Source organism: Dendropsophus ebraccatus, chromosome 1 (assembly GCF_027789765.1).
Source record: "Dendropsophus ebraccatus isolate aDenEbr1 chromosome 1, aDenEbr1.pat, whole genome shotgun sequence".
In the NCBI taxonomy this organism is placed as follows: Eukaryota; Metazoa; Chordata; class Amphibia; order Anura; family Hylidae; genus Dendropsophus; species Dendropsophus ebraccatus.
The window spans coordinates 209,994,501-210,066,589 of record NC_091454.1 but is presented as its reverse complement, the minus strand read 5'-3'; the positions used below and the strand labels follow the sequence as shown (position 1 = coordinate 210,066,589).

At 44.2% G+C, this 72,089-nt stretch overlaps 1 protein-coding gene across 1 annotated transcript; it reads left to right on the top strand.

Moving 5' to 3' along the window:
- The first annotated feature begins 50,770 nt into the window (after nucleotides 1-50,770).
- RDH8 (retinol dehydrogenase 8) lies at nucleotides 50,771-70,126 on the top strand. Its single transcript, XM_069946334.1, has 6 exons — nucleotides 50,771-50,906; nucleotides 63,087-63,248; nucleotides 63,927-64,106; nucleotides 64,357-64,450; nucleotides 67,699-67,882; nucleotides 68,254-70,126. The coding sequence occupies exons 1-6, from the start codon at nucleotides 50,801-50,803 to the stop codon at nucleotides 68,476-68,478; spliced, it is 951 nt and encodes a 316-aa protein (XP_069802435.1). The 5' UTR covers nucleotides 50,771-50,800; the 3' UTR covers nucleotides 68,479-70,126.
- Nucleotides 70,127-72,089: the final 1,963 nt, after the last annotated feature.

The window sequence follows — 72,089 nt, the reverse complement described above, 5'->3', positions numbered from 1 at the left end:
GTCTAGGAGGTCTAAGGGCTGCCTACCACATAAGGTATGAAACAAACAGGTGCCACGCAATCTCCAGCCAGTTCCCTTTATTGGTCCCTTTAAGATGCTCATACAGTTCATTAAAGGGGTACTCCAGCTAAAAGCTTTTTCCCAGTAATTGAAACAAATTACAAAGTTATACAACTTTGTAATATGCTTCAATCACTTATCTGCCCCCCCCCCTTCCTATCTTTTCCCCCCTCAATCCCCAACCAGGAAGTAAAGTAAACTCACTCTTACCTAATGACTGTTGACCCCAGGCTGTTCTGTGGCAGCCATTTTGTGACAATGACATCATCAAGAGGGAGGCGGGTCTAAGCCCTGTTAAGCCAGCCTCCCTTGTCAGATGACTCAGGTTGCTCAGCTCTGATTACCTGAGCAAGATGTAAGCCAACTAACAGTTTTATGGAGTCAGTTAGACATCACATGAGACAAAGTGCATCATGGGAAAGCCCAAACCAAGAAGCGAAGAGAAAATGAAGACACCAACTGGAGCTTCAGGGACCTGCAAACAGCCGGAAATATAAATGGAGACAGGCTCCAGGGAGATGGTAAATGTGAAAAATATGTTTATGATTGATTGATTATTTTTTTTGTTTAATCAGTGCCGGAGTACCCCTTTGACCCCTAGACGACCCTGGGCGTACAGGTATGTCCAGGGCTGCCTACGGGTGTTCAGAGCGGGGCCGTGCAGCGGGCTCGCTCTGAACCTCCGCGGTCCCGGGTGCCGCATGTAGCCGGGGATCGCGGCTATTTGCAGGCACAGTCTGATCGCCGTGCCCGCTAATTAAGTAATCGGATGCAGCTGTCAAATTTGACAGCTGCATTCGATTACCTTATGCAGCTGTTCCCTGGTGTCTAGTGGGGTGGATCGCTCCTCCAGGACAACCGATCCACACGCCCGGCTCGGCACTCGATTGCTTCCGACTGCAGCAGCCGAAAGCAATCCAGTGCCTATCTCATTGATCTATGCTGTATTACTATACAGCATAGATCTCAATGAGGGATCAGTGTACTTATACTAGAAGTCCCCCAGGGGGAATAACCCTAACCCCAGGGGGAATCACCCTAACCCCAGGGGGAGTCACCCTAACCCCAGGGGGAATCACCCTAACCCCTGGGGGGCTTCTTGTATAAGTGTAAAAGAAAAAAAAAAGTGTTGTTTTTAATAAAAAGCCCCCTCCCCTAATAAAAGTTTAAATCACCCCCCTTTTCCCATGTTATAAATAAAAATAAATCAATAAATAAACATGTTTTGTATCGCCGCGTGCGTAATTAATCACATTACTGATCTCGCACGGTAAATGGCGTAAGCGCAAAAAAATCCCAAAGTGCAAAATTGCGCATTTTTGGTCGCATCAAATCCAGAAAATTTGTAATAAAAAGTGATCAAAAAGTCGTATATGCGCAATCAAGGTACCGATAGAAAGTAAACATCATGGCGCAAAAACTGACACCTCGCACAGCCCCATAGACCAAAGCATAAAAGCGCTATAACCCGCCTGGGAATGGAGCGATTTTAGGGAACATATATTTGTTAACAATGGTTTGAATTTTTTACAGGCCATCAGATACAATATAAGTTATACATGTTATATATCGTTGTAATCGTAACAACTTAAGGAACAAATATAACAAGTCAGTTTTACCCCAGGGCAAATGGCGTAAAAACGAAAAAAACTCAAATAAAAGAAATGCGTTTTTTTTTTTCAATTTCACCACACATATAATTTTTTCCTGGTTTCGCAGTGTACTTTGCAATGACAGGCTGAATTTTTGCATAAAGTACAATTAGTGACGCAAAAAATAAGGAGGAAAAACGAAAACGCAAAAATCAAAATTGGTCTGGTCCTCTAAGGGTTAATATGTTTCAGAGGAAAGGACAGTATATGGGGACAGGGGCATAGTTCAATTGGGGGGCACAGTGGCCCCTTTATAGGGACAGTAGCACAATATATGGGCAAAGCGTTACAGTTTGGGGTACAATGACATCATTATATACTTGAGGGCAAAGCATGTGGAAGCTTTGTATCAGGTCACAGTATTGTATTCAGGGACAGTAATTCTATTTAGAGGATACCTTTAATGACAGTGTTGTATGATGAGAGCACAACATGTGGCATTATATGTAGGAAGCACAGCATGGGGCAGTATTATATGTAGGGAGCACAGCATGTGGCAGTATTATATGTAGGGAGCACAGCATGTGGCAGTATTATATGTAGGGAGCACAGCATGTGGCAGTATTATATGTAGGGAGCACAGCATGTGGCAGTATTATATGTAGGGAGCACAGCATGTGGCAGTATTATATGTAGGGAGCACAGCATGGGGCAGTATTATATGTAGGGAGCACAGCATGTGGCAGTATTATATGTAGAGAGCACAGCATGTGGCAGTATTATATGTATAGAGCACAGCATGTGACAGTATTATATGTAGGGAGCACAGCATGTGGCAGTATTATATGTATAGAACACAGCATGTGACAGTATTATATGTATAGAGCACAGCATGTGACAGTATTATATGTAGGGAGCACAGCATGTGACAGTATTATATGTATGGAGCACAGCATGGGGCAGTATTATATGTAGGGAGCACAGCATGTGGCAGTATTATATGTATAGAACACAGCATGTGGCAGTATTATATGTAGAGAGCACAGCATGTGGCAGTATTATATGTAGGGAGCGCAGTATTATATGTAGGGAGCACAGCATGTGGCAGTATTATATGTAGGGAGCGCAGTATTATATGTAGGGAGCACAGCATGGGGCAGTATTATATACAGTAAGCACAGCATGTGGCAGTATTATATGTAGGGAGCACAGCATGTGGCAGTATTATATGTAGGGAGCACAGCATGTGGCAGTATTATATGTAGGGAGCACAGCATGTGGCAGTATTATATGTATAGAGCACAGCATGTGGCAGTATTATATGTAGGGAGCACAGCATGTGGCAGTATTATATGTATAGAGCACAGCATGTGGCAGTATTATATACAGTAAGCACAGCATGTGGCAGTATTATATGTAGGGAGCACAGCATGTGGCAGTATTATATGTAGGGAGCACAGCATGTGGCAGTATTATATGTAGGGAGCACAGCATGTGGCAGTATTATATACAGTAAGCACAGCATGTGGCAGTATTATATGTAGGGAGCACAGCATGTGGCAGTATTATATGTAGGGAGCACAGCATGTGGAAGTATTATATGTAGGGAGCACAGCATGTGGGAGTATTATATACAGTAAGCACAGCATGGGGCAGTATTATATACAGTAAGCACAGCATGTGGCAGTATTATATGTAGGGAGCACAGCATGTGGCAGTATTATATGTAAGGAGCACAGCATGGGGCAGTATTATATGTAGGGAGCACAGAATGTGGTAGTATTATATACAGGAAGCACAGGATATGGAAGTATTATATATAGGGAGCACAGCATGTGGTAGTATTATATGTAGGGAGTAGGGATGGTCCGAACCAAGTTCGGTTCGGGTTCGTACGAACCCGAACCCTCGGTAATGATTCCTGCTGTCTGCCCGCTCCGTGCAGCGGGCGGATACAGCGGGAGGACCGCCTGGAAAACAGGGATACAGCCATAGCCATAGGCTGTATCCCAGTTTTCCAGGCGGTCCTCCCGCTGTATCCACCCTCTCCACGGAGCGGGCAGACAGCGGGAATCATTACCGAGGGTTCGGGTTCATATGAACCCGAACCTCCAAGGGTTCGGACCATCCCTAGTAGGGAGCACAGCATGTGTCAGTATTATATGTAGGGAGCGCAGTATTATATGTAGGGAGCACAGCATGTGCCAGTACTATAAGTCTAGAGCACAGCATGTGGCAGTATTATATGTAGGGAGCACAGCATGTAGCAGTATTATATGTATAGAGCACAGCATGTGGCAGTATTATATGTAGAGAGCACAGCATGTGGCAGTATTATATGTAGAGAGCACAGCATGTGGCAGCATCATATGTAGGAAGCACGGGCATGTGGCAGTATTATATGTGGAGGGCACAGGATGTGGCAGTATTATATGTAGGGAGCACAACATGTGGCAGTATTATATGTAGGGAGCACAACATGTGGCAGTATTATATGTATAGAGCACAACATGTGGCAGTATTATATGTAGGGAGCACAGCATGTGGCAGTATTATATGTAGGGAGCACAGCATGTGGCAGTATCATATGTAGGGAGCACAGCATGTGGCAGTATTATATGTAGGGAGCACAGCATGTGGCAGTATTATATGTATAGAACACGGCATGTGGCGGTATTATATGTAGAGAGCACAGCATGTGGCAGTATTATATGTAGGAAGCACGGGCATGTGGCAGTATTATATGTGGAGGGCACAGGATGTGGCAGTATTATATGTAGGGAGCACAGCATGTGGCAGTATTATACGTAGGGAGCACAACATGTGGCAGTATTATATGTAGAGAGCACAGGATATGGAAGTATTATATGTAGGGAGCACAGCATGTGGCAGTATTATATGTAAGGAGCACAGCATATGGCAATATTATATTTAGAGCGCACAGGATATGGAAGTATTATATGTATAGAGCACAACATGTGGCAGTATTATACGTAGGAAGCACAGCATGTGGCAGTATTATATGTAGAGAGTACAGTATGTGGCAGTATTATGTGTAGAGAGCACAGCCAATGTCTGTTCTATATGTAGAGAGCACAGTATGTGGCTGTACTATATGTAGAGAGCACAATATGTGGCAGTATTATATGTAGAGAGCACAATATGTGGCAGTATTATATGTAGAGAGCACAGCATGTGGCAGTATTATACTGTATTTAGAGAGCACAGCATATGGCAGAATTATATGTAGAGAGCACAGCCGCTGGCTGTATTATATGTAGGGAGAACAGCATGTGGCAGTATTATATGTAGGGAACACAGCATGTGGCAGTATTATATGTATAGAGCACAGCATGTGGCAGTATTATATGTAGAGAGCACAGCATGTGGCAGTATTATATGTATAGAGCACAACATGTGGCAGTATTATATGTAGGAAGCACAGCATGTGGCAGTATTATATGTAGAGAGCACAGCATGTGGCAGTATTATATGTAGGGAGCACAGCATGTGGCAGTATTATGCGTATAGAGCACAGCATGTGGCAGTATTATATGTAGGGAGCACAGCATGTGGCAGTATTATGCGTATAGAGCACAGCATGTGGCAGTATTATATGTAGGGAGCACAGCATGTGGCAGTATTATATGTATAGAGCACAGCATGTGGCAGTATTATGCGTATAGAGCACAGCATGTGGCAGTATTATATGTAGGAAGCACAGCATGTGGCAGTATTATATGTAGGGAGCACAGCATGTGGCAGTATCATATGTAGGGAGCACAGCATGTGGCAGTATTATATGTAGGGAGCACAGCATGTGGCAGTATCATATGTAGGGAGCACAGCATGTGGCAGTATCATATGTAGGGAGCACAGCATGTGGCAGTATCATATGTAGGGAGCACAGCATGTGGCAGTATCATATGTAGGGAGCACAGCATGTGGCAGTATCATATGTAGGGAGCACAGCATGTGGCAGTATTATATGTAGGGAGCACAGCATGTGGTAATATATCTAGGGAGCACAGCATGTGGGAGTATTATATGTAGGGAGCACAGCATGTGGCAGTATTATATGTAGAGAGCACAGCATGTGGCAGTATTATATGTATAGAGCACAGCATTTGGCAGTATTATATGTATAGAGCACAGCATTTGGATGTATTATATGTGGAGAGCACAGCATGTGGCAGTATTATATGTAGGGAGCACAGCATGTGGGAGTATTATATGTATAGAGCACAGCATTTGGCAGTATTATATGTATAGAGCACAGCATTTGGCAGTATTATATGTGGAGAGCACAGCATGTGGCAGTATTATATGTAGGGAGCACAGCATGTGGGAGTATTATATGTAAGGAGCACAGCATGTGGCAATATTATATTTAGAGCGCACAGGATATGGAAGTATTATATGTAGGGAGCACAGCATGTGGCAGTATTATATGTAGGGAGCACAGCATGTGGCAGTATTATATGTATAGAACACAGCATGTGGCAGTATCATATGTAGGGAGCACAGCATGTGGCAGTATCATATGTAGGGAGCACAGCATGTGGCAGTATTATATGTAGGGAGCACAGCATGTGGTAATATATCTAGGGAGCACAGCATGTGGGAGTATTATATGTAGGGAGCACAGCATGTGGCAGTATTATATGTATAGAGCACAGCATGTGGCAGTATTATATGTATAGAGCACAGCATTTGGCAGTATTATATGTAAGGAGCATGGCATGAGGTAGTATTATATGTAAGGAGCATGGCATGAGGTAGTATTATATGTAAGGAGCATGGCATGTGGTAGTAGCTGAGACATAGAAGTTGTCTTACTGGTCTAGACAAAATAGGGGAAAAAAGGAAACAAAACAACTGCAGCCAAAGAAGGCATCACCTACTTTTTATTCCCCTTTTGTACTTTTTTATATGCTTAAATAAAGAATCTACTTTTTTGAAGCTGTGTATCCTCTACCTTCTATATCAACAAAAAATAAAGTAATTGTACCTGTTCCGCGCATACCTTCTATATCACCTTGAGTCCCTAGGTAGAACTGTTTATTCTGTGTCTTACTGTGTCCAATGAGAACAGTCCCTTGAAAGTAGAGGAGTATTTGTCTGGGGAGAGGGGGGCTTGAGGTGAACATCTGCACCAGGATAGATGGGGCTATCGTTGTAAAGCCGCAGAAGGGCTTCCAGGTTGAGTAAATGAGCTTCACAAGACTAAGAGTCACACATAAGAGTAGGAGGTATACAGTATGTACCATGGAGACAACCCAAGGGCAGAAAAACCTCATTGTAAATGGTGGCACGAACCTGCCTCCCATCCAGACATCATGACTAACAAGACCAAGCACCAAGTCCTTCTATCCTAAGTAATTAGGTTGTCTTTACCCTATTCAATAAAACCTCTTTGGAAAGACCACCCAAAATTGCATCGGCATGTGAGCCTCCATGGTGGTGGCCTTCTCAAGGAAATTGGCAAAAATGCATGGTGGACTGAAAATTTGATGCTCAAATTCCTGTCTGGATAATGGAGTGGTCTTCTCAAAGAGATGGTCTTTTGGAGCTGTTTCACTGTTTTCAAAGATTGGTCGTAATGTTAACCCCAAGGGGGCAACGTATCCAGTTGTGCCCCAACGAGATTTCTTAATTAAATGAACCTATAGATGACACCACGAGAGGTTTGTCCTACTACAAGGTTCGTTGCAACTCTTTGGGCCATATTTCCCCTTTAGGGTGACATTACATCACTTGGCATCTACAATGTGTAGCTAAGTTTGTACATAGAGATGAGGTGCTCTCCTTTTGAGGTGAATGCTACTACACCATAACCACCTGTTTACCCCCTCATCTACTTTCTTGATACTTGGGTTGTTTTGCCAAATCCATAGGAAGTACATATAGATAGGAAACCCCTGCCCCTGGGTCCATACCACTATGGTAGCTCTTGGAGTATATGGCTGGTTACACACTTGCTGTAGACATGGGGATGTTACCTACATCAGATTGCGCAATAGGTGACTGAGAGTTGAGGGGAAAAGGGGAAGTTTCTTATTTTTGAGGCTTTAATGGGAGTACACGTTTAAGGAGGTGCTTGGACACATTTTACAAAAGGTTTCTAATATCAAACAACATGAATGATATATGGCTTCTACACCTGGATCACGGCCAATAACAGGTCTCTAGTGCTTAAAGGACCTTATTTCAACCCACATATATACATATACAGTCAGTCTATTCTACATCTTAGCAATAATGAAGTTTATTCAAGCTTTTGAAAATTCCAGAACGGCCTGGCTATTGTGTCCTTGGGGTATGGCCATTGAATAAGAAGTGAAATATGTTTTGGTTTATTTCTGGGACTGGTCCTTATTGGTCAATGCTCCAGACTAAAAAGAGTCCATTTGTCTAATTCTGAAATTCATACGGTCAATGTTTCTTGAAGTTGTTGGAGATGACTCTTGAGGACACTGTGGATGGCAAGGAACGTCAATAGATCAATCCTTGGTCAAAAAGTCCAATTGCAGGTTTCACATACTTTGGATATATTATGAGAAGACCCAGCTAACTGAATCACTGAAGAGAAAAGAGCTAGAGGACTAGTGTTGATCGAACTTGCTGAACTGTTCTCGTTCGGCAACATTCTCCAAACCCGAGCACTCGGCATTTGACTCCTGAAGTCTGGAGAAGTTAGATGCCGCCTTAGGGCTGCCAGGAAAATAAGGGTACAGCAATGTTTTCCATGACTCCCTAGGGTGGCATCTAACATCTCCAGATGCCGGGAGTCAAATGCCGAGCAGCAAATTCACTCAACACTAAATAGGACAACTAATAAAGGAAGTCCTTGACCAAATATTAACCGAACTTACCATTCACAATAAAAATGACCAGACTGACGGGTTTCTCATACTTTGTTATAATTAGAGATGATCGAACAGCGCTGATGTTCAGGTTCGTACGAACTCGAACCATCGGTATTTGACTCCCGCAGTCTTCCCGCTCCGTGGGGTAGGTGGAGACAACCCGAGTCCCAACTGGAAAACAGGAGTACAGCCTGGGCCATAGGTTGTATTCCTGTTTTCCAGACAGCACTCGGGTTGTCTCCACCTTCCCCACGGAACGTGAAAACTGCGGGAGTCAGATACCGATGGTTCAAGTTCGTACGAACCTGAACATCAGCGCTGTTCGATCATCTCTAGTTATAATATTAGAAGACCCGGCTCACTAGGAAAGACTATAATTCTGGAAGACAACTAACAAAAAGAAATCCGACAGTCCTTGACCAAAGTTTCTGTTCACGGTACAGATGACCTGTGTTAAGGTTTGACATATTATGGATATATTAGAAGAACCAGCTCACTGAAAAAGAGTATAATGCTCAAAAGCATTAGAAGATCAATAGGAGAGAATGACTGGAGAAGTGAAGATCTAAAGCAGGGGTGGGGAACCTTTTCCATGTCGAGGGCCAGTGGGGCATTAATAAAATCAATCGAGGGCTGCATACTGTCCATGGCAGTTAGTAGAGTGGGTCTAGTTATCCCCCCCAGTGATGCCTCTGGTAGGCCTAGTTAACCCTCCCAGTGATGTCCCAGGTAGCATAGTTAACCCCCAGTGTCTGTCCCAAATAAAAAAATAGACATCCCACTCACACTGCCCAGGTCCTCTTCTCTTCCCTCTAGCCTGTGCCCGTCCTCTCCGGCAGGCGGCGCACAAAGAAATTACGTCATCGCACGTGGCCTGCAGGAGACGGAAGACGTGCGCTGCTCTGGTGGGGAAGGGTCCGGCACTCACAGCATCCTCCTGTGTCACAGGAACAGACACAGGAAGATGCTGTGAATGCCGGCTCCTGCCCCACCAGAGCGGTGCACACATCACAGGAGTTCCCCACCGCTGATCTAAAGAGATCTATATGGTTTCCAATGCACTGCATGGAATGGGTTTTTGGTTGGAGAAGGCCCTGGGAAATTTGCTTGGTTAATCTGCTTTAACATGATCTTTTCCTTCCTGGATGTTACAGGAGATTAATTGTTATACTCAAGTAGTCTTCTGGTAGAGGTGAAGGTCTCCTTTACACAAGCCAAGCAGCTTCCCTCGAGAGCATTGATCCCTGTGATTGTGCGTTCATAGAGCCTTTAGATGGCTCAAATCTTTGAGTAGCCAGGACGTACAAATGATGATTGATCAGTTGTGCGGCCATTAGAAAGAGCATGTTCTTTCAAAACCTAAATGTTCTGCATTTAATTACCGGTGGCTGAAATTGGATGCCAGGCTGCCAGGAAAACATGAATACAGCCATAGGCCATAGGCTTCATCCATGTTATTCAGGACTCACTAGTACTGCATCCAACTTTTTCAGCCACCAGTAATCAAATGCAGAACATTCAGGTTTTGGAAGAACCCCATCATAATCAAGGTTCACTCATCTCTAGCCACCATTGAAACTCATCATCATTACTTTTGCATGGGTTAGTTGTCCGGTAGTCAGCTAGAAGGGAGTAACACTTGACTTCAGGATCAGACTACATACAAAGTTTGTTTGTAGTCTGTAGCCATGGCGACACATTGTCTTGTGTAGAATCTATATACACAAAACGGAAGGAAATTTATAATCAAGTCTCTTGCTACAAGCTTATTATAAGACATTATCACACATTAAAGACTTAGCTACCCTGGCTCATCTTCAAAGTGTCGACTGCTTCATGCAAAACACGTCTTTCATAGTAACCGAAACAAATATGCCAAAGTAATAATTTTGTCAAAGAGGTAGTGATGAGAATTCCTGAGAAAGCCTCAGCTAATACATCATTCACCTTACATGATGCTGCTGCTATGGTTATTGGCGGGTTAAGTTTTTCTCTGCCTTGGGTGATGAATTCCTGTTCAAGACAGAACAGTTTGACATCTGCTGCATTCGTAAAATTCCCTTTTTTTTTTTTACCCTGCGACCTGGTGTAGGAGTGTCAGGACTGTAATGATAAAACGAGGAGCACGGGTTCTTTATATTATTATGACTCTCTAGAAAATCCTCACATAGCTGTGGCTAGCTTGCCGATAGGGAACTATAAGTCCAAGCATGTCCTGCTATTATTTTAACTATGAATGACTAACAAAATTCATGTGGGTAACCACCTTTTATTGGTGACGGAAACACAAGGTCCCCTTAGATGGTGGGCTGTTACTGTATTGGGTATTCATGGTATAAAATGGCAATGGATTGACACACCCACAAAAGTGGTCTTACATGGCTATCACTTTGTGCCCAAATACCATACAGGGACTATATAGCATCTCTAATGGTTGGGATCTAGAAGGTAACAACTGTTTACAGAGATTCTATAGCACCAAGTGCTTTGATGGTATGGAAAAGGAAAGGAGATCTCTATCGTTTACTTCTTAACACAGTGAATAATGCACAGCTCTTGGCCACCAGGTTTGGCCACCACAGAGGATAGAATGGGACCAGTGCCCTAGTACCATCAGGGCCTTCCTGGCATATCCATAAATACATGATGGTCCCACCTCTGGGATATGCATCAAGGACTCCTTGGTGTACTTGTAGCCTGGTTGGGGCCACCGGAACAGGTGGGGAGCCAAAAAAACAGCCAAATGGGTGGGTGTGCATTTTTAAAGTCCGACCAAAAAGAAAAATCAGACAGGCAGGGAACATAATAAAGTATCTATACTTACCTGTCCACGTGTCCCTGCTGGCCTCTTGGATCTTCTGCTCCTGAAAATCACAACCTAGCTCAGAAATGCCCGCTCAGCCAGTCAGTGACTGAGTCGGGACACCTCTTCAGTCACTGACTGGCTGAGCAGCTTGTCACGACACCAGAACCTGGAAGAAAATAGACCAGTGGCGGTCATAGAGTCTGTGATGGGACATGGGGACAGGTAAGTACAGATTCTTTATTATGTTCCCGCACCCCTCTGCTGATTGGTGGCCCTTTTACACAAGGTGATGTCTACCTGACCTGACTGTTTTCTGGCTATCCTTTTCATATTTTTGGGAGCATGTGATGTGCTCCAAATATTTCTCCAATTGCACCAGAAAATTTGGAAATTCTGACTTCACTACACAACAGCTATATACAGTATATATATATATATATATATATATAATATATATATATATATATATATATATATATATATATATATATACACTCACCGGCCACTTTATTAGGTACATCATGCTAGTAACGGGTTGGACCCCCTTTTGCCTTCAGAACTGCCTCAATTCTTCGTGGCATAGATACAACAAGGTGCTGGAAGCTTCCTCAGAGATTTTGGTCCATATTGACATGATGGCATCACACAGTTGCCGCAGATTTGTCGGCTGCACATCCATGATGCGAATCTCCCGTTCCACCACATCCCAAAGATGCTCTATTGGATTGAGATCTGGTGACTGTGGAGGCCATTGGAGTACAGTGAACTCATTGTCATGTTCAAGCAGAAATCGAGACTCATCAGACCAGGCAACGTTTTTCCAATCTTCTACTGTCCAATTTCGATGAGCTTTGCAAATTGTAGCCTCAGTTTCCTGTTCTTAGCTGAAAGGAGTGGCACCCGGTGTGGTCTTCTGCTGCTGTAGCCCATCTGCCTCAAAGTTCGACGTACTGTGCATTCAGAGATGCTCTTCTGCCTACCTTGGTTGTAACGGTTGGCTATTTGAGTCACTGTTGCCTTTCTATCAGCTGGAACCAGTCTGCCCATTCTCCTCTGACCTCTGGCATCAACAAGGCATTTCCGCCCACAGAACTGCCGCTCACTGGATGTTTTTTCTTTTTCGGACCATTCTCTGTAAACCCTAGAGATGGTTGTGCGAGAAAATCCCAGTAGATCAGCAGTTTCTGAAATACTCAGACCAGCCCTTCTGGCACCAACAACCATGCCACGTTCAAAGGCCCTCAAATCACCTTTCTTCCCCATACTGATGCTCGGTTTGAACTGCAGGAGATTGTCTTGACCATGTCTACATGCCTAAATGCACTGAGTTGCCGCCATGTGATTGGCTGATTTGAAATTAAGTGGTAACGTGCAGTTGGACAGGTGTACCTAATAAAGTGGCCGGTGAGTGTATATATACTGTATATGTTGTATGGTATGTATGAGCTCCTTTTACTTCAAAGGAAACTGAGCTGCAAAACCACACACCCAATCTGAGAACAAGAGTGGTGCTTTTTCTGGAAGAAAGCGGCCATGTTTTTCGAAAGCCTAGATAACCCCTTTAAGGCCTTCATGTCTGCCATATTAACTCAACTAATAGAATTTGGGTAAGGCTGGGTTCACACTACATTTTTGAAATACGTTTTTTTCATCCGTTTTTTGCATAAAACAGATAGAAAACGTATGGAAAAAACAGATGCAACTGTGTGCATCCGTTTTTCCCTGGACTTCAAAAAGGATCCTTTTTTTACGGACAACCATGTTTTTGTGTCCATAAAAATAAACGGATGCACACAGTTGCAATGGAAGTCAATGGAAAAACGGATGCACACAGCCGCATCCGTTTTTTCCATTCGTTTATTCCGTTTATTGCAAAAAACGGATTGCAAAAAGTAGTGTGAACCCAGCCTAGGACAGACAATAACAGTATAATGCTACGGCGCTGGACTGAGCTGAATATGTAATCAGATGACTTATCAAAGTCCTCCAAGGAGACGTAAAGGGGTAATCCAGGAAAAACATTGCTGCTTGCCCTGAGACAAAGCACCTCCCTCGTCTTCAGCCTGTGTGTGGTAATGCAACATTTTTTCACTGAATCAATCAATCCAAATTGTAATACCATAGGTGATCTGGGGACAAGTGTGGCAATGTTTTGGAAAAAATCAGCTATATTTTTTTAAAACTGAAGAATAGTGATGAGCGAGCATGCTCGCCCGAGCTTGGTACTCGATCGAGTATTAGGGTACTCAGTGGTACTCGTTACTCGGGCGAGCATCTCGCGTTATTCGAGAAAATCTCATCATCCGTTTCCTGTAAGTTTGGGCGCTATTTCGCAGCCAATAAACATGCAGGAGACTCTTTGGTGCATCCTGCGATCACGTGGGACCCATACATGTCGATAGCAGCGATTGGTTGGCCAGATCAGATGACCCTGCCATATAAAACGCGCAGCCGGCATTGCTCGCTTCAGACGCATGCTGTGAGAGATCAGGGACAGAGCTGCTGCTGGTCAGGGAGAGTGTCAGTGTAGGATTTAGCGTTCCAGTAGGCAGGGTATATACTAGCAATATAAACAAACAGCCCTTTTCAGGGCTTAAAAGCTTTTATTAATACTATTACTACAGACTGCTGGCTGGGAGTTGCAGTGCTGCTACCGCAATTTTACCAGCACATTGTGGTGACCAGCTGCTGGCAGAAAGGGGGCATTAGGTCTTGCATACAGACCCCGAAGAAGTGCTCAGTGTACTACTTTTTTGATTTTGGGGCTGGTGGTGCTGGTGTACTACACTGTATTGCTGGGATTTGTAGTACACCTGCATAGAACTTCACTGCTCATTGGACGGGGGTATCACAGCGTGTATCTATGTCCAGTCACTACCAGATTGTACCGTACAGCCCCCCCTAAACTCGTGGGGACTACACTGTATTTCTGGGATTTGTAGTACACCTGCACACAACTTCACTGCTCATTGTAAGGGGGTATCACAGAGTGTGTGTATAGGTCCAGCCAATACCAGATTGTACCGTACAGCCCCCCAAAAAACTAGTGTGTGCTACACTGTATTTCTGGGATTTGTAGTACACCTGCACACAACTTCACTGCTCATTGTAAGGGGGTATCACAGAGTGTGTGTATAGGTCCAGCCACTGCCAGATTGTACCGTACAGCCCCCCAAAACTAGTGTGTACTACACTGTATTGCTGGGATTTGTAGTACACCTGCATACAACTTCACTGCGTTCTCTGTGTGCTCAATGCCGTGCTGTGTCTGGCCTAATTTTTGGGAGGCTCACTTGCTTCCTCACTCAATTTTAATGGTTCTCTGTGAGCTCACTGCCATGCTAGGTCTGATATAATTTTTGGAAGGCTGACTGGCTACCACTTCTACCTTGTTCACTCTGTCCTCACCGCCATGCTGTGTCAGGCAGAATTTTTGGCTGGTTCATAATATGCTACCTCTTTTTTAATGGTTCCCTGCGTTCTCAAATTCCAGGGCCTCTTAAGAACACTGTATTGTTCTTTGTGTCCTCGCTGCCTGACGTCACACTATGTCTGTGAAGGATCGGAACTGGTTGCCGGGGGCCCGCCGATCGCGCCCCCGCCAACCAGCCAGCTGTTTTATTTTATTTTTTTGTCTAGCCGTGGCCGGGGCCTCACCATCCCACGGTCGAGAGGCATCAGGTGTACCCTCACTTGCTTCCTCACTCACTTTTAATGGTTCTCTGTGTGCTCAATGCCATGCTGTGTCTGGCCTAATTTTTGGGAGGCTCACTTACTTCCTCACTCACTTTTAATGGTTCTCTGTGTGCTCACTGCCATGCTAGGTCTGGTATAATTTTTGGAAGGCTGACTGGCTACCGCTTCTACCTTGTTCACTCTGTCCTCACCGCCATGCTGTGTCAGGCTGAATTTTTGGCTGGTTCATGATATGCTACCTCTGTTTTAATGGTTCCCTGTGTTCTCACTGCCATGCTGTGTCAGGCTGAGTTTTTGGGTGGTCCATATGCCTACCTCTGTTTTAACCAGGCTGTTGCACAGAATTAAGCATAATGGTTCCATTAGGCAGCCTCAGAGGCATGCATACATGCTGCCCCTGCTGTTTCCTGTCCATTTCCGTTGTGTTTCCATCAATTTATGAGGTTGACAGGTTTTCCCACGACCTTCCCTCTACCGAACTTGGGTCCCCTGCAAAAATGCTCAAGTCTCCCATTGACTTCAATGGGGTTCGTTACTCGAAACGAGCACTCGAGTATCGGGAGATATTCGTCTTGAGTGACGAGCACCCGGGCATTTTAGTACTCGCTCATCACTACTGAAGAAACCTTTCAAAAACTGTGAATGAAAAAATATTTTCTATCAAACAATAAAAAAGAAAAAAACCCTCTCCTAATAAAAATTTAAATCATCCCCTTTTTTATCCATTTTGCTATTTAAAAAGTTTTGAATTAAAAACAAAAACATATGTCAGTTTTTAGGATCCAACTACGCGATCAGTCCACAGAAACTTAAAAGAGTAAAAAAAAAGAACCGCCTGAATTACTGATTTTTATATGATATGACAACCCAAAAGAAAGAATTGAAGCAATCTAAAATTCCTATGTACTCCATAAAGATACTAACAAATAGTACAGATCATGGGGCAATGCCTGGGTGATGACATTGTTCCGTCACCCATGAAACAAAAAAATTTTTTTCTCATGAAATGAAAATTCTTGTTTCTTTATCTCAGTTTTTTATCCTCAGATCTCAAATCTTCCATTGTTAAATCCTCTTAATTTTCCACCATGGTTGGGTTTAGTGATAATAGCAAGAATTATTGACTTACCTTTCAGGTGCAGCATGGACCCTCTGGAGCACAGCGTGACCTCTTTAGAGGCAGACAGGTTTAAAAAGCTTAAAAAGCATGTACAAATTCCAGACTCTGTCCTACACATAGCACTAGCTAAGCTCCGCCCCTACTTCCTGTGTTCCATTCTGGTCTTCCTGTGGCTAGAGACAGAATTGTCTCTAGTGAAAAGCAAATTGCAGGGAAGTCAGACACATGGGGGGGTTATGAAGACTGGCGTACTCGTACGTTGGTCTTAAATTAGCCACCACCCCCTTTTTCACGGACGGATTCACTAAAAGGTGCATGCCTCTTAGTGAATCCGGCCGGTCGGGCGCCTGAACCTGTGCACGGCGCACCAAATCTACACCTGGTGGAAGCAGTTGTAGATTTGGATCATGATTTATGCCTCCTCCTTGCCTTGTCCCACCTTCCCCCTTAAGCTCCCCCTGCCCGTTCATCTGGCGAGTGGGGTGCACTGCAGGAATATGTCAGAAGGGGCGAATCTGCGCCTTCTCCCTGGCGTACGTCTTAGGTAGGACCTTCATAAATGTCCCTCATAGTGGTCAATACCTGTGAGCTTTTTTTTGTTGTTTTTTTCTTGTTTGCCTCCAGTAGATAGTTTTCGCCCTTATAGGTAGTTTGGCCCCCACTTAGTAGTTTTATGCTGTGGGCTGGTAGTTTCATCCCAGTAACTAGGACTCTCGGTAGTTAGTTTGCCCCCTGTAGGTAGCTTATACATTGAAGAGCTCATTGAAAATAATAATTGTTGGATGGACTTGGAGAGGACCAGCATGAGGTGGTCGACCTTACTTGAGATGTGTGGGTTGCTATTTGGCCGTGCATAGAGACATGTACATTTGTAGAGGAGATGGGAGGGGAGAAAAATAGGGTAGGGTAGGGTAGGGATTTGTGGCAAAAAAAAAAAAAAGGTAAATTAGGGCAAATGAGTGATCGATTGTCTCATGTTGAACTTCAGGCACCAAGGGTGGTGGAACAATTTCTGAAACCTCTGCCTTGGACAACCTGTCTACTGGAAATGTATATGGCCGCCATCAAATTTCCAAGAAGAGCACCTGCTAGACAAAGAAGGAGGATGAGGACAACTCTGGGACTCCTATTCCTGGGCATGTCTTCTATAATACCGTGTTATCCTTCGCCTTTAACCAGGATTGGATATATATTACACAATGTTAAAGGGAAAGTCTTATTTATGAAGACACAACTTACCTAGTGTACGTTCTGGTCTGTGCAGATCTCTCACCTGTTGGCCCTGGATGCCTTAGGGTCCCCAGGCGGGAGGAATCCGTACTATTTTCAGAGGGCTTTCAAGGCTTGCTGTACCTTGTTCCTGGATGAGGTATGATGTATAGGAAATATATCATATGAGAAAAGGGTGTGTTAAACCAGGTGGGGGTCTAGGAGGCATTTCGGGTTTCAGGCACCGTAGCCGTAGCCCGCACACGGAGACTGATGGGTTAACGGTGCACCTGTGTGTCTACTGGTGGAGATGTAACATGATGTAGAAATGTACGGAAGGTGCCTTAGATCCTTATTTTGTTAAGATGGAACGACATATCGCCCCTGCACGAGTGCATATATAACATTCCCCATAAATCATACCGGGATTATTGGCTGAGCTGGTACTCAGGTCTCACTACCATCTCAGCTTGTGTGTTTTATGTCGTATTATCTAAGGACTGCCTCGGGGAAGATCTGTCCGCAGTATTATTGGAACGCACGGTGTGGAGGACTTACAGTACAGAGAGTGGGGATATGTATGAGGCTGGCTGCCCTGGGGCTCTATGGTAGAGGAGCCACGTCTTCTTAGTAGCTCTACCCATGCTATTACTACTTTATTATATGAAAACAAATCATAGGGTATTGAAAAGAAAATCCCACACTGTATTCAGTAGTCCTCAACCCCCCAAAAAAACACAACAATGATGTTGAAGTCTATGGAAAAGCAGCCGTAAAAAAAAAAAAAAGATTTTTAAAAAGCAACCGTTATGAGTGGTCGTAAAAATGTCAAATTCTTGACCAATTTCTACAACTTTTCTTTTTGAGAAAAACTGCTGCTTTTTGTACTGCTAAGGAAATGGCTAAAAAAAAGGTGTCGTTTTCCGTTATTTTTAAGAGTGGCCGTTGTTTTGAAATAATGTCCGTTATTTGCCAATAAATAGCGGCAATCCACTTAATTTTAATAGTGTGTGAACATAGCCTTTCTGTGTTCCAAACCACTCCTGGTTTTGGTTGCAAAATACTGAGCAAAAAGGTTTTGGTTGCAAAATACTGAGCAAAAATACTGTGTGTGAACATTCCCTAAAGGTGATCCAATATAATAAAGAGAAAAACAATGTACATTTTTCTCCCCAAAATGGATTACAATATATACACATAGGAGGAGATTTATCAAACATGGAGTAAAGTGAAACTGGCTCAGTCGCCCCTAGCAACCAATCAGATTCCACCTTTCATTCCTCACAGACTCTTTGGAAAATGAAAGGTGGAATCTGATTGGTTGCTAGGGGCAACTGAGCCAGTTTCACTTTACACCATGTTTGATAAATCTCCCCCATTATTCTACCCAAAACTGGATTACAAAATAAAAATATCTACACAGTCTATTTGATTCTTCCAGCAGACCGCAAATATATGCCATACAGTGCAAATACTATAAAGCAAAACATTTTGGACAGTTAACGGTAAGTAGGATAAGGATGTAAACACGAAAGGCATCAAAAACGTGATTATATAAAATATCTACAGTTAGGATGGGAAAGAACATCATGAGAATAAGGAGGAATAGTACGCCACTTAACGGTGATGGAAGGCTCCACGTATTTCGCACTTCAAATAGCAGCTTCATCATGTTAGGGTTATGCTAGGTAACGGACCAGGGTAGATGACAATTATCATGATTATCAGAAGTTCTGGACACGTTTTTTTATTTAATGAATAGAAAACAGGTCAGACATCAGACATATCAGGTTGTTTCAGGCAATATGTGAAAAATGGCCGGATCTCAACCCACATATGTGTGATCCAATTAATTCAAGCCAAACTCTATTGGGCAAACTTGTTCTGTCTCCATATTATGAGAAAGCTAGAACCAGCTTGATGTAAAATGTTATACATCATTAGCACCGGCCCGGCATCAAGCACTGGAGGCAGGCCCGCCGACCCCCAGGTGTGACGAAACACCCTCCCCCTGTGATATGGCTCCATTGAATCTAATGGAGCTGAGTCACAGGGGGGAGATAATCACACTAGGGGCCGGCGGCCCTGCCCCAGTGCTTCATGCCAGGATGGTGCTCGGTAATAGACCGCCACAGTGCGCAGGAACCGGGTGGGGGTCCAAAAGAAGGACCTTGCCACCAGCATCTCTGCACCGGCGCTAAAACCAAAGTGATGTAACTGATGATATATTCCCTTTAACTTTTAGGCATCTTCTTGACATTGTATTTATTGACTGTTCTCAGACCAATTGTAACTGCAACTTCGGTCTATAACATAGGCCGGTGATGGGGATTAGTACAAGATGATTGGGCTGATTTACTAATGTGTTCTCGGCAGCAAATTGTCTGTTTTTTGTCCATATTCCCTGTCAGTTTAGCATTCCGAGACATTTACTATAGGCGGGTAACACAATTTCTCCAAAAACCCGACAAACCCGTCATTTGTGTCCAAAAACCAGCCAATTGGGCGTGTTGTGGGTGTGTCATGGGTGTGTCTCTTAAACCCCACCTACAAACAACAGATTTGTTAAAACTCTAAAAACTTGCCACACTAGTGTGTCGGGACGGTCCCAGAATGATCACCGATTAGTGGCAGGATGGTGATGGGGCAGGAGCGTAGTAAGAGAAATGGGTCATCACCAGGAGAGCAGTCAACATGTCACAGAGCAGAGAACAAGACAAGGGCAAAGTCGTAACAATAGGGGTCAGAGTCAAAAAGGTCAGGGTCAACACAATAAGATAAGAGTCACAATGTACAGGAAAAGGAGGTAGGAAAAGGTTAATATCTTAATCTGTAGGAAAGGTATAATAGGCTGGCCACCAAGCCAGACATTACTAGCGAGCACCGATCATTTAGATAGTCCTGTCTCTGGGGTAAGGTGAAACACTATATATTTATTAGAGTATAGATGAGGAAGTGTCCCAAAGACTGAGGGTCCTTTTAGACGAAGCAATTTTTAACGATAAACGATCACAAACTTATTGTTAACCTGAAATCGCTCACCATATTACACAGTACAATAGCCATTATTACGATTGTTTACTCCATCGTATCCCAGCAAAAGAAGGAACCATTTGGAACTACAGCAAACGATAGTGAACGAAAGTGGAATTACAGGGAACGATTAGCGCACGATTAACAATGATTTTAGGGTCAGATCAACAACAAACAAACAATTTTTCGATCATTGCCTGCAATTACACAGGGCGATTCCCACTTAAATTCAAACAATATAACGATTTTCCGCATGTCCCGTGCAATAGGGCCTTTACTCTAACCAATGGCATCTTGTCTGGATCCATTATTGGAGATGAGTAACGCAGGGGTGTATTTCTAACAACAACTAACAGAATTGTGAATGCAGCTCTGGAGCATAATACAGACTATTATTACTATGTCTGTCCGTAGTATAGTGTTTACGAGAGGTGAAGTGATCTATAGCTATGTTCTTGGAGCTAAAGTATACTGAGGAGAGCCTATAACTCTATGGAGATGTTACCCCACAACCGTGCTAGCCACATAAAAGCATTTCATAGTCTGAAAAATATGGAAATTCTTACATTTTCTTAATTCCAATCCCATTTTCATACTTATATAGATGTCATTGTAAACTCCTCACTAGGGAGCTGACAATAAACATCTGACAGATTTACAGCCATGCAGAACGCCCGGATGATACGAGTGGGTCATAAACTTTTTATAGGCAACAGCAAATACACATAGCAGATCTGACATAGCAATCCTCTCCGTCTCGACATGCTGAGACTTGGCTGCCACTTACTGACTATGAGAGACGTAGTAGATGTGCAAGTCTCCTGCTGCCGGGAGAAGTGGCCCATCTGGGGATAACCCGGGCTTGGGTCTCCATGGTTATAGAACTGTGCTGGTTATGAAAGTAGCCGATATGATTGACAGCTGAGTGGTCCAGGTAAGGGCTTTGGTTTCAGCCATGTTGGGGCCTGGCCTAGGTTGGGATTATTGTAGGGCAGACCTGACCTTAGGTATTCCTGGAATGTAGTGATGGAACAAGAGGGAAACCCTCCAACTAGAGATCAGGCATGGAAAATGAGGCCTTGTCCTTACACCTGTGCTGTAAAAATCCTACAAGTCCTCGGGAAAAAAAATAGTGTGATCCAAGCAGAATCTCTACAGGTTATTGTTTCTCACGTAAAGAGGTAACATGGATACGGAGACCATGAACAGGATGGACGAGAACACGTCAATGGACACGATAATGGATATTCGTGAATATCATATCTAACATACATAATTTCCGATAGAGATAAGTGGACTGAACCCATAGAAGCCTGGTCCTTTCCAAAATTAACCTAAATTTGATTCGGCAAGCGTGAGTTGTTTATTTTGGTCAAACTTGTAAGTTTATTGGCTGTTTTCTGGCTGATTATTGAGAATGAACATTTTTAGGAAGACTCATTTGCCTGATTATCGCCCCGTGTAAAAGGATCTATTGCAGGTGTTAGAAGAAAATCTCTTTAAGGCATGGTAAGTGTAGGAGTAGGACCACACAAAGACTAGCATTGCAGTTAAAGCAGGGCTGCGGAGAGTAGTCTGCCTCTGGTCTATCAGTGGCAGTTTTGTTTGTGGTACACTAACTGTTGTAAAAAAGTGCCTTGTTTTGTGTCACTTTTGAGCGCTTTCGAGGACACCAATCCTATTGCTACTCACTAAAATCGGATTTTTTTTTTTACGACTTGTAAAAAGAAATTGCTTCTTAACTTTCCAGGTGCCACTCCCAAAAGGGTTCATTTTTGGACCACCTGGAAAAAAAGCTATAGCCTTTTCCAGTACCTTAACATGCATACAAACATCTGCAGACATCTGTCAGACAAAAGGGAATAATTTTTCACCTATTTTATTTAAAAAAGCCTAAAAAAAATCTAGTGCTTTTAACCAAGCTGTTACCATTGTGTTTACCCATTGTGATATATACTGTATTGCTTTAACACTGACATTAACTATCATTAAATACACTTGTAGGTGATTTAACAGCATTACATGGAGTTTTTAGGGCTCCTAGATGGTCTTATATACAAGTTTAGAGCTATTGGTGAAGTTTGCGTCCAGATGAAATTTGGTCCAAACTGAACTTTTTGATAAAATTTGGCAAAGTGCTTGAACCAAATTTTTAAAAACTGCTGATTCGATTTTTTTTTTTTAGGATACTCCAGCTTTGATGGCAGCAGAGGGGCATAAGTCTGTCCGAAATCTCTGGGTAATGTCTTCAATCAGATCAGACCCCAAAACAAATTCCAAAATGAATTCAAACCCAATGGGGTGCAGCAGCACCACCAATCGATCTGTAGGCTCCAGTAGGCAGTGAGGATGCACATCAGTGTTCACAATTCCACAACCAGTATGTCCAATAAATCCTAGTCCAACAGCATCCAAAAGTAGAATAATCCAAAAGGTTTATTGCCAAGTGCTAATACAACATTTCAAACCTAAATGGCCTCAAAAAATATATGCTTGAAAAAGACCATTTAGGTTGAAATGTTGTATTAGCACTTGGCAATAAACTTTTTGGATTATTCTACTTTGGAAGCTGTTGGATTTCTTCTGAAATGAAACCAGATGCCACATCGTAAAAAACAGACATCAAACTGTGGCCCTGTCTGAGCTGACAGGCCACTCAGCCAATCGCTGGCTGGGATCACCGCGGCCAGTGATTGGCTGAGCAGCTTGTCAGTTTAAACAGGCCGCTCTAAAGCTGCGGCGCGTGGGACCTGTGAAGATGCAGACCGCAAGAGGAGCCCTGGAGCATGGATAGGGCTCAGTGTCCGACGATTATAGGTCCACACCTAAATCAGTGATCAGCTGATCATTGTCATCGGCTGATCGTTGTGTTTATTACACAAAGCGATAATTGGCCGGATGGGGCCAATTCAGCCGATTATCGCTCCGTGTAATAGTACCCTTAGGGATAATTTTTTTAGGTTGCTGGCTACTGCTAGGCTAGGGCTTGGACTATCTCAGGGTTACAACCCCTATATATAGCAAGACTATGGGTGACCTTTGTCCTACACAGGACATTGCCTGTGCAGAAGGTTCAAGGGGCATTGTAATTCAATCTGTTTGGGCAAAGGTTCATCAAGTTCTGGAGCTGCACATGGGAAAAAACATTTCTTGCATTGAGAGCGACAAAATCTATGGATTACACATTGACCGTTGTGATAATTGTGATAATAACACAAGTTCGAAGGCCAACGAGGTCATAGAAGTAAGGGGGGGGGGGGGGTATCAAGTTGCTCTCTGCAGGTAAAAAATTAGAACAGTGCTGCTTTTAGCCGTTCATTTTATCCACCTGCACTAGATTCCTTTGAGCTTCAACGCTAAAATTGTCCCCAAGTCTACATTTTACCTGCAAGGTATTTAGGATGTCAACAAGCCCTTCATGGTGCCCGTCAGTTTGGCCCCCTCCTTATTGATCCAAAGGTTTTGGTATCAAATAGGAAAAAAAATGTCATAAGAGAAGACAGCAAAAAAAAAAAACAAAAAAAAACTGCACCTTCAGATTATGAAACGGACGCGCTACCTACTGCGCTAACAAGGCAAGTGGCACAAGTCAGGTGCTACACATGCCAATGTTGTGACTCCAAAAATTCAGAACATAAAGACTATAAAATTCTGGAACCACCAAATTCCGACCTCAGAACAGACGTCATAATTCAGGTACAAAATCACACCTAAGTTGCCGTCAGCAGCTTTAGGTTCTCCTGAGCTCTGGATGTGACTCCATAAAGGATCCTGCTGGTTAATACAAGTCATATGTGACCGTACCTACAAATAAAGTTGCTAAAAGGGTGTGTGTGTGTGTGTGTGAATGATATCAGCTGTTATTATTTTTTTTTTTTTTAAATAATCCCTTACCTAGATCCATCCAGCTTTGTCTATAGAAAAGATACTGCCAACAAAAATCAAGGTCAAAGCTGTCAAATTTGGGACTCTTGGCAATTTTGATCATAATGTCGTCAATGACTCTGAGGGTACTATTACACGGAGCGATAATCGGCCCGATTCGGCCGATTATCGCTCCGTGTAATAAATACAACGATCAGCTGATGACAGCGATCATCGGCTGATTGTTGATATAGGTTAGAACCTATATTTGTCGGATGTGTAATAGTGGTGCACGGCCGGCGACTGACAATATACTTTACCTATCTACGCTCCAGGGCTGCGGCTGTCCCGGCCTGTGATTGGCTGAGTGGCCTGTCAGCTGACAGGCCGCTCTGAAGCTAGAGTGCGCGGGACCCGGGGAGAAGTGGACCGCAGGAGTAGCCCTGGAATGTGGATAGGTAAAGTATATAATTTAAGCAAGGGCTGCAAGGACATCAGTTTCTCAAGATACGTAGATGACGCTTTCTTTGTTCATGTTAGGTTTATCACTAGAGATGAGCGAACCAAGTTCGGGTTCGAGTCGGTTAGGAATCCTGGTATTCACCCAGGCGGCCCGGACTCGACTCCTGGTATGGGAATGTAACTTTTTCTAAACTTGCACACAAGTTCAAAGGCCGACAGAGTCCTTTCAGTATTCCACGGCCCGACTCTGAGGAGCAAACGACTTCAACGATCAGCGGAAATGAACAATGTCGGCTGATCGTTGCCCCTTATTTCACGGTAAGATTATAGGTCGTGACGGCTGATATTAGCCAAATACGGCCGATAATCGCTCCGTGGAATAGGGCCTTTAGCTGTCATTTTATCCATCCTCACAAGATTCCTTTGAGCTGAAAAGCTAAGATCGTACCCGGTTCTACTTTCTAACTCTGAGGTGTTAAGGAGGTCAACAAGCCCTTCATCCTGGCAGTCAGTTTGGGGGCCCCTCCTTATTAATCCAAAGGTTTTGGTATCGAATAGTAAAAAATAAATTCATGAGAGAAGACAGCAAAACAAATACTGCCCTGTGAGGATCAAACTCACGACCTTCAGATTATGAGACTGACGCGCTACCTACTGCGCTAACGAGGCATGCGGCACATGTGGCTATCTCAGCACAAAGGTGATGTCTCGTGAGAAATACTGCAGAGCTGCACTCACTATTCTGCTGGTGGGGTCCCTGTGTATATACATTACCTGTACTAATCCTGAGTTACATTCTGTATTATACTCCAAAGCTGCACTCACTATTCTGCTGGTGGGGTCACTGTGTACATACATTACATTACTGATCCTGAGTTACATTCTGTATTATACTCCAGAGCTGCACTCACTATTCTGCTGCTGGGGTCACTGTGTACATACATTACTGATCTTGTACTAATCCTGAGTTACATTCTGTATTATACTCCAGAGCTGCACTCACTATTCTGCTGGTGGGGTCACTGTGTACATACATTACTTATCCTCTACTGAGGATAAGTAGGTCTGAAAGCTCATTCAGGCCGCACCGAAGCTGATATTGCGCCGCAGAATCCAGGGAGGAAGACGGAGCATAGGAGAAGCCCTGCTAGGTAATGTATGCTGCTTCTCAAATCGTTGGTCGCCACCGCGCACCGCTATTCCACGACTGATGCACGGTGGATGACCAATGATTTTAGGTTTGGGCCTAAATAAACGATCAGCCGATGACATGATTATCGGCTGATCGTTTTCTCTATTCCACCGAGCGATAATAGGACAAATCGGGACGATTCGGCCTATTATCGCTCCGTGGAATAGGCCCCTTATACTCCAGAGCTGCACTCACTATTCTGCTGCTGGGGTCACTGTGTACATACATTACTGATCCTGTACTAATCCTGAGTCACATCCTGTATTATACTCCAGAGCTGCACTCACTATTCTGCCGGTGGGGTCACTGTGTACATACATTACTGATCCTGTACTAATCCTGAGTCACATCCTGTATTATACTCCAGAGCTGCACTCACTATTCTGCCGGTGGGGTCACTGTGTTACATACATTACATCACTGATCCTGTATTTCTTTTATTAAAATTTTAAACATAACAATAAATAAATACAGAAATAACCATATCTAACCAGAACAAAACAATAAATAGAAAAATTACCAAAACAAAATGAAACCATAACATAAACCACCGATCCATCCCCACACTCATTCTTCCACACAGACAACCCATATACCTATATACAAATATGTACACAATATGAACAATTTTAGCTAAACATATTAATAAACTATATACACTACTATATATAAACATATATACACAACACACCTATATACACTACTATATATAAACCTGTATTATTCTCCAGAGCTGCACTCACTATTCTGCTGGTGAGGTCACTGTGTACATACATTACATTACTTATCCTGAGTTACATCCTGTAATTCTTTTATTAGAAAAATAGAAAAATTAACAAATACATAAACCAAAATCAGGCATATCCAGCCATAACAAAAACAAATACAATACTAAACTTGTCTTGTCATGAAAAAAAAAAACATCCAGTGTTTCAAAATTGTGAAATAAACAACAAAATAATTGCACACACCTGCCTCACATGGCCAGTCCAGCTTTATGTTTAAAGATAGCAAAAAAAACAAAAAAAAAAAACAAAAAACAAAACTTCATAGCACACAGATTAAAGGCCACATAGGGTCAAATGCCATATAGGCCATGAAATAGCTGAACTTAAAGTTGTCCCAGCTGGGATATAACCAAAGAAAAATAACACATATACCTTAGCCTGCTCACCCCTATTCCCACCAACAACACCCTCCTACACACACATGCACACCAAGGTGTTTCACCCCCGAACCCACCACCACCACCAAACACACAGCCCCCCAACCCCATACACACACACTAAATAACTTTAGATATAAATCTAATCACCTAACTAAAACTAACCTAAGAAAACAAGATAGCATAAAAACAAAAAAAAAAAAACATCAGTACTACTACCTTCGTCATCATAATAGAAATAATAAGAGATAAAAACCTCCCAAATCAACTGAAGAACAACAGGTCCGGCTGCCTTATAACTTAGAATCAAAGAGAAAGCAAAGCAAAATTGATGCAAATAATAATAACAATGTAATAACTATGTGAAATAATAGCCTGTCTATCACACTACCTACACGCCCCATCACCCTCACCCCAAATCTAGACATAAGCCTAGGTCAGTATGTTCACTCCTGTCCCTCATTGACCCATGTCAGAACCATCAAGTAACCATCCTGTGCATGAGCCTCAAGTTGTTGGAGTCCGCAGAGTTAGTCCGGATATAGCTGCGGCTCCATCGGCTCACGCCAGGAAAACACACGATCCAAACCCCCATCACCCACCCAACCTATTCTATACCCCAGAATGTATCACATTTTCCACCAAACTACCTAAACATATAGTGTAACACAAAACATAACAATATGACCCAAGTTCGGTAGCCTGTAAGCCCTTTACCATTTATAACCTGATAGAAAACCAAAACAAAAAGCTAACGTGTCATGCACAGCCCCCCACCGGGATCGGAGGATGGCAGACCGGGTACCATAATAATTTATAACCTATCCCTGACTATACTCCCTACCCTCTCCCTAATACTATCCCTAAATATTAATCTAACCCTCACATTCTCCCTACTGCTGTCCCTATCTACACTGTCCCTAACCAGAAATATGGTCCCTCACCCAGTGGGTTCAGTACCTAGGGCACAGCAAAGGAAAAACCTCTCCACAGGAGAGAAGCCCTACTTGTACCCAGCCTGCCATACTCCAAAGACCTGATCTTCCCAAGGTCACCAGTGATGTTCCTACAGACCTCCACCTCTGAGAGGACTCTACGCTGTGTAGATACTAGACACCGTGCGTTCCACGTGTGGTACCTAACCACTAAGCTGACTAGAAATAACGTGCATCGATCTCGGCCACCCAGGTTCCTGAATGCCCCATAAGCCCACTCCGGATAGGTGAGGCTGGCTAACTGACTCCAACCTATGAAGGCGCCCACCCTGGTGTAAACCCCTATATTGAAGGGACAATGAAGCAGGAAATGATCCATGCTTTCCAGCGTATTTCCACACTCCTCTCGGGGACACCCCCGATCATCGGAGCTCCTGCACTTCAAGTTGTCCCTTACATATAGCTTCCCCTGGAAGCAGCGCCAGGCCAAATCCCAAAACTTCTGAGGGATCCGTTTCGAGTTTAAAAGACTAAGCCCAACCTCTAGATCCTGACCTGGGCAATCCCTGAGCGCCAGGGGCTTCTGGAAATGGGTCAACAGAACCCTTTGGTCAAGGAATTTCCTCGACTGAGTCCTGATCTCCCACATTCCCAGACCCCACCGACGTATCATCTTCAGAGTCGGGGTAGCGTAAGCCGGAAGATACCCATGGGGTGTACGAAGGTCCTTCACTCGCCCTCCTGTCTCCCATTCCTGGAAGAAAGGCTGAAACCATTCCCTGCAGGAGAGTACCCACGGAGGAGCCCTCTCTTTCCAGAGGTTTGCGATGTTAGCTTTCAAGAAGGTGTTCACTAAGAACACCACAGGGTTCACCATAGACAAACCCCCTAGTCTCCTCGTGCGGTACGTAACCTCTCTCTTGACCAGGTTCAGCCTATTCCCCCATAACAGCTGGAAGAACAGGCTGTAGATCCTAGTATAGGAAGCCTCTGGCAAGATACATACACTGCCCAGGTAGATGAACAAAGGGAGCAGGTACGATTTGATCAGGTGTACCCTTTCCCTGAGGGTCAAAGACCAACCCTTCCACTGGTCCACCTTCTGAGCGGCATTCTGGAGCCTACCATCCCAGTTTTTAGTGGGGTAATTACCCTGGCCGAATGTAATGCCTAGGATTTTTGCTGATTCTTGGGGCCCTGGAAGGGTGCCCGGGAGATCAAACTCGGGATCTCCCCCTCCCAGCCAGAGACTTTCACACTTATCCGGGTTGATGCTGGACCCAGATGCCTCTGAGTAGCGGTCCACCTCCGACATCACCATATCGACCTCCTCTCTCGAGGACACGAAGATAGTGACATCATCAGCGTACGCTACCACTCTCAGGGTGGCTTCTGGCTCCTCCAGGCTCATCCTGACCCCTGCCAATGGTCCACAACCAATTCTCCTAAGGAAAGGGTCGATCGCGAACACATACAACAGTGGGCTCAAAGGACAGCCCTGGCGAACACCAGACCCAACCTCAAAAGAGCGGCCAGACCAACCGTTCACCAGCGGGAAACTCTCTGCCCCTGCATACAAGATCTTAAGCCAATTGACAAAAGTATCTGGTAGGCCATATCTCAGAAGGACAGACCAGAGGTACTCGTGGTTCACCCGATCAAATGCTTTGGCCTGATCCAGGGACAGCAAGTACCCCTTCCAAAGACCCGCACTACTCCGCTCCACTGCCTCCCTGACACTAAGGACAGCACTTAAGGTGCTTCGGCCTGGAACAGAGCAGTGCTGAGCCCCCGAAAGGAGCCGGGGTGCAAACTTCACCAGCCGATTAAACAGTATCTTGGCCAGAATCTTCCTGTCCGCATTGAGAAGAGCTATGGGCCTCCAATTCTCAATGCGGCTAGAATCTTTACCCTTTGACAGAAGAATCAGGGCTGACCTCCTCATTGACCTCGGCAGAGTGCCCGAGGAAAGACACTCATTAAAGACCTCGGTCAAGAGGGGAACCAAGAGGTCCCTGAAGGTCTTATACCACTCAGATGTTAAGCCATCTGGACCTGGCGACTTCTTCAGGGCAAGCCCTTCAATCGCCAGTCTAACTTCCTCTTCCCTGATCTCTTCTGCCAAAACATCAAGAGAGGGGTCTACCCCTGGCTCAGGAACGGCCTCAGCCAGGAAACCCGACATCACATCTCGATCTAGATCCTTCCTCCCCAAGAGGTGTGAGTAAAAGGATCTGACGACCTCCAGGATCCCTGATCTGGACCGGTTCAGAGATCCCGTACTATCAACCAGTCCAGTCACGATCTTACTACTCACTGACATCTTACAGTTTCTGTAGGGGTCGGGCGAGCGGTACCTCCCGAAATCCCTCTCAAAAACTAAAGATGCGTGCCTATCATACTGACACCTCATGAGCAAGGCTTTCACTCTGGAGATCTCCTCTCTACTACCTCCAGTCGAGACGAGATGCTCGAGTTTCCTCCTCAGGCCCTGATACACACGATACCTATTCAGGGACCTGAGGCTCGAGAGCTGGCGGAAGAACCTCGCAACCCGCTTCTTGAATATCTCCCACCACTCTGACTTACTACTACATAGGCCCAGTAGAGGTACCTGACTCTGAAGAAAATCCTCAAAGGATTGTCTTACCTCTGCTTCTTCCAGGAGGGACGAATTCAGCCTCCAGTAGCCTCTACCCATCCGGGGGGTCTCTGAAACATTCAGGGAAAACAAAATTAGACAGTGGTCGGAGAACTCCACCTCAACCACGGACACTGCGGAAGAGACGGCTTCCTCCTTTAAATAAAACCTGTCTAATCTAGACCTGCAGCTACCTCGATGATAGGTGAAACCCGCGTGGCCCGAGGGGGTCCGGATGTGGGCATCCTCTAGGCGAGCTTCCCTAACTATACTAATCAGGGCCATGCTATCATAAGCCAGCTTGTCTTTGGCGCCTCTCCTGTCCTGAGACCTCGTGATAGTATTGAAGTCTCCACCAAAGATCACCTGCCGACTCGTAAAAAGAAAGGGCTTAATCCTCATAAAAAGGCTTTTACGATCCCACTTAGTCTGTGGGGCATAGATGTTAATGAGCCGGAGCTCTTGCCCCTTCATGAGGACATCCAAGATCAGGCACCTCCCCATTTCTAACTCAATAACCCGTCTGCATTCTACAGGAGCGGTAAAAAGGACCGCCACCCCACTATACGGCTCAGCCGCAAGAGACCAGTGTGAAGGCCCATGCCTCCACTCTCTCTTGGCTTTTATTAGAGAGGCTAGATCTGTCAACCTGGTCTCCTGCAAAAACAAAATGTCGGCGTTAATACGACCGAGAAAATCAAAGGCTGCAAATCTAGCCGTATCAGACTTAATGCTGGCACAGTTAATGGATGCCAGAGTCAATGGGGTGAGTGCCGCCATCATGGGTGATCGAGTTAGACGGCCAACTTAACATTTTACTTTTTCTCTTTCTTTTTCTTCCCTTCCTCATGTTCTGAAGAGGAAGACTTACTTTCTTTACACCTTTTTTTAGAAGTAGACAAATCCATATCATACTCATCTCCACCTGACTCCAGGTTTGCCCCACCCTCTGAAGTACATGGTTCAGCAGGACGAGGCTCGGTGCCCCCTGGAGGCTTCTTTGCCCGTGATACTTCACCCTCGGTCTCCCTCTCCGAAGAGGAGGGAGAGATGTTTTCAAGGGATTGGTATCGCTTTGACAGGTCAACCAGAGGGGGGTTGGTCGGGCTTCCTTTTGGTACCTGGCCCACAACTCGAGAAGAGGAGGACTTCACCCTCCCACTCCTTCTTCTCCGGTTGCCCTTTCTACGTTTTTTTTCTTGCCACCTTTCTTCTTCCTCACCAAAACTTTCATATTGGGAAGATTCTGAAGAAGTGGCTACTTCGCCTTCCTCTCTACGAAGCCTCACAACCTCTTCATTCAACTCATCCTCCCCCACGGCCTCAGCCACATCAGAGCCTGCCTCAGGAGCAGGACCAGGTGCTATTCCTACCACCTGGGAATCCTCCAGTTCCCTACTCCTTCGGCGTTTCTCCTCCCGCCTAAGCTTGGAGGGGCTCTTTCCTTTGTTCTTTTCTTTCCTCACTGGCCCTGTTGCCCCTTCACCTCTGCTTGTACCCTCCCCAGCCAAGGCAACCTTATGGCTCTCCCTAGCTGGAGCGGCCGCTGCATTGGCAAAGGAGCGGGGACAACGGCTGAATGGGTGACCAAGGTCACCACACAGGTTACACCTAATCCGCCCACAGGATGCGGCTAGATGATCTGTCCCCCCACACAGTGCACACACCTGTTTGGTGCAATTTGCACTAAAATGTGTGGGGTCACTGCACCTGTGGCAAACCTTAGGCTGTCCCTGGTAAAAGATCTGGATGCGATCGCGTCCGAGGAAGGCAGCAGATGGTATGTGGGCAACCGTATTACCTGTACGCCTTAGTTTGACAGAAAACGTCCAGGCCCCAGACCAGATACCATGTTCATCAAAATTCTTTTTGGGCATGTCTGTCACATCCCCAAAGCGACCAAGCCAGGTCATGATATCATAGCAAGAAAGCGATTCGTTACGGGTTAGAACTGTCACTTTCTTGACCGCACTCTGACGGGATATCGCCTTTACGGTAAAACCCCGCCAGCCAGGCGCGTCTTTCACCAGCTCATAATTTGACCAGAAGAGTTCTAGACCCTCTGGCCGTATGAAACTGATGTCAAACTCAGACAGGCTGTAGGGGTGGATCAGGGCATAGATGTCGCTTGCCCTGAAATCCATCTGAAAGAGAAGCTCCACAACTTTTGCCCAAGATGGGCGCACATCACTGCCTCTCCATATCAGACGGACCACATTCCTACGACCATTGTCCTGCCCGGGTGTCGGAAGGGACCAGACCACCTCCCCATTGTTCTCTCGGAAGGCTCCCAGACCATGTCTCTCTATCCAGAAAGACAAGTCGACCTCCCTCCCCTCTACCTGGATTGACCTGTCACCCTTCCGTAATGCCTCCAGGAGGCGTAGTTGCAAGTCACCAACCCCTGAGTCAGCTGGAGATGAGGATCGCCCTGGTCCCCCAGCAGCAATGCTAGCATAGCTCCTTGGCGGAGCAGCCACCACTGGGGGGGCAGCCGGACCACCACCCGCCCTTTGCTCAACATTACAAATACCATCATTTTTATTAATGTTAGCAGGTATCTCAACAGGTTGTACAGACTGAACAACATTAACCCCTTCTGAGCTGGACTGGCCTATACCAAATTTCAACAATGCAGGTTTTATCACATGTGACCTTTTTACCCTAGCGCCAGCATCATTGGTATCATTGGGCACAGGTGAATTTTTTGGCGCAGCTAGACCTTTAGGAGCCTGCGATGAATCCACCCTACTTTTTGCATTGCCCTCAACCTCAGCTTCTATTGCGCATATGGCCTCCATCATTACAGTATTAATAGCATCACCATCAGTTCTCATATCTGTTATTATACTGTCCACATGGCTGGATCCCTTCACTTGTGCCAGTGTTTCCTGGCATAGAGGACTTCTTGCTCTACCACCGGAAGCCACATCACCAAGCCCAGCAGGGTGAGCAAGGTGTGACGCAGCCTCCGGCAGCGACAGACCCGTGACTGGAAGCGACCCCGCGTCACCTCCACTCTGCACCCGGACACTCCCCCCGTCCACAGGGGAGCGCCCTGCAGTGCAGACACCTGATGGACTCACGCTCACACTGTCTTGCCCCTGTCCTTCCTTACCGACACCACTCCCGCTACTGACACAAGCAGCAGTGGTATGCGCCGCCATCTTGTCCCGTACACTCTCCCCTCCTCGCTGGCCCCGTTCCACATCAGAAACGGGGACTGGCAGTGCTGAGGGGGTAGCAGCCTGGACTGACCTTTCAGCCGACCCAGACTGCTGGAATGAAGTAAAGACAAAGCTTACTTGCTCTTCTTTCTTCTTTTGGGGCTTCCCCTTTTTCTCTTTCACAGGAACATCCTCTCCAAGGTCATCACCAAAGGTAAAATGCTGCATCCTCACAGGGGATTCCTGCATCTCTATGGCCTTTAACAGTCCACCACCATAACCATCACCACCATCATCCTCATCATCATCATCATCAGTCACTGGTAATGCTACTTGTGCTGCTTGTATAATGTCACTTCCCTGGGTGGTTTGGGCATTTTGGGGTGCACTTTGGGTGACATCTGGGGGATCTATCATCGCCGCACACCCCTCTTTAACACTCTCCACCACTTCTTTAGCCTCCACAGCCTCCATAGCCTCCAACTCCTCTTCATCACTACAACTCTCCCCATCCGCAGAACTATCACCCCCATCTTTTGCTCTGCTCTCAGTAGGGGATTTCATTTTAGCAAAGCGATCATCGTTCAGCAGTTTCTCCCGGAAGAGATCACTCCCCTCCAGGATAGCCATTCTCTCCAGCTCAATCACTGCTATTTCAGCTTTTAGAGTTTTTACCTTGGCTGAGATCTCTGGCTTCTTCTTCTTGGAGGTCGTATCAGCCTGGAACTTGGCAAATTTCAGGTCTTCACGTAGAACCTTGAGTTGCTTCCCAAGGCGCTCATAATCCGCAAATTTTGCTGTAATCCTTGAACAGTATGTAGCTGCCGACTCCTTGGGTCCTCGCTCACCCCACAGCTCAGCTGGCTGGCTCCTGGATGCTGCTGGAGCCATCTTGCCTCCTGCCTTGCTTGTGGCCTTTTTCCCACTTTGAGCCTTGCGGCTCTCTGCCATCACTGGGGGAGCTGGGGACACATCACTGCGGACCCTGCTGGATCTCCTCACACCGCTTGGAGGAGCGCTGGCCGGTAGCTTTTTCTGTCCACCCCCGCCGGCCTGGTTCGGGAAGTGGAAGCCCGGGACTCCCGGGGCTCCATGCTGAAAGCCCTGCCCAGGAGACTGCCACCCTCCTGGGAAAGGCAGATGGAAATTCAGCCTCTCTCTTGCTGGAAGTCTGGAGGTATCAGGAGCTCAAACACACACAGAAACACCTGGTGACCACACCCTCCAATCCACCAGTCTACTCCAGAGCTGCACTCACTATTCTGCTGGTGGGGTCACTGTGTACATACATTACTTATCCTCTACTGAGGATAAGTAGGTCTGAAAGCTCAGTCAGGCCGCAACGAAGCTGATATTGCGCCGCAGGATCCAGGGAGGAAGACGGAGCATAGGAGAAGCCCTGCTAGGTAATGTATGCTGCTTCTCAAATCGTTGGTCGCCACCGCGCACCGCTATTCCACAACTGATGCACGGTGGATGACCAATGATTTTAGGTTTGGGCCGAAATAAACGATCAGCCGATGACATGATTATCGGCTGATCGTTTTCTCTATTCCACCGAGCGATAATAGGACAAATCGGGACGATTCGGCCTATTATCGCTCCGTGGAATAGGCCCCTTATACTCCAGAGCTGCACTCACTATTCTGCTGCTGGGGTCACTGTGTACATACATTACTGATCCTGTACTAATCCTGAGTCACATCCTGTATTATACTCCAGAGCTGCACTCACTATTCTGCTGCTGGGGTCACTGTGTTACATACATTACATCACTGATCCTGTATTTCTTTTATTAAAATTTTAAACATAACAATAAATAAATACAGAAATAACCATATCTAACCAGAACAAAACAATAAATAGAAAAATTACCAAAACAAAATGAAACCATAACATAAACCACCGATCCATCCCCACACTCATTCTTCCACACAGACAACCCATATACCTATATACAAATATATACACAATATGAACAATTTTAGCTAAACATATTAATAAACTATATACACTACTATATATAAACATATATACACAACACACCTATATACACTACTATATATAAACCTGTATTATTCTCCAGAGCTGCACTCACTATTCTGCTGGTGAGGTCACTGTGTACATACATTACATTACTTATCCTGAGTTACATCCTGTATTATACTCCAGAGCTGCACTCACTATTCTGCTGGTGGGGTCCCTGTGTAAATACATTACCCTCCCTCATTCCTCATTGTCTCACTGTCTGTATGAGTTAGTCCTGATAATATACATTGGCACCATACAGTCATTTGATACAGGAAAAACTAACCCACCCTCAGCCTTATAGGAGCTCAGAGGAGCAGTTAGTGAGTGCGTCTGTCAACACGTTCATAGACTGTTTCCTGCAGAATTCTGAATGCAGCTCTGAAGTATAATCTCTAACTCTGGGTAAGTATTGTAATGTATTTACAAAGTTACTCAGCGTTTTATGTAGGATTTAATATACAGTAAAATGACATTTAAAGGTGAACAATGCCTTTAATCTTGGGAACATAATACTGTAGTAAACTGACTCCCCCCTGGTTGGTACATGCTCGGACAGTACCACGTATACTGGAATGTGTCTAGTGTGTTATTAATGGCATGTGCTTAATAGGATCCTGCCTGTCCCTTTCTTTCTGGACATGTCTGACTTGACGCTCGGTCTCGCTCTCGTCTGGCTGTCAGTGGATGTCAGTCTATGTGCTGCCATCAGTCTGGCGGTGTCACTCTATGTCGGACCCTATGTCTATGATCAGTTCCTGTCTGTTCCTGTATCTCTCCTCACCTGGTTTCATCCACTTCAGTAAGTCAATCTGAAAAGTGACATTGATGAAAAGAACATTTCGTTTTAAGTTTTGCAGAGGACGCAGGAAACGGTGAAATAATATGTCATCAAATGTCGGCATCGGGTTGTGAACCGGCAATGCTTTCCGAAGGATATGACATATTTCTTTCAAATCAACTGGTGTCAGAAAGTTATACAGATTTGCAATTTACTTCTATTTAAAAAATCTCCAGTCTTCCAATACTTATCAGCTGCTGTATGTGCGGCAGGAAATGGTGTATTATTTCTAGTCTAACATAGTGCTCTCTTCTGCCCCCTCTGTTCATTCACAGTAGCCAATCCCCATAGAAAACCTCTCCTGCTCTGGACAGTCCCTGATATGGACAGAGGTGGCAGCAGAGAGCACTGTGTCAGACAGAAAAGAATACACCACTTCCTGCAGGACATACAGCAGCTGATAAGTACTGGAAAACTTGAGATTTTTAAATAGAAATGAATTGCAGGAACACCCCTTTAAAGTTTAACAGAGATGTCTGGCAGCGGCTTTTCTTCTATCCATATCGCAAACACGTGCGCACGTTGTCTAGGTTAACGACCACCACTTATATACATATTTATATATATTATATAGTATATATACACTATATATGTCTACATCTACATTATAGCTATACATACACCAGCCAGACCATTGCTAAATGAGATGGCTAAATGAATGTATTTGAAAAAAAATATTTTACATTGAGAATAACTATATTGGTTGAGATGGGAATGCTCCTTCCAGGGGAAATTTCGGGCGCTATCATATTGACAGATTATGCCATCAATATTTGTTCAGTTGGGTTCGAATCCCGGCAGAATGAAGGGAAAATACAACGAAGCTGCAATACCACGTACGACCACAACCAAATGTGTGGCGCTGTACCTGGTAAAGAATGGCTAAAGAGAAAGTATAAAAATGGAGCGCAATATGTCACAAGAAGGAGTAAGTGGACATAACTCACTTGGAGTAAATTAATAAAGTGCTTTGTTTAAAGTGTAACTGTCATTTAAATGTCGCTTTTCAGAAATCCATAAATATCAAGCGATTTTAAGAAACTCTGTAATAGGTTTTATTAAGCAAGAGAATTTCCTACTGTACTGAAAAAGCTGTTTTCCAATCACACACACACACACTTCAGAAGAAGCAGGATATCTGTGTCCATTATGGTCTATAGAGAAGGGAGGGGCCGAGGGGGGTGAGTGGGCATAGAGAGGAGAAAAGGCAGCCCTGCAAAACACTACACCCTTCAATCTTCTCTCACCAAGTTCCCAGATAAGCAATGACCTTTCTGACATTTGAATCCAGCATTGTATGTGCCTAGACAGTCTCCAAACTTTAAAGCAGCTTCTCTGCTCTCCCAGCTCTCTCATCCCACTTGGCCCCTCCCCCCTCCATTGGTTATAATGGAATCAGCAAACCTTGAAAGTCTTCACTTTGCTCCTCTATAATAAAGATGGCTTTGACTGATAACGGACAGATAAGAAGTGAGGGAGGGGAGGCTGGGAAATTGCTTTTTAGTACAGAAAGAGGTTTTTTTGCCTAATTAAACCTATTACAGAGTTTCTTAAAATCCCCCGTACTATTGATTTCAGCAAAAAATGTAAATGACAGTTACATTCAGATTATAAGAGGGATTCCCCCGACAGATTGGCCGTGCCACAAAGAGACGGCAAACATTTTGTATCTAAGGCTGGGTTCACACTACATTTTTGCAATCCGTTTTTTGCTAAAAACGGATAGAAAAAACGGATGCAAGTGTGTGCATCCGTTTTTCCATTGACTTCCATCATTAAAAAAACAAAAAAAAAACAAAACAGATCAAAACGGATCCTTTTTTTTTTGACGGACAAAAAAACGTGGTCGACCACGTTTTTTGTCCGTCAAAAAAAAAAACAGATCCGTTTTGTTCCTTTTTTTTTTTTTATGATGGAAGTCAATGGAAAAACGGATGCACACACTTACATCCGTTTTTTGAAAAAAAAACGGATTGCAAAAATGTAGTGTGAACTCAGCCTTAGTTGGTAAACATTGGAGGGGACACAGCGCACCGCCACTCGATCAACCCTCTGACTGTGGTAAGTATCATCGTCCTGAGCTGGATCTCCACCGATGAGATACCGTCTCAGATCATCAGTCATACAGTCCTGGAAAAACCCTTTAAGGGGAGTCGTGTGCCTAGTACATAGAGGGCCCCAGAACAAGCGCTGACGCTGAATTTTGTGCCTATTCTGTATCCCCCGCCAGTATTATGTAATCACTGCCGTCAGCCATCGCAGGATTCTCCTGTTTATTTAACTTATAGCGGTGATGGAGTGTGCAAAACTTTATACAGGATTGGAATCCATGGCCGCATAAATCCCACAGCCTTTAACCCCTTTGCCTGGCTTTAATAGTAAATGTATGGGATATAATAACCTAAACAGTCACATGATTACAGTCGGTTCCTTTGATAACAACATAAACATACAGGGGTCTCAGACAGGTCGTAATGCTGAAAAAATTGTATACGTCTTCCCGATACATTAAGGCGACATTTAGCTTACGGGAACATGTTTGCAAGTGTTTGGTTTCCCTGCAGCGCCACCACGGGTGATATAAGGTATTACATACCGGCCGATACAATCAATGAGCTGTTTATGTAATGCACAGGTGTGCTGGATCCCCCAAAGCGAGAGAAGTTATGTGCTCAGTTATTTCATCAGTTAGTTCAACCTAAAAAAAAACACAGTTTTTTATGCAAAAAAATGGCTAAATTATTTTTTGAGCAGTTAATTAAATTTTTTTCTTTTTAAATTCCTGAAATGGAAACCCTCAAAGTTTTAAGAATGAATCAATAGGACGTGTAAAATGGATTCAACCTGGCCCTTTTAACTGATATGCAAAGTAGTTCTCCTCCAGAAGGAAAAGAACTCGCTCTATGGTGCCATCTACTGGAGGTAGCTTCCCTTTAAATCAATCAGGGGTAGGGAATAGAGATGAGCGAACCTGGAGTCCATCCGAACCCGAACGTTCGGCATTTGATTAGCGGTGGCTGCTGAAGTTGGATAAAGCCCTAAGGCTATGTGGAAATCGTAGATATAGTCATTGGCTGTATCCATGTTTTCCAGACAACCTTAGAGCTTTATCCAAGTTCAGCAGCCCCAGCTAATCAAATGCCGAACATTCGGGTTCGGATCGACTCAAACCCGAACCCGGTTCGCTCATCTCTAGTAGGGAACCTTGGCTCTCCAACTGTTGCAAAACTACAATCAAAGCTGTCCAAACATGTTCAACTCTTAAAGGAGAAGTCAGGCCAAAATGAAAAATTGTCTGCAGTCAGGGGGGGGGGGGGGGGTGCAGAATCATTATAAAGAAGCTGTACTTACCTGTCCCTGTGCTCCCGCAGCAGCACTGTATCACTGCTTACTGACCCTCACCAGGCCCCTGGATCTCCTTTTCTGCAATGTCACAACCCAGCTCAGGAATGCCCAATCAGCCTTGACAGCCTTGACTTGACAGGACACCAATGCAGTCACGGACTGGTTGAGCGGGCCCTGGGTGGTCAGTGAGCCTCTGATACAGCGCTGCTTTTGGGGGGGACAGGTAAGTACAGCTTCTTCATTATGTTCCTGCACCTTCCTGCCTGCAGCAGATTTTTCATTTTGGCTGCACTTCTAAGGGTATGTGCACACTACAGAATCCGCGCAGATGACATCCCACGGATTCCGACACTCACTCCCGTTTGACTCTCTATCCGTCCCATAGACTCCATTGTATGCTCAGGTGAATCCTGCAGTCCACCCAAAGAATTGAGATTTCTTCCATTTCTTGTATAGTTTCTGTCCCTCACAGGTGAAGCGTACCTTACATCTCTCCATTCTCTGTAGGTGGGAAAAGTTGCAAAATCAGCATCAAATACTTATTTTTTTCTGACTGTAAATATCCATGGACTCACTTTACTTGATTCAGATTATAAGTAGGTACAAATCTTATAGCCCAGAGACCTAATAATGACACCTACCCCGCCACACACACACCCTTTCATTGCCACAGGGTCCTCCCGTCCCTCCTATACACACACAGCTCAATTCTGGTGGGGGGGGGGGATCTTCTCGGACTAAAAAATAGATCTTCTTAGTGGTCAATTGCCCCCTGTCCTTCTGCTCATTTATACTGTATATATTATTTTTAAGTATGTTTTATGTGTTTAGATTTTGCTGTTTTATAGCCCCTCCACACACACAAAGCCTTTGTTTCTGGAAAGCCCTCCAGAAGTAGATATGATATTTTCTGGGGAGGAGATAGAACGCGGCTTGAGTTGTTTCCCCCCCAGGCTTTTGGCAAGAAAATACTTTGGCTTGACAGATGCCCGGGGTAGACATAAGGTTAGCAGTGAGAAGCATAGCTGAGATTTGGGCCCCTAAAGCTAAATGACCTTTATACATTTTCATTTTTGGCATTTTTTCCTATGCATGTTTTTGTCTTTTAACATATGAAACTTTTCTTTCCCCAGTTTTTATTTAGTATTTTTTTTCCTTCTGACCTAGTTTACGTATCTGATCTCGTCGCTTGTGGCCTTTACAATTTTTTTTTTTAAAAAGGCTCGTCCCTCCAAAATGAATAATCCACATCTTATCCTCTTCTCTCAAGCCCTGTTCCATTCAGCTATTTTCAATCATGTCTGCTCCTGGGAAAGCTGGGTGATGTCCATTACTGCTGTGATTACAACCCATAAGGATAGTCATCCAGCTATTCCAGACTCCTGAATGACAAATCTGCTGCCATACGTCCCCCTTGTATAAAAAAAAAATACAGTTTTTTTGCCGTAAACCTCATTTTGTTAAAAAAAAAAAAAAAATGCAACTTTTCAGTGTTTTTCGCAAAGATTTTTTACTTTTTCACCCACATTTCCTGTGTAAGCATTCATAAATTCCCTACACTTTTACTATTCTGGACTGTAAGTAAGCTGGATGGCAACCATATCAGTGCAGTTCAAATAAAGGTGGTCATCCAGCTTTCCCAGACTCCTCAATGACAATTCTGTCTTTTTGTAAATTTACCCCTTTACCATTCAGAACTATAGGAAAGATGGGTGACAACAAAACCTTCCCCAAGGCATCAGTGAAAAACCTGCCAACATGTGTGTATACCCCAGCCCACCCACACACACACACACACACACACACACTTACCATTCAGAACTCCAGGAAAGCTGGGTGACCCTAGCATGGCTGTCACTATAGTTCACATAAAGGTTGTCCAAGTTCTTGAATGTCAAATCTGATTATTGATGTATTTACCCCTTGACACCTTTACCATTCAGAACCCTAAGAAAGTTGGGTGACAACCAACAGCTTTACCAAAGACTACATGCTACACCACTTTACCACTCAGAACTCTTAGAAAGCTGGGTGATAGCCAACATGGCTGCTATTATACATGAATGACAAATCCGCCAGCTTATCAATTCTCAGTTCTAGGAAAGCTGGGTGACAATCACCATAATCTCTAATACAGCTTCAATAAGGCTGATCACCCAGCTTTCCCAGAATCCTGTCAATGTATTGACGCATTTACATCCACAATATTGGAGCATAATTTGGTAGCTAAACCCTTCAGAACTGGGTGACAACCAATACAGGAGCCATAATGGCAGCCATCTCGCTTGTTACCCCACTTTCCAAGAAACCAATATAACTAGCCTATGATGTAAGGCTTACTAGTTTAGACCCCATCGCAGTGATACCGACATGTTTCAGAGGTGACGGGGTCAGGTGTGAACACAGGTTAAGACACCTATTACAGTTTGTTTAGCAGACGTAGTTGTGGCACTTGAATAGTTAAACAACCCTTCCCACCCCGGAGTATACAAGGCTCTGGGTATAGAGAGTCTGCAAGGAAGATGAATTTGGCGGCCTGTACGTTCCTAACACATTGAGCCCTTCGGACCTTTGTCAGTAACAGCGGGGGAGATCTGTAATGGCCGCATAGACAAAAGATGGGTCTGTCTGCATTCTCTGTCCAAATCGCGGTACCAAGAAGGGGGAGCGGGTGTGATTTGGGTTGGTAAATGTCTACCAAACAGTGAGACTTTGTTCTCCTCTCTACAAGAAGGCCCACTGGAAAATTCTTCTACTGGCGCAATAACTCTAGTCAGGTCTCGGCCTACGTTAGTCTGGCATTGTCAAGGAAATCTACAGTCTGCCCTCACACAAACAGCGGCTTATGCCTTGCCGTGACTGAAATGTCACAGGGTTATGGTGGCATCTCGGCGGAAAAATCTATAGCCGGCTGATACGTTACATAGAAGAGTAAAAATGTAATTTGTCAACCCCATCTGGATCCATCCATTGTGAATATAGCTGTTATGTAGCAGGACGTCTGACGTCCGTGGGATATGTGGGAAATTACTCACATGGAAAGACATCCAGGGTGCAGGGCCATGTTATGTGTTAGTGCTGACTGCAGAGACCACCAACAAGGTGTCTCCACACTTAGCAAGCCTAAAAGAGCACAGCTATAACAGTATAATGTCCTGGTGGTCTAGGAGTATCTTTCCCTAGTGGTCTAGGAGTATCTTTCCCTGGTGGTCTAAGAGTATCTTTCCCTGGTGGTCTAGGAGTTACTTTCCCTGGTGGTCTAGGAGTATCTTTCCCTGGTGGTCTAGGGGTTACTTTCCATGATGGTCTAGGAGTATCTTTCCCTGGTGGTCTAGGAGTATCTTTCCCTGGTGGTCTAGGAGTTACTTTCACTGGTGGTCTAGGAGTATCTTTCCCTGGTGGTCTAGGAGTTACTTTTCCTGGTGGTCTAAAAGTATCTTTCCCTGGTGGTCTAGGAGTATCTTTCCCTGGTGGTCTAGGAGTTACTTTCCATGGTGGTCTAGGAGTATCTTTCCCTGGTATTCTAGGAGTTACTTTCCCTGGTATTCAAGGAGTATCTTTCCATGGTGGTCTAGGAGTTACTTTCCCTGGTGGTCTAGGAGTATCTTTCCATGGTGGTCTAGGAGTTACTTTCCATGGTGGTCTAGGAGTATCTTTCCCTGGTGGTCTAGGAGTTACTTTCCCTGGTGGTCTAGGAGTATCTTTCCCTGGTGGTCTAGGAGTATCTTTCCCTGGTGGTCTAGGAGTTACTTTCCCTGGTGGTCTAGGAGTTACTTTACATGGTGGTCTAGGAGTTATTTTCCATGGCTGTCTAGGGGATTAATAACAATATCACTTATGTTTAGGGGTAATAGTTTTATCCTCTCTGGCTTAGGGGTTACTTTGCCTGATTGTCATGTGGGAGTTTTTATAATATTATTATTATTATTATTATTATTATTATTATCACTTAAGTCTAGGAATAATAATGTTGTCCTCTCTGGTTTAGGCCCCATTCACACGTCCGTGTCAGTTTTTACTGTCAGGAAATCCTGATCAGGAAACCTCAAATGTCATCAGGAAAGTATCAGGATTTCCTGACAGTAATCCGTTTTTACCTTCAGGAAACCATCAGGAAACCATCAGGAAAAACCTTCAGGATTTCCTGATGAGAAGAAAAAAATAGGACATGATGGGAGATGCAAACTGGATGGTCACAGCTTGCAGAACTACAACTCCCATCATTCCTGGCTGACAGGTCATGATGGGAATTGTACTTCTGCAGTCTGTGGCCACCCAGGTTGCAGGGCATGATGGGAGTTGTACTTCTGCAACCTGCATGGCCACAGGCTGCAGAAGCACAACTCCCATCATGACCTGTCAGCAGGGCATGGTGGGAGTTGTACTTCTGCAACCTGCATGGCCACAGGCTGCAGAAGTACAACTCCCATCATGACCTGCTGCCAGGTTATGATGGGAGTCATGATGGCCATCTCACCTGTCCGGGCCTGATGTAGAGATCGGCGGCGGCGGCGCTGCTCCGTTCGGGGGGGAAATCCGGAAAGGTCCGGGGGGCCGGAATTGGTGATCCCTGGCGCTGCTCCGTTCCAGAGGAGGGACGGTGGGGCTGATGGCCGGAGACAGAGGCGGACGATGGCGGAGCCGGTGAGTTGCTGAGACGGTCCGGCGGCGGGGGCGGCTTGCGGCGGCGGGATGATCGGGCGGCTGGCAGCCCTGTCCCGATGTCCGTGCTGGGGGCCGGGGGTTGGGGTCGGGCGGCGGCGGCTGATGTACGGTCGGGGGGGGCGGGGGCCATCGCGGCTTGGTGATCGGGCGGTGGTGGGGAGGGGGGGGGGTCTTCCAGCGGCCTCTCAGTCATCCGGAATCACGGGCACTTTCCTGATGTACATCAGGAAAGTGCCCGTGATTCCGGCGCTCCCATAGACTTCTATGGGGGCATCCGGGACGGAATTCCGGACAAAAAGAGGACATGTCCTATTTTTTCCGGATCTATTTTCCGGAACGGACGCCCTTCCGGAAAAATCCGGAAGGGTGTCCGTGACCAATTAGAGTCTATGGGTCCGGAAATCCGTCCGGATTTCCTGATAGGAAATCCGGATGGTTTTTCCGGACGTGTGAAGGGGGCCTAAGGGATTATTTTCCCTGATGGTCTAGGGGGTTAATACTTATGTCTAGGGAATAATAATGGTTTAAAAGTAATTTTCCCTGGCAATCTAGGGGTCTGAGACTAGTCTATTATTATCATGATCATTATTATTAAAGCTGGTGGTCTAGAGGTTAACACTAATATTATTTATTGTTTAGTGTTTAGTAGTAAAATATACTTTCTACCATAAGAGTAACAACATTCCAGGTGACCTAGGGACTTCCTAGCAATGTAAGGGTTATTTTGATTATTATTATGATTATTATTATCAGTAATAGTCTAGGTGTTACTAATAATATCACTCAATAATTATTAATTATACTGGTGGTTTAGGGGTTAATTATATTAGATTATAATATATTTCTATTCTAGGAATAATAATATCCCTGATGGTCTAGGGTATTCTTGGTTATCCTTGGAGGTGTAAGAGTTATGAATAACAACTACTTAGAACTTCAGGAATATTGGGTATTACCGCATACAGTTCTACCTGTAATTCCACCCCCAACCTCATGGGGGCTGATTCCTGAATTGTAGTTAGACAATACTTGATAGGTGGTCGTGATTGTGTGATCACAGCCAGGTGGGGTGGTGCTCCCCTAGTGGCCATCAGTGGTATACCATCACAGAATCAATGATGACATGGACACTGATCACAATGATATGAGGTGTAGACAGGGGTGTCGCACCTGCATGGTGCACAGACATGATTAATATGGATACCATTAACACTGCGCCCCTCGGGGGACTGGATTTATTAAATCAGGTCTCGATTTTTTAATTAAATGCGGCATCCTCCTCGTATTAAGGCTTCAGGCACGCTGCGCATCGCTCTTTATTAATTCTACCTGAACATCCTGTAATGAGCAGATCTGCTGTGTCTTAAGGCAAAATCACTATGTTAAAGACTCAGGTATAGGCCTCCCCCCAGCGTACAAAAACATACAGGAGGGGAGGAGACCTTATACCCTTATACCCTTATACGAGAATACACACATTATATTTCCACGAGTCCTCAAATTACCCCTCAAAACGTCTACAGAAACCCGTCACCACGCGTCTTCATCTGCATTCTGCATCTTCGCTCATCTGTCAGTTCCTACTTGTTCTCCTTCTATAGAATCACCTGATTGGACTGAACATTGCCTCCCACGAGATTAGCACTCTCCTGAAATACTCTGTGCTGCTGTTACACCCTGCACCACCAAGTGGCCTATCCACTTAGTGGCTCACTTGGCTACTATCCTATAATCTCTTGAACTTGTTGTCTAAGTTTAGATCACCAATTTGTTGGCTGATTTGTGCAAAAAAAAAATTTAAAAAATTTTCTTTATTTTCTTTCTTTTTTTAAGTCTTTTTTTAATAAAATTAATACATTTAATACATTTTCAGGTGATCCAAACGATCATAAATAAAAGCTTCTTAGAACAGACATTAGCTCCCCTAGTGGAAGCTTCCAGAACTGCATGTGGTGGAATATATTTTATATTACTGTTATATTTATATGAATATAAATATAAAAAAAAAATAATAATGTGGCAAAGTTATGATTTCCCGTTATTTAATGTCTAAAAGGAATAGGCTTGTTTGAAAGTCCTTGAGCTATAAATGTATCTAATAAACTATATAATTTTTATCCGACTATAGCGATGTAAATCTGAGGCAGCTGTAACCTTTTTAGTATTGACTACCACCATAATAATAAAAATACTAATCGCCCTGGAACAATAAAGCCTTTACCATCTGTATTACATGTCTCCAAATAACCATAAAAGGACAAAAACATTCAAAAAGTTGATCCCTGCTGCCATCTGCTGGCTGCCCGAGAGAAGTATTCATATACCTATCATTTATCTATATAGATCTTACAAGCCTAGAAATGGTAGCTATAAATAAAGCACATAGATATATAATTATAGCATCCAGTAAAATAAAAATGATGATAGGTAAAGACATCAAGAGGAAAAATTCTTCCACAAGGATAATAGGATCATAACAAGACTTATATAAGGTATATTTTTTATTTGTTTTAATGGCTTCAGCAGTGACAATGCATCTATAGTGATATAATTAGTATTATGTCACCAATACAGCCAGTAGTTGACCTTAGAAGTGATAGCAGAAAGTCATACTTACCTCACCAGCACGATTGAGGCCATGGACACCTTCGAATAACAACTTTGTTAGTCTTGCTTTGCATTTATTAACGTGTAAAAAAAAAAAGAAAACATTTTATCCATAGGTCCTTCTTAAAATTTGCTTGCTTTTGCTTGTGCTGTATGAGCTCCATTTTCTCTCTACACGTGTACACAGTTTATATGATTCTTCCTTACAGACTGCCTTGTATCTTCTCTTCCATGTGAGCTGTCCTCCAAGTTTTATCTCCCCCCTGTCTACCATTCTCTTTCTCTGAGTAGCAGGTAAGTGGTAGAAAATTTCCAATGAAGACTACTGCAATCAGGAAACAAATGCTCAATAAAAATCTCAGCACCAAGGTGTCTATTAAAGTAGACATTTCTCATGTGTGACATTATATGAAAAACTTTAGGAAATGGGATCCTAAGTCTGAAACATGCGTCTGTGTTTTGACTATACTATTGGTCTATCACCTTAAGACGACTGAGGCTAATAGCGGAAATATAGTCCCCTTTTGGCTAAAATGGTTGATCCACCAGCCCTGGTACATGCCCAGGCCTTCCAGAAGTCGTTCTCTGGACGTATTCCTGGAGACTTGGATTATTAATACATTTGGCCATGATAAGTTTTTCTCCACATTCGCTTTGGAGCGTGACCAATGAATTTTTTCGCCACCCTGATCCTTGGCTTCTCCACCAAGGACATTTATCTTCACGTTCCTCAACCCCAGGGATTGCGACATGGTCTTCAGTTTAACCTGCAACGTAGGACACGTCACCATTCACTAAACAAGTCTATCTCTTTATCTAGAACATTGGTTGTCAGTCTAAAGAAGAGGAAGAAATACTTTTCTGCTTAACATAAACTGTAAGAGCTCTTGATCTCCCGAACGCCTGAGGATATCTTTCACTTGATTAAGCAATAAGGACCAGACAGACCAGCCCGTCAAGGAGCGCCTCACAAAGACGCTCCACTAAGTATTGCAGCACCTATGCAGAACATTTCCAAAATTGCACAAACCACTTAGTTACACAATTTATGCTCTGAATGGGGATTATGTTCCCATGGATTGATGTCCAGGTTTCTCTATTTTAACACCTCACGTAAGTGGTGTAGGCCCATCTTCATATTTACCTGAGACATGGGACTACTTCAGGACAGAAGAATTGTAAGGAGAACGACGATGGGGCATTGTCCTTCAGATATATGCCGCAAACAATGAAGACAATAACTTTATGTGACATACGAGGGTAGTCAATTCTTTTCAGAGTAGAGGCTCTCCAACTGTGGGTTCTCTCAACATCCAAGTGCTTTAGTCGGCAATGGCTTCCCACCTAAAATAGGTCATGTTCTTACCTTACAAGTACCACCTGTGCCTAGTGGTCTCGGCGTACTCAGTGCCCCTGAGAAGGAGAACTTCCTTCCTTTCTCCTTTGCATTCTGAGGATAAGGAGTTTCATCCTATCTCACTGTAGACTACTTAACTTTTGGACCATGACCAGTTCTACTTGAGCTTAGTCTCACTCAGGCCTCTCCACAGCTGTCCACAATCTCTCTCAGCGAACCTTTCTGACATGCTACTCAACAGGGGCTATCAATACTCAATGGCCCAAAATGGTGCTTGAGCAAGGCATCTAAGGACCTATCTTAACCTCAGGCAGAGAACCCTCCGACTTAACCCTACAGCACTAAGATGTCCTCTTCAACATAAACAAGGCTCCTAGGATCTCCAGCTCCAACCCAATGAAAGAACCTTAAAGGGCTTTTCCAGGATTAGAAAAAGCCATGCAAAACAGAAAAAAGTGGCCATGTTTTTCGAATTCTGGACAACCCCTTTAAGTGAAGATGAAGAAGGGGAGTGGAACCCCATTCACCATTACAAAAACAAGGACCATCAAAGGTCCAGAACCCTTGTGGGCACAAGCTCTAAGGTGAAGACCCAAAACATTAAATGTTAACATAACTATACAGTATGTCTGAACCTTATTGGCTAGAGGGCTAGATATTCTTAGTACACCCTCTAGGGCAGAGGTCATCAACCTTTAGTGCCCTAAAGTCACACTCAACTTAATATTTGGGAGCCACAGTCAACTGAAAATTATTAAAATTGTTAAGTTTTAGTAGTATTATACAGTTTGTATTGGCACTATTTCATAGTTAGAATATGCCTAGAATAATGTCATTCGTCATAGAATATGGTCATCATAACCCAGGACTCCGGTCCAGTATATGCTGTGCTGGATGCTGATGGTGCTTATACCATTGAGGAGGTCCTTCAGTATCGGGCAGAGCCTAAATTACAGTAAAGTTTTGTCTCTGTTACCCCCTAATATTCTATCTACGCATATGGAACTGGTGTTCCTCTATGTTATTGTCACGGCCGCGGCGGCGTCCCGTGCTCCAGACCGCCGCCGCCACCTCTCCATGCAGCTGCCGGGGTCCATGTACAGGGACCCGGCACTGCTACTAGTTCGGCCCCGGGGGGCGCCTTACCTCGCCCCGCTCCTGTCACTCGCTGTGCCGGGCGGCTCGCGCGTCCCCGCCTCCTAGGGCGCGCGTGCCGGCTGTCTCAGATTTAAAGGGCCAGTCCGCCCCTTATTGGAAGGTGCACTATCACTTCCTATAAATTCCAGCCCTGCCCCACTACAGGTGTTGGAGCCTCTACATGCTTCCCATAGCGTTTGGCCCAGCTCCCTGTTGTTCCTGATTCCTGTCCGCTACCTGGTCCCTAGTCCTTGTTCCTGATTCCTGTCCGCTACCTGGTCCCTAGTCCTTGTTCCTGGTTCCTGCTCCTCTGTTACACTATTGCTCCTGTGTTCAGCCTGTCACCTGCAGTTACGCCTACAGACCTCTGCCAGCACCATCTCCTGCCTACTGCTCCTGTCACGCCTCGCCTGCCGTCACTAGCAACCAAGCCAGGGGTAGCGACCTGGGGGTCGCCTGCCGCAGCAAGTCCATCCCGCCTTGCGGCGGGCTCTGGTGAAAACCAGCGGCCCTTTAGACTCCGCTCCCTGGTGAGGTTAGTGCCATCGCTAGTGACGGTCCAGTGGATCCACTACTCCAGGCGTTACAGTTATTACTGTGTTTTTTTTATAATGTATAGGAATTTAAGGTAAGTTTTAGGTATACACCGATTTGTTATTCTTACCTACACAAAGGTGGGATGCTGCTCCCCCACACTTAGTTTTGAACTGATCGTAGAAGGTCCTAGTAGTGGATCCTTAATAAATAGTAAAAAGATTTATGGGTATACAAGGAGTATTCCGTTAATTTTATTTAGTGATATAATTTTTATTACTGGTATATCGATATCAGAACAAAAATTTTATCAGTTTATGTAACATAAGAAGGTGGTTGGGACCTTTGACCCTGGAGGTAGTGAAGAGGTTAAAAGGGACAGTCATCAGGGGAAAAAAAACTCTGTCACGTGGTGTTGTGATAATCCGGGATCTCGTGCAGAGGAGGGTTGGCAGTTCACTGAGAACAAGGCACAATGGCTAATGACAGCAAGAAGACTGTCCTTATAACAGGGTGCTCATCGGGCATTGGCCTGAAGATCGCAGTGCAGATGGCCAAGGACCCCCGGGAGCGTTACCATGGTAAGAGACGATAGGGGACACCTTAACCAATGACTTACAGTGAAACTTCCCAAGGAAATGTTGTGGAGGAGAAGGGGAGGGAGGTGATCAGGAGTAATAGTCAGGATCGAGAGGTCACACCAGTGCAAGTGACAGTGTGAGGTGGCCTTTATATGACCTTATGGCCTCTTATATTATAATCACATTTGCTGTTCTTTCTCCCCATGTCCCCATTTGCACCCGGTGTGACAGAATGTGGGAGTTCTGGTGAAATCCTGTAGATCAGGCAGCCGCGTATCTAGTAAACATGTTTCCACATTGTTCTGGCCTGAACCCCCTTTTTTCTGTAAAGTTTAGTTCGGGTCTTAATGGGAGTATCCGATATTCAGTTCTATTAGTGGAAAAGAGGAGGAAAAGATATAGAGGACAGGAGGTTCGCGGCATCTTGTGTTTTTTCAGGTGGGTCAGGAAGAATCAAGAAGGTGGAGCGGCAAAGGATCCGGCAAAAACATAGTCCAACTACAGTCACATCAGGACGGAGATGTAAGGTGGCACAAGCGTAACCGCAACATAGCACCCACTATTATTAAAGCAGTTATCTAGAGGGGGTGAGTGTATGGAGGGGGGGGGGGGGGACAGGTCAATTGAAGAGTAAACAATGGACAGGAATGAACAAGGTATGTAGATGGTACAATGGGCGGCCTGTCCTTGTATTGGTCAAGTGACTGAACACAGGAAGTGAATAGAACTTCAGTGTCTCAATGATGAAAACATTACCCAAAGACATAAAACAAGAACTGATCATCTATGCGTTTCGAGCTCACAGCAACTCTCCTTCCCTCCCCTTAAGCGATCTTAAAAACGATTGCAATAACTATTTTTTTTACTAATTTTCTAACCATTTTTCTAACGATTTATTCGTCTAAACGCTGATCGTTATAAAAAACAAATCGTTGCTTCAAAATCGGTAAACAATCGAATTATCGCTACGTGTAAAGGCAGCATAATTCCACATCGTTTCTTCATTTGCTGGGATCAGATGGTGTAAACGATCGTAGTAACGATCATAACTAACGATTATCGTGTTACATGGTGACTGATTTCAATTAGCTCTCGTTTATCGTTAATCATTAAAAAATCGCTTTGTCTAATAGGACCCTTAGGGTCCTATTACACAGGTTGATCATAAAGTGTAAATGAGCGCTGATCTTCTAGAGTAATTATACGGGCACCAAGGGCTGCACACACATCGTTAGTGATGTCCGTGCAGACCTTGCCTTTAGTGTGAAATAATATTAGTGTAAATAAAAGTATATAATTACCTTACCACGTTCCCCAGTGTCTTCGGGCCTTCCGCGGTCAGTGATTGACTGAGCGTCCTGTCAGTGCAGAGACTGAACCAGAAGGTAGTGCTGCAGCTGCAGAGACTGGGGAAGGCCTGAGGACACCGGGGAACGTGGTAAGGTGAGTAAATACGTTATTATTCCATACTACAATCATCAGCCATCGGCTACGCATCACTATTACACGTAGTGACGCGTACCTGACGCCGATGATTTTAGGTCTGGACCTAAAGAAACGATCAGGCGATGATCGTTTCATCGAACGATTGTTCTCTCTATTACACAGAGCGATAATCAGCCTGGTTCGGACGATTATTGTTCTGTGTAATAGGGCCCTTAGTCTGTACCTGTATAATGAAGGAGTTGTAGATAAGATACACATGGCTGCTTTCTACCAGGAACAGCGCCACTCTCCTATATGGGCTGTGTGCAGTATTGCAGCTAGCCTCATTAGAGTATGTTCACACTGAGCAAATAGAGCAGATCTCTCCGCCACGGAATCCCGCCGTACTCAGTGTCCCACTGTGAGTAAATGAGAGGGGGGGCTCCTCCGCTGCTGCCACTCTCCGCTCATAGAAGTAACATGTAACTTATTTGAGCGGAGAGCGGCGGCTGCAGAGGAGCGTGCGCTCTCCCATAGACGGGCTATGGGACACTGAGACAGGCGGGATTCCACCGCGGAGTTCCGCCTGTTTTACTCAGTGTGAACATACCCTTAAATTGAAAAGAACTAAGCTGAAATATCACATTCAGCCCATGAAGAAGAACGGAACTGTTTCTGCGAGAACAGTAACCATGTTTTCTTTTTTTCATTAAAGAAAATAAAGCACTAAAGAACCAACTTCTAATAATATTTTATTCATATACAATCCTTGTATACAGCAAATTTATATAATTTAATAGTAATAGTAAGAGCTTTTTTTAACCCATTATATATGTTGCAGTCAATGTTTGCGATCATTGTCCTCAAGCACCCTCTGGTAAAATGAAGAATTACATAGTGGACCCTATGATAAACAGCTAGGCCCCAAACCATAGTATGACATCTGTAGTCATCTACTGAACTCCTGCCTACTCTATCTCCATCCCACTATTTGTCAATTAAGTATATTCAGAGAAAGATAGAGTTGGCTGACATCCCAGCTAGAGTGTCTTGTACACAGGAACAGGAAGTCCATTACAGGATGTACACCAGACAGGAAGTTGGGTTGAAACTGGAGCACAGTTTATATGAAAAGCAGAAGACCTTAGTAACATAGTAACATAACCTTATTTACCTATATATGTTCATCTATTACACAGTAAAAAATATGGGGGAGATTTATCAAACTGGTGTAAAATAGAATTGTCTTAGTTGCCCCTAGCAACCAATCAGATTCCACTTTTCATTCCACACAGATTATTTGAAAAATGAAAGGTGGAATCTGATTGGTTGCTAGGGGCAACTAAGACAATTCTACTTTACACCAGTTTGATAAATCTCCCCCTATGTTTCATTATCAGACATCCCTTTAATTAATAAGGCCCATCTAGTTCCTCTGCTCTGTTAAGGTGTTATATTACTGACCCAAAAACATATGTTTTTTCCTGTAGTAAATTTAGCGGTTTGCTTTTTTTTTTTTTCGGGAGAGTCAGCAGCTACCTGTCAGCCATAGAGATATACTCCTAAAAATATACACCTGTGTTAAAGGGGTACACCCGCAAAAAAAAATCTCAAGTCTTCTAGTACTTATCAGCTGCTGTATGTCCTGCAGGAAGTGGTGTATTCTTTCCAGTCTGACACAGTGCTCTCTGCTGCCACATCTGTCCATGTCAAGAACTGTCCAGAGCACGAGAGGTTTTCTATGGGGGTTTGCTACTGCTCTGGACAGGAGGTGGCAGCAGAGAGCACTGTGCCAGACTGGAAAGTATACACTCCTTCCTGCAGGACATACATCAGCTAATAAGTACTGGAAGGCAGGAGATTAAAAAAAAAAAAAAAGGGGTACTCTGTAAAAATCTTTTTCTTTCAAATCAACTGGTTCCAGAAAGTTATATAGATTTGTAATTTACTTCTTTTTAAAAATCTCAAGTCTTCCAGTACTCACCAGCTGCTGTATGTCCTGCAAGAAGTGGTGTTTTCCTTCGAGTCTGACACAGTGCCACTCTCTGCTGCCACCTCTGTCCATGTCAGGAACTGTCCAGAGCAGCAGCAAATTCCCATAGAAAACCTCTCCTGCTCTTGACATTTCCTGACATGGACAGAGGTGGCAGCAGTGAGCACTGTGACATATATAAATCCTTATAACAATGAGGGCAAAACAAGGAGATACAAAAGCAGTAGCCGCCCAACGTGGGGCTCGAACCCACGACCCTGAGATTAAGAGTCTCATGCTCTACCGACTGAGCTAGCCGTGCTGCTGTCACTTTAAAATGTGACTTTGCGAGTTTCCAGCGAAATCCCCTGCGAATCCTTGTACTGTGAAGTTCAATCCCCTGCCGCGCGCAGCATACGTTACCTGCCGTGGCTGCATATGAGGCTCCCATCAGCCAATCAGTGCATGGTAGCACTGCTCTGGACAGTTCCTGACATGGACAGAGGTGGCAGTAGAGAGCACTGTGTCAGACTGGAAAGAAATCACCACTTCCTGCAGGACATATAGCAGCTAATAAGTACTGGAAGTTTTGAGATTTTTAAATAGAAGTAAATGACAAATCTATATAACTCTCTGAAACCAATTTTCGACAGAGTACACATTTAATTAAAAATCTCTGGCACTTTCTGGCACCAGTTGATTTGAAATAAACTTTTTTTTGCTGGAGTTCCCCTTTAATACCTTCTAGGTGAATACCTGGATATACTACGGCTTTTATCATCAGGATTTGGTTCCTCGATTTGAAATATAGTAATCCTTTTACTGTCTTTACTGTTGTTACAGACAGATATTGCATGTTATTTCCCATTCTCACATAGGATACCATAAATAATATTACTTCCCATAGTCTGTGATGTTCCTGATGGGACATGCTTTGTATTGAATATCCTCCCTCTCAGACACTGACCTTACAGACCAAGTAAATCTGCTTATTCTTAAGACGTATTCCCTCCGATCATGAAGCCTCTTAATGCACCATATGACTGCTGACTAATACCCACTGACAGGGGCTGGCTGGCAAATTTTAGCCCGGGGGGCAAGTACACAGCACTGGCCCATGAGTAGCAGGCTGGCAGCCCATCCTTAAAGGACCACTCTGGCCTCTTACCTCTTACCTATAACATCTTCGGTCCTTCCAGTCATTTGTGACCAAATATCCTACTGTGCCCTGTGAAAAGGTCAGAACTCACTTTCCTGTATAAGTCTATGGGGCAGCTCAGTGATGACACGGAACGGTCCCATAGACAGATGCTAGGAAAGCTGGGTGACCTCTATCATACTGAGTACAAGATGCTGGAAAGCTGGGTGACCTCCATCATACTGAGTATAAGATGCTGGGAAAGCTGGGTGACCTCCATGATACTGAGTATAAGATGCTGTGAAAGCTGGGTGACCTCCATTATACTGAGTATAGGATGGTGGGAAAGCTGGGTGACCTCTATCATACTGAGTATAAGATGGTGGGAGAGCTGGGTGACCTCCATGATACTGAGTATAAGATGCTGTGAAAGCTGGGTGACCTCCATCATACTGAGTATAGGATGGTGGGAAAGCTGGGTGACCTCTATCATACTGAGTATAAGATGCTGGAAAGCTGGGTGACCTCCATCATACTGATTATAAGATGCTGGGAAAGCTGGGTGACCTCCATGATACTAAGTATAAGATGCTGTGAAAGCTGGGTGACCTCCATTATACTGAGTATAGGATGGTGGGAAAGCTGGGTGACCCCCGTCATACTGAGTATAAGATGGTGGGAAAGCTGTGTGACCTCCATCATATTTAGTATAAGATGCTGGGAAAGCTGGGTGACCTCCATCCTACTGAGTATAAGATGGTGGAAAAGCTGGTGACCCCCATAATACTGTGTACAAGATGCTGGAAAGCTGGGTGACCTCCATCATACTAAGTATAAGATGGTGGGAAAGCTGGTGACCCCCATTAAACTGTGTACAAGATGCTGGAATGCTGGGTGACCTCCATCATACTGAGTATAAGATGGTGGGAAAGCTGGTGACCCCCATGATACTGAGTATAAGATGGTGGGAAAGCTGGGTGACCTCCATCATACTGAGTATAAGATGGTGGGAAAGCTGGGTGACCTCCATCATACTGAGTATAAGATGGTGGGAAAGCTGGGTGACCTCCATCATTCTGAGTATAAGATGGTGGGAAAGCTGGGTGACCTCCATCATACTGAGTATGAGATGGTGGGAAAGCTGGGTGACCTCCATTATACTGAGGATAAGATGGTGGGAAAGCTGGGGGACCTCCATTATACTGACTACAAATACAAGATGCTGGGAAAGCTGCCTGACCCTCATTATACTGACTACTACGCAAGATGCGGGGAAAGCTGGGGTTACTGTATTTTTACAATAGTTCATATCACTCGATGTACTTCTGTATATATGTCTCCTCTATGTACTCCTGTGTAGGTCTCCTCTTGTATATATGTATCATCTATATACTTCTGTATATACGTCTCCTCTATGTACTGCTGTATATATGTATCCTCTATGTCCTCCTGTATATATGCCTCCTCTATGTACTCCTGTATATATATGTATACTCTATGTACTCTTGTATATATATATGTATCCTCTATGTACTACTGTATATATGCCTCACCCTGTATATATGTATCCTCTATGTACTGCTGTATATATGTATCCACTATGCCCTCCTGTATATATGTATCCTCTATGTAGCAGGGACACATGCAGGCAGGGGCATTTCGGGGGTAAGCGAGGGGGGGGGGGGTAGCGGGACACATGGTGCCTCCATCTAGGTAGAGTGTAGTAGTGGAGGTATAGTGGATAATGGGTGTAGTAGTACAGGTAAAGATGAGGGGTGAGGTAGTACAGGTATAGATATGGGGGGTATTAGTAATACTGATGAGGGGGATTAGTAGTACAGGTATAGATGTGGGCTGTAGTAGTACAGGTAAAGATGAGGGGTGTAGTAGGAATAAAGGTATAGATGAGAGATGACAGGGGCATACTGGGGGAAACTGGGGCAGCTGGGGATGACTGGGAGAGCTGGGGGTGTACAGGGCAAACTGGGGGGTGAGTGGGGCAGCTGGGGGTGACTGAGGTGGACTGGGGCAAACTGGGGTTGACTTAAGCGGGACTGGGGCAGTTGGAGTTGACTGAATGAGGACTAGGGCAGACTGGGGGTGACTGAAGGGGGACTGGGGCAGACTTGGGCGACTGAGGGGGGACTGGGCAGACTGTGGATGACTGAGAGGGACTGGGGCAGACTGGGGTGACTGAGGGGGACTGGGCAGACTGTGGATGACTGAGGGGGACTGGGGGTGACTCTAGGGGGACTGGGGCAGCTGGGGGTGACAGAGGGGGACTGAGGCAGACTGGGGGTGACTCTAGAGGGATTGGGCAGCTGGGGGTGATTGGGGCAGGAGTGCACATATCCCTCCTCCTCTCACCCCGGCACACAGGTTCCCCTCCCGGCCACACGTGCAGGTCCCCGGTCTCTGAAGCAGGCCACAAGGACTGTAGAGGTGATAGCGTCACTGCCATTACTGGAGCTGTACAGCGGGATCGGGGGATGCAGATCCCGCTGTTCAGCTCCAGGACCCGAAGCATCGTTATCACCACTTCAGTCCCTGCAGCCTCCTCCAGAGACCGGGGACCTGCACGTGTGGCCGGGAGGGGAGCAGGACGTGATATGTATAGCTGGGGTAGGTCAGTCGCAGCTCTGTTAGGCGGACTGCCGACCGCCCTGCACCTCACCTCCGGCCCGACGCTCCACGCACCACCGCCCGCCATGCACCTCACCTCCGCGCCGCCTGCTTGACCTGCACCTCTTGCCCGGCCGCCAACCCGTCACTCTACGCTGCTCCACCTGCAATGATTTTTTGTGAAAATTTAATTTACGGTTTTAATCGAAATTGATTCTAACCTTCTGGGCAAATTAATTTGATTAATCGCCCAGCCCTAACTCCTCTGTATGTATGTATCCTCTATGCACCCCTGTATATATGTCTCCTCCTGTATATATGTATCCTCTGTATGTCTCCTCCTGTATATATGTCTCCTCCTGTATATATGTATCCTCTATGTACCCCTCTGTATGTCTCCTCCTGTATATATGTATCCTCTATGTACCCCTCTGTATGTCTCCTCCTGTATATACATATCCTATATGTACCCCTGTATATATGTCTCCTCCTGTATATATGCATCCTCTGTATGTCTCCTCCTGTATATATGTCTCCTCCTGTATGTATGTATCCTCTATGTACCCCTGTATATATGTCTCCTCCTGTATATATGTATCCTCTGTATGTCTCCTCCTGTATGTATGTATCCTCTATGTACCCCTGTATATATGTCTCCTCCTGTATATATGTATCCTCTGTATGTCTCCTCCTGTATATATGTCTCCTCCTGTATGTATGTATCCTCTATGTACCTCTGTATATATGTCTCCTCCTGTATATATGTATCCTCTGTATGTCTCCTCCTGTATATAAGTCTCCTCCTGTATATATGTATCCTCTATGTACCCCTGTATATATGTCTCCTCCTGTATATATGTATCCTCTATGTACCCCTGTATATATGTCTCCTCCTGTATATATGTATCCTCTGTATGTCTCCTCCTGTATATATGTCTCCTCCTGTATATATGTATCCTCTATGTACCCCTCTGTATGTCTCCTCCTGTATATATGTATCCTCTATGTACCCCTGTATATATGTCTCCTCCTGTATATATGTATCCTCTGTATGTCTCCTCCTGTATATATGTATCCTCTATGTACCCCTGTATATATGTCTCCTCCTGTATATATGTATCCTCTGTATGTCTCCTCCTGTATATATGTCTCCTCCTGTATATATGTATCCTCTATGTACCCCTCTGTATGTCTCCTCCTGTATATATGTATCCTCTATGTACCCCTCTGTATGTCTCCTCCTGTATATACATATCCTATATGTACCCCTGTATATATGTCTCCTCCTGTATATATGTATCCTCTGTATGTCTCCTCCTGTATATATGTCTCCTCCTGTATATATGTATCCTCTATGTACCCCTGGTAAAGTCCAAGGTTGGAACAGCGGAACCTCCCAGGGATGCATAGTCTCCGTCAGGTGGGCCCACACCTGATACTCAATAGAGAAAAAGAAATGGTGTGGAGACAGCATCCATCCAGTGAAAAAATATTTTTACTTTATTTTAAGCCATTGCATATAAAAAGATTACCGACGTTTCGGCTCTAACACTCCTGAGCCTTTCTCAAGTGTTAGAGCCGAAACGTCGGTAATCTTTTTATATGCAATGGCTTAAAATAATAGAGATGTATCCTCCTGTATATATGTATCCTCCTTGTACCCCTGTATATATGTCTCCTCCTGTATATATGTATCCTCTATGTACCCCTCTGTATGTCTCCTCCTGTATATATGTATCCTATATGTACCCCTGTATAGATGTATCCTCCTGTATATATGTATCCTCTATGTACCCCTCTGTATGTCTCCTCCTGTATATATGTATCCTCTATATACTCCTCAGTATGTCTCCTCTTGTATATATGTATCCTCTATGTACCCCTGTATATATGCCTCCTCCTGTATATATGTATCCTCTATGTACCCCTGTATATATGCCTCCTCCTGTATATATGTATCCTCTATGTACCCCTGTATATATGCTTCCTCCTGTATATATGTATCCTCTATGTACCCCTGTATATATGCTTCCTCCTGTATATATGTATCCTCTATGTACCCCTTTGTATGTCTCCTCCTGTGTAGGTCTCCTGTATATATGTATCCTCCTGTGTAGGTCTCCTGTATATATGTATCCTCTATGTCAGGGAGGGGGAACCTTGGCTCTTCAGCTGTTGCAAAACTACAACTCCCATCATCCATGGACAGCCTATCGCTCTCCAGCTATGATGGGAGTTGTAGTTTTGCAGCAGCTGGAGGGCCTTGGTTCCCTCCCCCTGCCTTATGTCCTGCTGTGTAGATCTCCTCCTGTGTAGGTACCTGGCTTCCTGCAGACACCATCTTCTCTGTCTTCAGGCTCTTCTAGCCCAGTTGCAGAAGAACCAGCTGGGAGGAGAGAGCGGCCTCTGGTGGCCGGAGGAAGATACTGCGTACAGCAGTTTGCTTTTTACCATAAGCCTCTTAGGCTTATAGAAAGCATAGTGGCCATACAGGGGGCGGGGCTTACCGGCATGGGGGCGGGGCTTCGGCGGCCGCTTCCATCACAGTCCGGATCCACCACAGCCACAGGTAAATATGACTGAAGAGGGCCGGGCTGTAAGCAGGGGAGGCGCTGAGGACTCCAGCCAGCTGTCAGCAGCCATGCGGCCCTGACAACTGGGGGAAGACCGGCCCGGGGGGCATATGCCCCCCTGCCCCCCGGCCCAGCCCGCCCCTGCACTGATAACCCCGGGGATGAGGTGAGGTGTTCTCCAATACAAACTGGTGAATCTTTATTTATAAGCCCTGCCGGTGTAATACCTCACACTTTCATAATGTTTATTCCCACAGAAGGGCTAAGACCTGAACTAAGGAGATCAGTGTAAGACAATGGTTGAGTCCAATCATGTTGGCTTCAAAGTTCAACCAAAGGACAACTACATTCTCACCATATCAGAGATACAGCAGTGCCTGGAGTTCAGGAAAAAGAGGTGGTGTGGGGGGTCTCCAGAATCAGTCTTTACTCCACTTTAACAGTACACAGGTCCTTAGCTTCTTCATTGCACACTTGTTGGCTTCTAGTAAATGGTGCAAAAGTACTCACTGATGTGAGCTGCAATAAGCACTGCAGGTGTAGGTCCTTAGGTACAGCAATCATTATGTCTTTAGGCCTTGCCTGAAGCCCTGGAAGGTCCTAGATGAGCTATGAGGCACCTAGAAGTCCATAAAAAGATACAGAGCATTAGCAATGAAAATTTCCATGGGGTGCTCACTTTTCCTTCAAGTAATGTATACATTTTCAAATGTAGAAAAATAAAAAAATGTAGAGGGCACTCACCATAAAATTTTATCCTTTATTTAAAATTCTTAAAGCGCCATTTCAAGTATAGCAGACAGCTAGGACAACAGTACTGGCGTCCTTCCTGTCTGCTATACTTGAAATGGGGTTTTAAAAATTTTCAATAAAGGTTAAAGTTTTATGGTGAGTGCCCTCTACATTTTTCTATTTTTCTATGTTTGAAGCTCCAGGTTGTATAATACTTACCTGTACTCCAAGCTGTTCTGAGCAAACTCTGTAAAACTGTCCTTATGTAGCATATCAGAGGCCACAAGTGAAACAGATCACTAATTTCAAAGAGACCAGCCAAAGATAGCACTGCTGGCTGCTAGTTAAAGCACTCAATGCAGTGAAATCCTAGGTGCATTGCCCCCTGGGAAACATAATTATGCAAAAAAAGAGCCAGTGGAGCCTCATTTAAGAGTCTCGAAACACAGGACTAGGCAGATATCCCTCGAGGAAGGGCCCAGCCAAGGGGTGGCCTCTGTAGAGAAACCACCATATTAAGTGGCCCTATAAGTCAATGTAGTGAAAAAGGAAAAACCAAGGCCAGGTATCCATCCAAAGACAGCTGTTTTGGGGTGTTGCCCCTCATCAGTGTGGAGCAGGATTCTGGCTAGGTGGGAGCAATGCCTAGTAAAGTCATAAGTGAAACAGATCACTGATATCAGGTAGACCAGCCAAAGATAACACTGCCGGCTGCTAGTTAAAGTGCTCAATGTAGTGAAATCCTAGGAGCATTGCTCCCTGGGAAACATAAATATGCCAAAGAGCCCATGGAGCATCATTTAAGAGTCTTGAAACACAGGACTAGCCATTGCTCCCACCTAGCCAGAATCCTGCTTTACACTGATGAGGGGCAACACCCCCAAAACAGCTGTATGTGGATGGATACCTGGCCTTGGTCTGTGATTTTCCCTTGTCATTACACTGACTAATAGGGCCACTTAATATGGTGGTTTTGGTGGTTTCCCTTCAGGGGCCATCCCTATGCTGGGTCCTTCCCGGAGGAATATCTGCCTAGTCCTGTGTTTCGAGACTCCTAAATGAGGCTCCACTGGCTCTTTTTTTGCAGAGGTCACAAGTGACACTGGTCCCCTCCAGTATGGTAGAAGCAGCTAAGAACACTAGTCCTCTACAGTACAGAGGCTTGAGATTATGCTGGTCCTCTCCATTATAGGTGAGGCTGCAAAAGCATCTGCTCGGCCTACACGAATACTCATTATATATACCCTAAAAAGCTAGAAGCAACTCACTAGTCTAAGCTAGTTTCCTCCCTCTGAGGACTGGATGAGAGGCTGTGTCAAAGAAGGCACAACCTACTATCTTGAATGCTCCCCAGTGTTGTGCAGTGTGCACTCACAGTCAACACAGTCAAAGTATATACCAGAATGCAACAGTAGGTATCAGAATAATAACACAGTACAGTACAATGTGAACCAACATAAAATATTGCAATACCATCCAAATGCAGCAACAATACAATAAACGGCCAACAACCATCATTGCCATGTCAGAAGACCATGCAGTAGGACACTGCTCCGTCATCCCAATGGGCTCCTCATACATCAGTTACAACTGGAACAATATCAAGGGTATCAGGTGAAACTGACTACTAGTTATTCCCTAGTATCAGAAAATTCACGTTGTCGAATAGTTTGCCTATGTGTTAAAAAACATGTCTTATTCTCTTACGTTATTTACAGTATTTGCCACCATGAGGGACCTCAAGAAGAGTGGGAAGCTGGAAGCAGAAGCTGGGGAGACCCTCAATAAGAACCTGGAGATCCGACAACTGGATGTGACCAACGAAGAGTCAGTGAAGAAGTGTATAGCAGAGCTGCCCGGTCAGACAGTGGACATCCTGGGTAAGTGGGCAGTTACGTTGGTTTTAGAGTCATCGGCTTTCATTAGGAATTTTTTTTAGACTATGGGGGAGATTTATCAAACATGCTGTAAAGTAGAACTGTCTCAGTTGCCCCTAGCAACCAATCAGATTCCACCTTTCATTCATCACAGATTCTATGGACATATAGCACATATAGCAGAGATATTGGCCTCGGCACTCCCTTTCGTCTGAACTGGACCTTAGGATCGGTGTATCCTGCCCCATCTTTTCTGACCACTTGCCACCGGAGGTGCTCTCCCAAACAGACAGTCAGTAACGATTAAAGATTGTACTCACAAGGGAACAGCGGAGGCACTCAGCGGTATTAGCAAAATACAAATTTCTTTTATTCCTTCATGTGGCAACAAACATGAGTAACGGATGAGCAATAGGCAACAGCTGTTTCGCACGTCACAGCGTGCTTCTTCAAAGCCCTGAGGGCTGTGACGAAGCACGCTGTGATGTGCGAAACAGCTGTTGTCTATTGCTCATCCGCTACTCATGTTTGTTGCCACATGAAGGAATAAAAAAAAATTGTATTTTGCTAATACCGCTGAGTGCCCCCGCTGTTCCCTTGTGAGTACAATCTACTTTACACCATGTTTGATAAATCTCCCCCTATGTGTCTTGTGATATAATGTACAATGTTGATTTACAGTGAACAACGCAGGTGTAGGCCGGGCCGGCCCTCTCGAGAGCATCTCAATGGATGACATGAGGAAGGTCTTTGAGACAAACTTTTTTGGGGTGGTCCACTTGGTCAAAGAATTCTTGCCTTCCATGAAGAAGAGGAGAAGTGGTCATATTGTGGTTATAAGTAGCGTCATGGGATTACAAGGTGAGGTCTAGTTATTTTGTACAGCTCGGTGTTACTTCCCGAGGGTGTGAGGGCATGGAGACACAGGTGTTGGCTACTGAGGTGGAGTTAGAACCTTCCACAGATCCTTCCGATCGCTGAAGCAGCAGGACGCACCACGAGGAGCTCATTGTGGGGGGAAACATGCCCTATAGCACCATATTACAGTTTGGGGTTCTGTATACATGTGAGGTGTTAATGTTTCCTTCCCATGTTATCTCTTTTATTATAGGCATTGTATTTAATGACATCTATGCGGCATCAAAGTTCGCAATCGAAGGATTCTGTGAAAGTCTCGCTGTGCAACTGTTAAAGTTTAATATCTCGTGAGTATATACGAAATATGCCTTTAATATTCCTCATGTATTTAAAGGAGAAGTCTGGCAAAATTTTTTATTAAAGTATTGGCAAAATCCCAATATACACTTTTTTACGGGAAATGCTTATAAAGTGCTTTTTCCCTACACTTACTACTGCATCAAGACTTCACTGTGTCACTTCCTGGATAACATGGTGATGTCACTTTCTGGATAACATGGTGATGTCACTTCCTGGATAACATAGTGATGTCACTTCCTGGATAACATGTGATGTCACTTCCTGGATAACATGGTGATGTCACTTCCTAGATAAAAATGGTGAAGTCACTTCCTGGATAACATGGTAATGTCACTTCCTGGATAACATGGTGATGTCACTTCCTGGATAACATGGTGAGGTCACTTCCTGGATAACATGGTGATGTCACTTCCTGGATAAAATGGTGATGTCGTCACGACCCGACTTCCGGTGCTGTGTGGCTGTGGCTGCTGGAGAGGATGATGACAGGGGGACACTGAGGGACACAGGGCACTGGAGGGACACTGAGCATCCCCCTGCCATTATCCTCTCCAGCAGCCACAGCCGCACAGCTCTGGGAGTCGGGTCGTAACATCACCATGTTATCCAGGAAGTGACATCACCATGTTATCCAGGAAGAGACATCACCATGTTATCCAGGAAGTGAAGCCTTGATGCAGTAGTAAGTGCAGGGAAAAAAGCACTTCATAAGCATTTCCCATAATAAGTGTATATTGGTGATTTGTATAACTTTTGGGGGACAATCCAATACTTTAATAAAAAAATTTCGCCGGAAAAATGAGCAAGTCTCCATCTACTTGAGAAGGTTCTTAGAAGAGGTGGTCCCATCAGGGTTCATGGACATCACAAAAGGGAAGGGGCGAGTCTACAGTCCTTGGTGTACTTGTGACTTATACAGTCCTCCACTGACTGCAATAGGTGCCATGTAATACACGATGACTCAAAAAAAGTCAAAAGTGGACACCCAGCGTATATAGTAGTTATATTCTTGTATATAGGAGCAGTATTATAGTAGTTATATTCTTGTATATAGTGAGCAGTATTATAGCAGTTATATTCTTGTATATAGGAGCAGTATTATAGTAGTTATATTCTTGTATATAGGAGCAGTATTATAGCAGTTATATTCTTGTATATAGGAGCAGTATTATAGTAGTTATATTCTTGTATATAGTGAGCAGTATTATAGCAGTTATATTCTTGTATATAGGAGCAGTATTATAGTAGTTATATTCTTGTATATAGGAGCAGTATTATAGTAGTTATATTCTTGTATATAGGGGCAGTATTATAGTAGTTATATTCTTGTATATAGGAGCAGTATTATAGTAGCTATATTCCTGTATATAGGGAGCAGTATTTTAGTAGTTATATTCTTGTATATAGGAGCAGTATTATAGTAGTTATATTCTTGTATATAGGAGCAGTATTATAGTAGTTATATTCTTGTATATAGGAGCAGTATTATAGTAGTTATATTTTTGTATATAGGAGCAGTATTATAGTAGTTATATTCCTGTATATAGGGAGCAGTATTATAGTAGTTATATTCTTGTATATAGGGGCAGTATTATAGTAGATATATTCTTGTATATAGGAGCAGTATTATAGTAGTTATATTTTTGTATATAGGAGCAGTATTATAGTAGTAATATTTTTGTATATAGGGGGCAGTATTATAGTAGTTATGGTTCAGGGAAGAAAAAGAGTGCTGCACCTCACACCTATGGCTGATACTAGTACCACTCGGCTGCATAAAAAACATCAGAATTCTGTATGTGAATTGATCAAGCCACACTGCCCCATGTACCGCGTGCAGGTATCTGATACACATGGGTCCCTACACTAAGTCCACACTGTGCCAGTCAGCGACCACCACCCCCACAGGCGTGCACAGTCAGGGAAGGGTGGCCATGGAACGGCCCTGCAACCCCCATGCCACAGGACCAGACCCAAAAATGCCACACCAAAACCCAGCCAGCACCACCGGCGGAGGAAGCTGCCTCCAAACAGCACAAGTCTGGATAAGGTATTGCACTCACCATAGCTATCAAAGATAGAATGGGACAGACAGGAGGGATTAAAACCATGAGCACTCAGGTGTCTTCTGCTAATTGCGGTCATGTGGGTCTCACCAGGAGGAGTGCAAAACACGGACAAAAGAGAGAAACAAAATACGGTTCAGGGAAGAAAAAGAGTGCTGCACCTCACACCTATGGTTGATACTAGTACCTCTCAGAATTCTGTATGTGAATTGATCAACACTCTGGTGTTGATTTTTAATATAGGCCTAGTGGCATTAGTATCAGCCATAGATGGGATGTGCAGCCGTTCCATTCTCTCCAGTTTGTGTTTCACAGTTCTCCCTCTCTGAACAGCTCGCACTCCTTTATAAGACCCACATGACCAAAATTAGCAGGATATGCCTGTGCTCACATGTCTGGACCCTATGTCTTCCCCATTCTGTGAGAGCAGCAATGGTAAGTGTAATACCATATCCATACTTGTGTCATTTGGGGGCAGCCTTCCCCGCCGGTGGTGCTGGCTGTGTTTTGGTGGGGCTTTTTGGGTCTGGTCCTGTGACATTGGTTGCAGGGCCGTTCCATGGCCTCCCTTCCCTGCACATGCACGCTTTGCGGGGTTGGCGGTCGCTGACCGACACGGTGTGGAGTTAGCGTAGGGACCCGTGTGGACCAGAGGACCTGTGCGGTGGTACACGGGGCAATATGGCTTGATCAATTCATATACAGACACTCTGGTGTTGATTTTTAATATAGGCCTAGCGGCATTAGTATCAGCCATAGATGGGATGTGCAGCGGTTCCATTCTCTCCAGTTCGTATATTATAGTAGTTATATTTTTGCAAATAGGAGCAGTATTATAGTAGTTATATTCTTGTATATAGGGAGCTGTATTATAGTAGTTATATTCTTGTATATAGGAGCAGTATTATATACTTTTATGTAGGGGGCAGCATTATAGTAGATTTCCTCTTTCAGCTGAGCAACTTCTCCTTCAACGAATCTAGCAAGTTAGGGATGTGTTTATCAACAAATTTGTTGAGTGAGTCCAAGAACAACCAGCAGAGTTGTGATTGCAGCAGTGAAGCATAATACAGGATAAAACTCAAACAACACAATGTACTTCCAAAATTAGTGAAATTTATATGTGATTATATGTTTTGAGTGATGTAACCCTTTCTCTTTATGCGCAGCGTTTCTTTAATAGAACCTGGACCGGTGAACACAGAGTTTGAATTGAAGTTGATGGAGGAGGTGGCTCGCTCAGACTTTCCTGGAGCCGATGCCGAGACCATAAGTTACTTTAAGGAGGTTTACCTCCCTAGTGCACATGAGATCTTCGTCACCATGGGGCAGACACCAGATGCCGTTGCAAAGGTTAGTACTTCAAGTAATTTGTAAGTTCTTCCATTGAGTCATTCTTTGGCCTGTTTCCTATGTAGGCAATCATTTTAATTTGGTGGGAGTTCGTAGCCTTTGGCCCACCACCAATATCACATTGATGGTATATCTTAGAGGGGAGCTCCAACTGGGAGAAAACCTTTAAATCCCTTTAAAACCAAAACTAATAATTCTTACTCATCTTTATCCAAACCAGGGGTAGACAAATAATGTACATAGGATACCATCCACCTGGTGCCCATGGCCTCCAGTTTTTCTGGATCAACAATGATGGTTGAAATTGAGGGAGTTGAATCTTTTTTTTTTTTCAGTCGTAAGTTCTCAGTTTAACTTCTCCATTCCCGCAGGCTACGGTGAAGGTGATAGGAATGGAGCAGCCGGTTTTCCGCCACCAGACGAACCCTCTCTACACTCCACTCACGGCTATGAAATACGCAGACAACAGCGGAAACCTCTCCGTAAGGACCTTCTACAATCTCATCTTCAACTATGGCTCCCTCTTTCATTGCAGCCTCAACCTCTTGAAATGCATCACCTGCAACTGTTTCCGTCGGAGAGTCATGCCGGTCTGAAGACCCTGGCCTATGGTTCAGCACTTAAAGTGTATGTATACTTTAGCTTTTTTTTGCTTCAATGCATTTAAACCATATATATAAGTGACAGTGCAAAAAGTCTTCATGACAAATATCCTACTGTTTTGTGTGTAAAGCTTCTATGCATGTCTATATGTCTCCATGGAAACAGACTACAAACAACAATGTGTAGTCTGGGTGTAGTTATGTTTTCCTTTTTTTTCTATAAGTAAGAGAAAGTAACAAGATCAGACCACGCAAGCTTTGTAGTCTGTTACCATGGAGACTCATAGGTCTGCATCGAAGTTGCAGACATTTTTAAGACTGTTTTCACTTTTTTGCTTTAGAGGCATTGGAGCAATAAAAACTGGTTGCAAAAGTATACACACCCTTTAACAGGTGAAGAGTATGAGTATTAATAATTGTAAGATTAATTCAAGAGACTTAAGAATCGTAGTGATCGACTGAGGTTGATTTGTTTGAGATGACTTTTTTGGCAGATTTTGGATGAGGATAAAAAGTCCTCGCCCAACCGCAGGTCTAGTGTCCGGAGAGGAAGTCATCATAGATCCTTATGTGGTTGTATTACCCGCCTCATGTTATGGCACATTGTATCTGGGGAGTGGGTGGATACAGTCACACAGGTAACAATTATAACGATAATCATGGTGTATAAATGTCACATGGTAGGTGGGGTCCCTATTGGGCCTAGAAACTTAAAGAGTGAACCCAACCCCTGATATGATTTAAAGGGAAGCATCTGAAAGGGAAATTTAAAAGGGAATTTAAAGCATGCAAAAAACGTCTTATACAGGTAAAGCGAGTATTATAATCATCGACTACTGTAATAAACAAGTATTATAATCATAAAGTATTAAAATAAGTGAGTATTATCAGAACAAGATCTCAAGGGAAAAAAATTACTTTAAAAAACATTTTATATAGAAGATATGATATGTAAATATATTCTATCAATAACCAGGGTACGGTCTGAACTGTGATCATCCTATTGTCAGTCAGGAAGGGACTCGGTGCTTGTACTGATCCACTAGGAATTTTTTTTCTATATATTTTTAATAAATTGAGCTCAGAGTTTTTATGATTAGCGCAGTACTATATTTCATTTTTGCTTCTCAGACAATGACAGTGACGCCTACAGGCATAGGTGGGTACTGCACACTAAAGCTGGCCACAGAACCAGTTTGTTAACCTCCTGATCTTACCACCGTTATTCGGTACTGTTATGTGTGTAAATGTTATGTTAGAACATTTGTGATCAGGGATAATGTTTCACATCTATAGGCAGACATTTTCAGACGGGTTTCTCAGGGTTACTGTATGTCTTCAGGGAGAAACTGTACCCATCATTGTTCCCAGAGATGGCCGATTACAATACAACTAAGTATTCGTATATCAGAGGGTGGCAGGAAGGGAATAAAAGGGACATTATACACCGATCAGCCATAACATTAAAACCACCTGCCTGATATTGTGAATTTCCAACCTGGGCCCAAAAACAACCCTGACCTGTGAAGGAGTCCTGTAGTATTTACACCCCTACCAGCAGATCCTTTAATTCACCATGGATCAGACTTTTCTACCACATCCCACAGATCATCAGACTGAGATCTGGGGAATTAGGAGATTGAGCCATGTTTGTCCTTGGATCACATTTGGTAGGTACTAACCACAGCATCCAGGGAACCCTCCACAAGACTTACTGCTAGGCACTGTCCTGACTCCGCATTCTAGCCATCACAATTTGGTCCTTGTCATGTTACTCATATCCTTACGCTCAATCATGTTTCCTTCAGTGTCGAGAACTGACTATACACTTTGCTGCCTAACACATCCCACCCCATGACAGACGCCACTGTCACATGATAATCAATCTTATTCACTTCCCCTGTCAGTGGTTTTAATATTGTGACTAATCAGTGTAAGTAAATCCCAATGCCCCGCCCCCGAGGAGCAGGCATATAGCTAATAAGGGCCGCCCCCAAGGATCTAGCTTCTGGTTCTTAATGGAAAATCACTCCTAGGGGGACAAATCAACAAAGGAACAATCACACTCATATTGAAAAAAAAAAAATCGGAGTGGCTTGAATCAGGAGCCTCAGCCATTGCCAAATTTCAGTTTTATTTTTTTTTTTATAGAGCTCGATCAGTGTTAAAATATGCACCACTGCACTTACCCAAAGCCGACTATGGAACCCAAAGCTGGTTCTCATAATTTTTAAGGGTTGTTTGCAGTTCTAAACAAGCTAGCAGGCGTACCAAAATAATGTGCACTATTAATATGACTGCCATACACTGACGTAATAATAATTATTGTTATCAATAATGGCTAATAAATCATTAGAGTACTGATATCATCTCTTAAAGGGGAACTCCTGCAAAAACATTTCTTTCACATCAACTAGTGTCATAAACTTATATAGATTTGTAATGCACTTCTTTTTAATAAATCTTCAGTCTTCTAGTACTTATCAGCTGCTGTATGTCCTGCAGGAAGTGGTATATTCTATGTAGTTTCGCAGTGTACCCCTTCAATATTGTAATATAATTGTAATTTATTTAAATTATTAATTATTTAATACCGATATTTTCTATTACATCATGTACTATCAGGGAGACTTTGATGCGTGATGTCAGACTATGGAATACTAAAAAAAAAATTACTAAATGATTTGAAATTTTTTGTCATACTATTTCATTGAATTATAAAAATCAGGTTTCCGGTGGAGCAGTGTGAATGTAGAGATGTGTGTATAAGCACCATGATCATATATTTATTAATTATTGTACTATTAACATCAATAAATTATACTTAATATATAACCTTTATGATGTCATAAAGCTTTGTTTGTATTTTGGTTTTACGTCATGTGTAATTTTTTTAATCACCCTTTTATTTGTCTCTTTTCTTCCTGAACTTTTTCAGTTCTGCCTATACATTTTCTATGTGTTTGAGGTCAGGGATATGTAATGCCCAATTATCTTTAGTTTGTTATCCTTAAAGGGATATTTCTATCTCAACTATTATTATTATTATTATTATTATTATTATTATTATTAATAATAATAATAATAATAATAATTTATAAAGCGCCATTTTAGCAATTCTTAACCCCAGAGCCCTTTCCCATTAGGCAGGGTAGGCAGTGGCCCAGGGGAAAAGGAAAAAGAGAAAAGGATCTGAATGTACCCGGGCTATTAGCTTATCCGCCCCTACAAGGTGATGAGCCACAGTGGTCACCGACCAGAGCTGTCTGTCATTGCCAGTGAGGACCCACATCCTGAGCTCGCTTCATTGAATCTCAAGGTTTTATTAATTTGTAATTTACTTCTATTTAAAAATCTCCAGCCTTCCAGTACTTATCAGCTGCTGTATATCCTGCAGTTAGCGGTGTATTGTTTCCAGTCTGACACAGTGCTCTCTGTTGCCACCTCTGTCCATGTCAGGAACTGCCCAGAACAGGAGAGGTTTTCTATGTGGATTTGCTGCTGCTCTGGACAGTTCCTAACATGGACAGAGGTGGCAGCAGAGAGCACTGTGTCAGACTGGAAAGAATACACCACTTCCTGCAGGACATACAGCAGCTGATAAA

Bases quoted from the DNA above. Each gene is read 5' to 3' on its own strand.
- RDH8 (XM_069946334.1), top strand. From the start codon at position 50,801: ATGGCTAATGACAGCAAGAAGACTGTCCTTATAACAGGGTGCTCATCG. The intron at 63,249-63,926 runs GTAAGTGGGCAG...GTTGATTTACAG, and splicing joins TCAGACAGTGGACATCCTGG to TGAACAACGCAGGTGTAGGC. The intron at 67,883-68,253 runs GTTAGTACTTCA...CCATTCCCGCAG, and splicing joins CACCAGATGCCGTTGCAAAG to GCTACGGTGAAGGTGATAGG.